At 36.6% G+C, this 72089-nt stretch overlaps 1 protein-coding gene across 1 annotated transcript; it reads left to right on the top strand.

Moving 5' to 3' along the window:
* Positions 1 to 27722: 27722 nt before the first annotated feature.
* On the top strand, positions 27723 to 41572 carry PPM1A (protein phosphatase, Mg2+/Mn2+ dependent 1A). Its single transcript, XM_024731476.1, has 6 exons — positions 27723 to 27775; positions 30506 to 31359; positions 33679 to 33796; positions 37961 to 38069; positions 39490 to 39547; positions 40499 to 41572. The coding sequence occupies exons 2-6, from the start codon at positions 30526 to 30528 to the stop codon at positions 40526 to 40528; spliced, it is 1149 nt and encodes a 382-aa protein (XP_024587244.1). The 5' UTR covers positions 27723 to 27775; positions 30506 to 30525; the 3' UTR covers positions 40529 to 41572.
* The last annotated feature ends 30517 nt before the right edge of the window (positions 41573 to 72089 follow it).

Genomic DNA, 72089 nt, shown 5'->3' with positions numbered 1-72089 from the left:
GACAGGGTATGATACAGCCCTTATAAACTCTCACTACAGAAGAATGGACACGCGGTGTCATTAACCAACTAAGGGCTGATTACTTTTAACCTGCAAGTTATAGCAATACCACATGAAACTATAATGAGCTAGGCATGGAAGTTAAGACATTTTTGATTAGATATCACTAAATATTTTTCACATCAGTGAAGTAATTATATTATGGGAGAGGTATATTAAGACTGGTAAAGTTTGGCTAGCTACCTCAGTATATATTTGAGAAATAAAATGGTTGAATGATTGAGTCATCAAAAATTCTTTTTATGTGGTGTGTGTGTGTATTTTAACATATAATATAAAAGTGGTTTATATTTTAGTTTGAAGAGCAAAAGTGATGCCCATAATTACAATGTAAACTGTTGAAGGGAACACTGCACTAGGAGACAGTAATTGTTTGGTCATGACTGTGCTCCAAAATAATCAGCAAAGCCAAAGGGGTAGATTATATTATCAAATGTACTGTCCAGTTGTTATATTTTTTTATTCTCAATATTGTCTATTTAATATGCTTTGACTAAATGCCTGTTATGTGCCAGGCACTTAGATGTTTCAGCATTCTGAAGCTGATTTTCTTTCTGGGTTGTCTCTTATTTAAAAGAACTTAAAGTTGTTGATTGTTGTTTAGGAAAGATATTCCTGTAGGTAGCTTTTATTGATTTTTCTGTTGGGATTGAGAAGTCTAGAAAAACTCTTGGGAGGAAGGCAGATGGAGATTCCACAAGAGACAAAGGGTGGTTGAGACTACAGGTTTGAACAAGCACATGACCCTTGGTAATTTTATGTGGAGGGCATTTTAAGAACACATTGTTAAGGTTTTTTTGTCAGTTCAAGCTGAGTCTTGCTAATCTTGACTTGTTAAGAAACCTTCATTTGAAAATTTGTTCTCTAATACCCAATTTTCTTCAAAGAAATTAATAGTACATCGTATTGTCACATGGTAAATATTGCTAAGCAGTTAGTAAAAACCTACAGTCTTTGAATTTGTTCCCATAACACCTAGACTATTTATTATAATAGCTAATAGCATGTGTAGCTGATTCTGGTTTAGCTGTAAATGCTTATTTATTTAAAAATTTAAGACTAAAGACTGACATATGTCCATAGGGAGCTTGTTATCCCTGAAATGCTCATGCATGAGAGCTGGATTAATTTCTTAAGATGTGAGGTTGTGATCATGTAGAAACAACTAATTATAAGATGATAATTTCGATGATCCCCTGAATGACTGACTCTTGTCTGGGCATCTGACTCTGAGTGGTACTCCTGACTACTTTACATCCTTAATCAAATCAGAGGAAGGAGGCAGCCCTGTAAGAAAATCAGCGCAAGTGGTGTCCTGTAAGTTAAACAAGATAAAACAAGGTATGGCCCTGTGAAATATTATGGACCTTGGGGGACGGGAAAGGTGTTGTGAGGCAACTAGGTAAAACTCTGTGCCTTCCTGTACCCTGGGTAGTAACTTTATGCCAGAATATGTTCTGTCTTCCATCTCATATTACGTTGGTGACAAATTTTTAAAATTGAGTTGCTTCATTTATTATTTCACTATTACCCAGGAAATTCTCTGAATTTCCACCTGGGATTATTAACTACTCTTATATGAAAGTAGCTTGGGTTCAATGATATCAAGATCAAAAGCTTGATTACCTCTATTTTTTCTTCTTTTGTTTTTTCCAGTGTCTAATGTGCTCCATATTACACAAGTAACAATTTTATATTTTATTGAGTCTCCAGAATATATTTCTTGATGATTTTGACCTTTATATGTCCTAGATATCTGTGTACTACCTAGATAAGCTCTTTACCTAGCTTTTCTTTTGCTGAGGCAGGTAGGAGGAGCTAGAGAAAGTAATTAAGAGAGGGGAGCTTATGTATACCTTTATCTAAAATGTAATAGACTTTAGAATTTTTCTGAGAAACTGAGGGAAAGGTACTGGATGTTAATGTGTGTTAATAGATTGTTGGTACTGTGTTTATAAAATTAGAGATGTTTTAAACATTCCTTGAGTAAATGTGATAAAGAAGGGAGTTTGAGTTTTTAATATAATTCTTAACATGTTTATCTGGATCCCATTGACTTAGTTTATGTAGTATTCGTGTTTAGGATCTGGATTGAAAGTCACTAGATTTTTTTGTGGTTGATATGATTTGAATTAAAATCCTATGAAACTAAACTTCTTCTAGATACAAAAGAAAGTGAATAATAAAAGCCATAATTTATTGAAAATAAAGCATCAGCCTTTAATTTTCACCACAACCTTCTAAAGCATATGATGTTATCTCTGTGTTACAGATGAAGAAATGTTGGCTTAGAGAGTCTAAGTAATGTGCCAGAATCAGAGCTGTAAATACAGAATTATTTTCAGAATACTCTTGAGTAGACTTTTCCCAATTAGATTGTTGTTCCTAGGAATCAAAATTTGAAAAGCTGAATGTTACACTTCTGATACAGATTCCTAGAATTAAAAGGGACCTTACAAATTTATGTTGTTAAGTCTTCCAGTGCAAGATTCCCTTCTAAAACATTCAGTAAAGATTTAAGAAGTTAAAATCATTTTCTCATTCCCAAAGTTTCAGAAGTCAACAGAGATAAACAGTTTTATATGTTTGACTATCATTGTTCAGATCAAGAAATGGAATCAATATTAATTCTCAAATGGTTGATGTCTGTATTGAAGGACTTAGGGAAATGTTTCTGAGTGTGTACAGTCAGTGGAACCACATTGTAGGCTCCAGAGAACATGATAAAACTTCCTAGTGGGGTGATCTTGGGCAAGCTACTTGATTTTTCTAAGCCTCAGTTTTCTTTATCTGTCAAATGGAAAAGCCTTTCTCATTAGGTAATCTTGAATATTAAATGAGATAATCATGTAAAGCACTTGACGTATTTTCTACTGTAAAGAAATACCAAATAAATGGTAGCTGCTATTATTGAGTATATGAAATCTTGAAATACTTAGGGGAATAGAAACTTAGTGAGTATGAGAGGGTTGTCTTTTAGTATAGTTTTAGCAGTGAGCCTGGAAGACAAACTATAAGTCTTTGGATTGAGTAGAGACTTCAGAAAGGTGCTAAAGGTTGTGGGCATATAGAACTTGTATATGAGTAGACTAAAAGTTAAGAGGTAATGGAAAAGAAAATTGAGTATGAGTAGATTTATTTGACTGTACGAAGCTGGAGAGAAGTCATTAGGTTAATGATTAGGTGGGAGTTGATGGTTAAATAGAGGATAAAGAGTAAGTAATAAAGCAAAGGTGAATGTTCAGACAAGAATGATCAGTAAATGAGGAAGGACACAGGTTGGTGTTTTGAAGAGGGGTTGCGGTTCATGATTACAAATGATCAAGAAGATATTGCTACAGAAAAGATGCAAAAGAGAGTAAGAAAAATAACTTATTCTAATTAACTCAGTTCTTGTGAAACAAAAAAAGAAAATTTCTTGATTAGAAATGGTCAAGAAGATATTGCTGCAGAAAAGATACAAAAGAGAGTAAGAAAAATAAATTATTCTAATTAACTCAGTTCTTCTTGTGAAACAAATAAAGAAAATAGGGAGTCTTCATGAAAGGCATTAAGGCTTTGTATGTGGGTCCTGGGTTATATAAGGTTAAAAAATTGTACTGGAACATTTCAGGTCGTACTACCTCATACCCAAACCATGCTTTAACACTCCAACTGTTGTTTTCTACTAGCATCTTGTACTGCATCTCCCTCCTCCATCACATTATTTCTGCTCAATATGTTGAGTGACTCCCTTTTGCCTCTAGAATAAAGCTTAGAATTCTTGGTTTGGCTTTGACACTTTCCATGATTGGACCTCAGGACTGATCTATTTTCAACCAAACTGGTCCTCTTGCCATCTCTGGAGCACACCCTGAACTTTTCTCTCTCTCAGTGGGTCTTTGCTCGTGCTAATTGATGGTTCAGAATTCTTGTCCCTCCTTCTCCAGCTTTTGTTTTCTTTTTTTATCAAAGCTCATTTCTATTATTTTCTCCCCCACAAAACCTTTCCTGATCACCAGAGTGTTTCATTTCTGTTCTCTCTGTACTTCTACAGCATTATGATTGTATTATTTGTATGGCTTTAATCATATACTTTGCTGTTTATGTTTTAAGTATAATTGTGTGTTCAATTTAATTATAAAATTCAGAAGGGGAAATGCAATAACTACTGTACCCAAAGCCTGGCACAGTGCCTGTGGATAGTGGACATTCAGATATTTTGTAAGTATTAGGCAAAATCTACCTGAGAATGGGAGTGATTGCTATAGCAGGTGGCGGAAGAAGTTAAAAGCTTTCTGGTGGCAGGTATTTCTGACTCTCTTCTTATATATTATTTTGGCTGAACCTGAATTTTTTTTTTTTTTTTTTTGGCCGCACCACTTGACTTGCAGGGTGTTAGTTCCCTCACGAGGGATTGAACCCGGGCCATGGCAGTGAACGCACTGAGTCTTAACCACTGGACTGCCAGGGAACTCCCCTGAACCTAGATTTTAAGTGTGAAGATTATACAAATCAGAAGAGTGGCAGAGTTATTATGTTGGCTGATTTCGGACCTAAGTGTTTCATTTTAACTTCTTATGTTTTGGCTGTGAGGGTTAACAGGACATTCATGACCATCATGCATCTCTTTCCAGAGTTATATTTGCAAATATTATGAAGTAGGCATCCTTTTAACAGAAAGGAATTGCGGAATCACAGTAACTAGACAATGTATTGGTTAAAAAACGGAGGTAACTATCAACTTTCTTAAAAAATTTTTTTACAGAGCAGATTTTTATTATTTATCTTATACATATTACTGTATATATGTCAATCCCAATCTCCCAATTCATCCCACCCCCCACCCCCCTCACACTTTCCCCCCTTGGTGTCCATATGTTTGTTCTCTACATGTGTCTCTATTTCTGCCCTGCAAACCAGTTCATCTATATCATTTTTCTAGATTCCACATACATGCATTAATATACGATATTTGTTTTTCTCTTTCTGACTTATTTCACTCTGTATGACAGTCTCTAGGTCCATCCACGTCTCTACAAATGACCCTATTTCGTTCCTTTTTATGGCTGAGTAATATTCCATTGTATATATGTACCACATCTTCTTTATCCATTCGTTTGTTGATGGGCATTTAGGTTGCTTCCATGACCTGGCTATTGTAAATAGTGCTGCAGTGAACATTGGGGTGCATGCGTCTTTTTAAATTATGGTTTTCTCTGGGTATATGCCCAGTAGTGGTATTGCTGGGTCATATGGTAGTTCTATTTTTAGTTTTTTAAGGAACCTCCATACAGTTCTCCATAGTGGCTGTATCAGTTTACATTCCCACCAACAGTGCAAGAGGGTTCCCTTTTCTCCAAACCCTCTCCAGCATTTGTTTGTAGATTTTCTGATGCCCATTCTAACCGTTGTGAGGTGTACCTCATTGTAGTTTTTGTTTTTGTTTTTCAGTACATGGGCCTCTCAGTGTTGTGGCCTCTCCCGTTGTGGAGCACAGGCTCCAGACGCGCAGGCCTACCGGCCACGGCTCACGGGCCCAGCCGCTCGGCGGCTTGTGGGATCTTCCCGGACTGGGGCACGAACCCGCGTCCCCTGCATTGGCAGGCGGACTCTCAACCACTGCGCCACCAGGGAAGCCCCCTCATTGTAGTTTTGATTTGCATTTCTCTAATAATTAGTGATGTTGAGCAGCTTTTCATGTGCCTCTTGGCCATCTGTATGTCTTCTTTGGAGAAATGTCTATTTAGGTCTTCTGCCCATTTTTTTATTGGGTTGTTTGTTTTTTTAATATTGAGCAGCATGAACTGTTTATATATTTTGGAGATTAATCCTTTGTCCGTTGCTTCATATGCAAATATTTTCTCCCATTCTGAGGGCTGTAGTTTTGTCTTGTTTATAGTTTCCTTTGCTGTGCAAAAGATTTTAAGTTTCATTAGGTCCCATTTGTTTATTTCTGTTTTTATTTCCATTACTGTAGGAGGTGGGTCAAAAAAGATCTTGCTGTGATTCATGTCAAAGAGTGTTCTTCCTATGGTTTCCTCAAAGAGTTTTATAGTGTCTGGTCTTACATTTAGGTCTTTAATCCATTTTGAGTTTATTTTTGGGTATGGTGTTAGGGAGTGTTCTAATTTCATTCTTTTACATGTAGCTATCCAGTTTTCCCAGCACTCTTATTGAAGAGAATGTCTTTTCTCCATTGTATATCCTTGCCATCTTTCTCATAGATTAGTTGACCATAGGTGCATGGGTTTATTTCTGGGCTTTCTGTCCTGTTCCACTGATCTATATTTCTGGGGTTTTTTTGCCAGTACCATATTGTCTTGATTACTGTAGCTTTGTAGTATGGTCTGAAGTCAGGGAGTCTGATTCCTCCATCTCCTTTTTTTTCCCTCAAGATCGCTTTGGCTACTATCAACTTTTAATTTGAGTCAAACAAATGTCTGATATATGAATAGTCTGTTTTCATATAAATCTCTAAGCTAAACTTTAAACCATATCAAATTGTTATGCTATTTCTAGTATTTAGAAAATGCATAGTAAAATTTCCTTTATTGAATTTTTTGAATGGATAATTTTATATAGGCTGTCTGTGGCTGCTTAGATCCATTTATTGGAGTATGATACTAATGAGACCAGAATCATGAATTTGATTCTTTGTGTGGCTCTTAACTTTTTCTAGCCTTAACATTAGCTAGTAACAACGATAACTGACATTATTGACCACTTATATGCCAGGCATTATCATAGAAATTTTCAAGTACTAGCTCATTAAATCTTTATATCTATCTGTATGAGATAGATACTACTATTACTTGTATCTTAAAAGATCGGGAAATTAAGACAGAGGTTAATTTTCACAGCTAGTAACAGAAGCCAAACACATGTCCTTGGACTTTTCAAATAATTATATATGTGGGTCACTGCAGTTTCATTGCTACTGCTATAAGTAACTCTTTTGGCGATTGTAATGGGGTAGAAAATCTTTGTATATGAAGGGTATGGCTACAGTTCCATTGTACCCAGAGAGTGAATCTTGTGATTGAGCTGCAATCTGAGGTGGAAGTATACATAAAGTTGAAAAGTACAGTATCACATGTCATGTCAGCTCCCTTTAGAACTTTTCACCAAGAAGAACCATTACATTTTTTAATATAAAAAGCACGTAAGTTAAAGCTATAATACAACTAGTACTATAAACCATACACAATTTTGTCTTATTTTATTCATGTTCACTTCTATGACTCCCACTGACATAAATGATTTCATCAGTCCTTCATTCAAATGAAATTCTTAGTGAGTTTAGGAAGATAGTCTTAAATACAAGCTAATTGGTCTCACAATAGAGATTATACTGTAAATGGAACATTTCAATATTAAGATTTATTAAAAGTAAATTCCTTGAAAGCAGGGACCAGGTTTCATTTATTTTAAATAAGTGCTCAATATATGATTGTTTAATCTTTGTAGTCTCCCTGCTCATTTTCTGATAAACACATGACAAAGAAAATCGAATGTGAGCCAGAAATACAGCATACTATGAGAGAGCATAGGTCACAGATAATCTAGTTTAAATTTAGGCTGGTGCTTTGTATTCATCTGTGATATGACTGTCTCAGGAAGGGGTGTAGATAAACACGTTGTTTGGTTGGTTGGTTGTTTTGTTTTGAGTCCTGCTGTATGTGGCTTAATTATTTTATTTAAAAATATGCTATTCAGGAACTGTTGTACTGCTTCAGAGAATAAGAACATAATTCATTACCAACTTTGAATGTATTGACTTCTTAGCCCTGCTCCTTGTCTTTAGTATGAGTGGTAGAAAATTGTGTCATATTTCATATTATGTCTATAGGAGATATGCAGTTTGCTTACTTTGTTACCAAAATTTAGTAATGAAAATGTTAACGATAAGGATAAGCAAGGAGTGGCTATATATATATATTTTGTTTTACAAACAGAATTGCAAAACGTACCAGACTTTAGAAAAACATTTTTGCAATATTCCATCATACTTCAGAATATAAATAGGTAGTAAACAAAATTTTCACTTTTCATAAAGCAGTAGAATATCATCCTTGTTTGGATGTCAAGGGGCTGATCTTAGAATTGGCAGCTTTTGTGGTCAACCCACAGTTTAACCCTACGTTACTCCATATCTGTCTTCATTTTCTCTCTATAAATGCTTCCTGATACTACAAGCAAGTACTTTAACAACTAGTCAACCATCTAGAGTGATCTTGTAGTGGTTTGCTACAGTCAGTAGAATCAGGAGCTCCTTAAGTGCAAATGGGATTGTTCATTTTATACAGTAAAACTCCCAGACTAAATTTAAGATATTTTTGTCTAAAATACATTGAAAGTAGATTCCTAGCTCCCAGTAATTACTCCTTTGCATTTAAATTACCTTATACTTTGCTTCTTACATATAAAAGACTTTTTAAAAAATGTACCCATTCATGAATGTTAAATGAATGAGCAGATGAATAAGTAAATAGCCCAGGGAAAGAGAATGTATAGGCTGTAACTTCTAGTCAAAACTACATCTTTTCTCTTTTCTCCCCTTCAACATATCTCATGTGGCATTTTTCAGTAATGAATGTGTATCTAATGATGTTGAGAAACTTTTAAAAGTCATTAATGAACAGTAATCTGAAAATCAAGTTTTTGACTGGTAACCTGCAGCTTTGCAGGGTCTGATATTTTAATATTAGAAATCAATTGTGTTCTGTAGAGATTTTAAAAAATTAGAACTATGTATTCTATAGAATAACAAAGTGGAAATGGTAGGATACAATTCAACTTCTATGGGAATACCTTTTCCTGGATAGAAAACAATTCCTAACTCTGTTGACAAGGGAGAAGTCATGATGATGTCCCATATATTAATCAAGTGTCACTATGTACTAGGTACTTATGAACAGAAGAGACATGATTCCTTCCCCCATGGATCTTAAAATCTAAAGATTCACAGGGCCTTCTGTGCTATGATAAGAGAAACACAGCATTCTGTGAGCTCATGACTAATGGTAGATCTACTTCCCGAGACAGAGAAGTGGTAGGGAGTTGAGAAATTTATTTTAGGCCACGTCATTTGAGGTATGGCTAATCAAGTATAGGAGGTGGTTGGATATATATATAGAGAGAAAGAATTTTCACTTTCAGAAAAACCCTTTTTTCTTTTACTTTCCAGCACCCTTTTCCATATACACAAAGCATCTCATATCGCAGTTTATGGACTCAGTGAATTATTCTGTTTTGAAGAATGTTAGATTTTATGGACAGAAGTCTATCTTTTAAAGGCATATACTTTTTGGTCCTTTTTTCCAGCAGAGACATTATTCATACGTGTAAAATATTGAGAATCTTCACATATTTTGTGTTTGAATGAACCTTTTACCATCTTAAGTATTTAATAAGTTTTATTTTTCCCTTATTTCAACTTAAGTACACAGGGTTATCAGCAAACACTTATAAATGTTCTCTGTGAGGGGTTTTGTTTTTTTTCAAGCAAAATTAAAAATGATGGATTGGCTGAGGAAATCAGTTATTGTTTTCTGGGCCAGTCAGAGTCTGAATCCTCAAATATGCAAGAATTAAAAAATAGGGGCTTCCCTGGTGACGCAGTGGTTGAGAGTCCTCCTGCCGATGCAGGGGACACGGGTTCGTGCTCTGGTCTGGGAAGATCCCACATGCCACGGAGCGGCTTGGCTTGTGAGCCATGGCCGCTGAGCCTGCGCGTCCGGAGCTCCGCAGTGGGAGAGGCCACAGCAGTGAGAGGCCCGCGTACCGCAAAAAAAAAAAAAAACAGCAAACTGGGAATTGAATCCACTTCTCAATATGTAGACTTCTCAATGTGTATAAGTTATCCAAAACTGAGAAATTTGAAATAGTTAACAGATGAAGCAAATTGAGATTGTGAATACCAGAACAGTCTTAGGAAACTTTAAAAACTAAATCTATGCCATCTAAATCTTTTAATGTTTTGCTTATACTATAATGTTTAGTAAAAATAGGTCAGTATCTAATTTCATAGTCACTAGAACCCTCCAACTAAATTAAGGTTAGGTATTTTTCAGGCAATTGTGTACTTCTAAATTTTACTTTTAAAAATTGTGCGGTACATACCTTTGTGGCAATTTAAGAAGACTACCTTATGGAGTGTGTGATTCAGATCACAGCACATGTCTAGAAGATGGTGATACATTAAAAAATCATGAAACATTAAGGAAACATCAAAAGTGGCAAGCTCTGTCTCACACACACTGTGTGAAATTGAAACTGCTGCTAATATCTGTGTAAACTGACTATAGTTTGTGTACTAAATGACTTGTGTCATGGGCTTTATGGAAATACTATTTAGTATAAAAGAGCTTTATCTGACTTATTTTCGTTGGTTTGATTGGTTGACTTTGTGTTTTGAAATTTCATTTTTAACGTTTTAATTTAGGGTATTATTTAACTCAGTAACAGTATTTTGCATTAGAATTCATGTGAGTGAAATTTGGTTTGTTGAAGAAGGTTAAGTAAATATTTAATTGAAAGAGTGAAGTAAATATTTAGTTGAAGCTGTAAGATGAAGAGATACTGAGCAGCTGAGAAATTTTCAGGTAACTTTTTTTAATCTGTGAAAAAATTTTAATATAGTATTTTTCATGTTACTACAAATAATATATAGTCATCTTTTTAAACCTTTTTATGCAAAATAAAATATAGATACAGAAAGCCATATAAAACCATAGTAATCTTTTAAAATGGCTTTATTAAGATATAACAATAGCATGAAATTCACCCATATGAAGTTTACCACTCAGTAGTTTTCAGTGTATTAACAGAATTGTGCAACCATTACCACAATTTAATTTTAGAACATTTTCATCACGCCCAAAAGAAACCTTGTTCTCATTAAGAGTCACTCCGCATTCTCTTCTCCCCTATCCTTTGTCAACCACTTATCTACTTTCTGTCTCTAGGTTTGCCTTTTGGATATTTCATATAAATGGGATCCAAATAACTTTTTGATCAGTGATTTCTAGCCTGATAAACATCATGTATATCTCATGAGATAGCCAGCTATGAATAATTTAGCCTCTTTTTATAGCTTAAATAATGGCTGTTTCCTCCTCTGTGACCAGGAAAAATTATTTAGTAATTGGAAATACTATCCAAATTTAAACCAAGAATCAGGTTCTTCACTAGTAGTATAACTTCAAGGAATATGTAGTCCTCACCTCCAGTAGTGCTTTTCACTGTGGGTTGCTCAGTAGCCCCTCAGCTTTGTTGATGTAGTAGCCATTTCTCTCCTACCTAACAAACTCAGACTTGCATGAATTCACTGAAATATTTTCCTTGCCTGAACTCTGCCTTCTTACTCTCCCCTAAACACAAGAATGAGGACGAATTAAAAGCAAGAAGGGGAAAACAGAAGAGATTGATTGCTCAGACTAGGGAGGGACAAAGAGCAAGAATAGAAATGGTATAAAAATTTTGAGGAGACTTAATTTGTGGGCAGAAGAATAATAAAACTTGGAGGTTGCTTAGAAGAGAGTAAGACCTAGAGGGAAGAAGCAGAAGGCAAAAATGTTATAATATATTGGAAGATAAGAAGATAAGTGAAATATAGAAAATTTTCACTTCTGAATTTTAGTCATATGTCTGTGAAGCACAAATGATGAATCCATTTTCTGATGAGGTGTATTGCCCTTATTTTCTTTTCACAAATTTGTAGGAATTTTGAAGCTGAGCCATAGTCATATGTTTCTTTTGGGTTATTTGAAGATCCTCAGGTTTGAACCTGTGCAGACTCAGAAACTCCTATCCCCTTGGGACTATTCTTTAGAGAAATCCCAGAGAAAATAAAAATGGCACTGTGCCCCTGGGCTTTCTGAACTGAAGGGGCAGAATCCTATTCTGGGTGCTACCATATTGGGCTGCTTCAGAGTTCTAGAATTAGCCAGAGAATGGCACTAATTGAGAAATTGCTGCTGCCAAAGAAAATCTTGATTTGTTAGAGGTGCCTTCTGGTTGGATTAGAATTGTTAGTGAGATTTTAGGGATACTCCGTAAAATTGTCCCCAGAGATCTTGAATCCCACATATAGCTTTTAAAGTCAGTAAAGTCCTATAATAAGCAAACTGGAAATTTGTGGGGAGGGGAGTGCACACTAATGGGAACTGTTAGTACCTATATTTGACCACTTGGATGATATGTTTAAAATCCGATATTCAGCTCCTTATCAGAAATATGCCTACAATGTTTTATATATACATTTTTAAGGAAAAGCTGATGAAGATAGGTTACATTTTCTTTAGAACAACTGAGATTTATTATTTAACAGGTAAAATGTGTTATCTAATTTAAGTGAATGTTTTAAGTATTGGAAACCAAGTTTACGAAATATGTGTATAATTTGCTTTAATAACAAGCATTCCTTTATTTACAAAAGAACTCCTCTATATATAATCTATGACTGTTTATTAGATTATTTATATTGTGGAAAGAGAAGCTTAAGAGTACTTGTTGATTTGACTGACTAATCTATAAGATTGAGCTTTATTACAAGAATATTTAACCAGAGAAACCTGTGAAAATATTTTTGGTCTTGAGGAGGATTGGAGGAATGTTCTAGAGGAATGTTCTTGGCCCTGTGAACTGCAAACTAATGGACCATATAAGAAACTTCTATCTCTAACTAAAGAAAGATGTGAAAATTTAAAGATTGCTATGATTTAAGTATATTTAGAAAATATGAGGTACCAGAGGAGCATTTGTCAAATGAAATTAAGCCTTACTGTATAGGGTAAGGTACCATTATTTTGCTGGTGTCTTCTGATTCTCAGTGGAATAGATGTTGGTAATAGGGTCTAGAGAGCTCTACAACTTATATGTTCCAGGGAGTTGACATGAACAGAGATTAGTTAGTATTTCCTGGGCTTCCAGGAGCATTGCAATGTCCAGGTCTTAAATTTCTTAGCGCCTACATCTGTGGACTGTTTATGCTGCTTACTGTTGTTGGAGAATTTAGTTTTCTTTTTCACCTTCCTCTTTCTCTCATACTTTGGTTGTAGGTTTTTTGAAGTGAATGTAATTTTTAAAATTTCCTCAACTCAATGAGCTAATTTACTGCATTTATTTATAATCTGCTGTTTAAATCATCCTTTGAGTTTTTAATATCAACGATTTTTTACTTTGATTTCTTTTTTTAATTTTATTGAAGTATAGTTGATTAACAATGTTGTGTTAATTTCTGCTATACAGCAAAGTGACTCAGTTGTACATATATATTCTTTTTCATACTCTTTTCCATTATGGTTTATCAAAGGATATTGAATATAGTTCCCTGTGCTATACAGTAGGACCTTGTTGTTTATCCGTCCTATATATAATATTTTGCATCTGCTAATCCCAATCTCCCAATCCTTCCCAACCCCCACCCCACCTCCCCCTTGGCAACCACAAGTCTGTTCTCTGTGGCTGTGAGTCTGTTTCGTAGACATGTTCACGTCATATTTTAGATTCCACGTATAAGTGATACCATATGGTATTTGTCTTTCTCTTTCTGACTTTTCGCTTAGTATGATAAACTCTGGGTCCATCCATCTTTTGTAAACACATCCATGTTTGTAATAATGCAAATGGCATTATTTTCTTTTTAATGGCTGAGTAATATTCCATTGTATACAGTATACCACATCTTCTTTATCTGTTCATCTGTTGATGGACATTTAGGTTGTTTCCCTGTCTTGGCTATTGTACATAGTGCTGCTATGAACATAGGGGTGCATGTATCATTTCGAATTATAGTTTTGTCTGGGTATATGCCCGGGAGTAGAATTGCTGGATCATATGGCAACTTTATTTTTAGTTTTTTGAGGAACTTCCATACTGTTTTCCATAGTGGCTGCACCAATTTACATTTCCACCCAATTAAAAAAACAATTTTTAAAAATTTCCAAATGTGACATTTAATTCTTTCCCAGTTTGCCTGGTAATTTTTAAATAATTTCTTATTTCTCATTTTTCTGTTTTTTTTAACCTTATTAAACACTTCATACATAGTTATTTTATATCTTATATTCATTAATTCTAATATCTGAAGTCCTAATGAGATAGGAAGGAAGGGGGCAGGGCACAATCATTAAGAACAGGGTACCGCAAAAACTGGTTAGAACCTAGTTGGCCCAAGATGGTGGAAGATTCAACTTCCAGTAGACCTTGAGCTTCATTATACACTCATTGTAATACATTAGCATGCTAAATGACACACCCACGGGTGCCATGACAGTTCCCAGGCTGACCATAAAAGGCCAAAAAGTGGGTGGTGCCCCAATTCCTAGAAATATCTGCCCCTTGTCCAAGATAGTTAGGATATTACTTCCACCTGTTAGCCTATGAAATTACCCAACCCATAAATACTAGCCACCCCCACACCTCTCACCTTTTGAGAGGGACCACATTCTCTCTGTGGAATTTGTATCTCCCAGCACAGCTCTCACTTTCCTAGAGGACCCCATGCCCTGGGGCTGCCTCTCTTTCACCCTCCAAGACAGCCCACACTCTGTCTATGGAGTGTGTATCTCTCTAAATAAATCTGCTTTCAGGCTCACTCTTGAATTCTTTCCTGTGCAAAGTCAAGGACCCTCACTTGGCGGCCCGTCCCAGGGACTCACTCAAGATCTGGGACATGACCATCTTCTCGCACCCCATTTTTCCTACACCATCAAGGGAGTATTTGTTATATGTTAACTCCTACTCATGGCAACTTGTTTCCTTGTATATTTGATTTTTTTATGAACTTATATTTGATTAAACACCAAACATTCCTCCATCATGTGTATAATTGCCTACAATTTTATTTCCCCTTTTTGTAGCATAAATTTCATTTCCTTGTTTATAGTTAATACCTAATTTAATCAGCCACTATATTTTACCAGTTTTTGAACTTATTGTTCCTTGTATCTCACTCTTGGATTCACCTTTCTTCTTGCTAAAGTATATCCTTTAGTAATTTTTTTAGCAACAGAGTATGGCTTGTAAATGTCCTTAGTTTTTGTCTGAAAGTATATTTTATTACACAGTACATTTTTTTTTTTGCAAATAAAAATTCTTGATTAATAGTTTTTTTCCCGCTTCCTATCAGCACCCTCAAGATATTATTTCATTGTATTATGAAACTTGGCAAACTTGGAACTCGGAGAAGTCTGGTCTCTACCTAATTGTTATGCCTTTGTATGTAATTTTTTCCTCTGGTAGTTTTTAAAAAGATTCCTTTTCTGTATCCTGTCACCAGTATTTACTGTGTGACCTTGGGCAAGTTCTCAACAGAGGTAATGAAATAGTATCTGTATTATAGGGGTTGTTGTGATGATTGCATTAATAGATGTAAAGCATTTAGAGCCCTGCATATTTCAAGTATGATATAAATGTTAGTATTTGTTTGTTTTACCATACTTGATGTTCTGAGCACATTCCCATGGTATGCCTAGGTATGTGTATGTTGTGTTATCTGTAGGCACTCTTTGAAATAGATTGTTGATCTGAAGTTCAGTTCTAGGAAATTCCTTAGCCTTTATGTCTTTGAATATTGCTTTTTTAGTAATCCTTAATCTCTGTGTCTTGTTCTAGGCAGTTCCTAGGTACATTTTCCAATTTACTAATTCACACTTTGACTTTGTTCAGCTACTTTATGTGGCCTCGGTTGCTTTTCTCAGTGAATACTTTTTCATGTTCAGGTTCTCTCACTCACTTATTGCCACCTATTCTGGTTTGACTTCTGCTATTCTTTTTTTTTTTTATTTTATAAATTTATTTATTTATTTTTGGCTGTGTTGGGTCTTTGTGTCTGTGCAAGGGCGTTCTCTAGTTGCGGCAGGCGGGGGCCACTCTTCATTGCGGTGCGCGGGCCTTTCACTGTTGTGGCCTCTCATTGCAGGGCACAGGCTCCAGACGCGCAGGCTCAGTAGTTGTGGCTCACAGGCCTAGTTGCTCCGTGGCATGTGGGATCTTTCTGGACCAGGGCTCGAACCCACGTCCCCTGCACTGGCAGGCAGACTCTCAACCACTGCGCCACCAGGGAAGCCCTGCTATTATCCTTTTACCCCCTTCTTGTCTGTTGTTCCTTTTAGCTTTGGAAGGATCCTAAACATACACATTTTAAGTTATTTTCTGATTGCTACTTTTTCTTCTAGATGGAATTCCTACAATTTTTGATGTTTGTTGGCTGTCCATCTTAGTTTAGTTGTCCCGGTGTGTTTTGGAGTTTGGTTTCATATTAGATAGAATTTTTTTGTTTTCTTTCTTTTCACCCTTCTTATCCAGTGTTTTTTTGCATGCACCTTTACCTTGGCTCTGGGGTGCCCAGTCTGAAACCATGTCTTATATTGGAGGCTTGGTTCCCCTGATTCTTGATAACATCAGGATCAGGCTTATCTCTCCAAGAAATACAGACTTAAAGAAGGTGTGTGCTTCTGTTGAAGGAGCTCGTAATTTCAATTAAACTAAATTCCCTGGCAATGGCTAGTAAGTAGCTTTTCCCTCCTCCTTTTACAAGCAAGAGAGCCCCTCCACCACAGGCATTCGTTTCAGTGAGGCTGGTTTCTATCCCAGCCTTGCATGGGGGCATTTTTAGTTCTGTTACTATCCCTACAGGATGTGGACTTCAGTGCATCTCTGTTACTTGAGCCCAGGCAAGTCACAGTTTCAGTTTCACCAAGTGCTTTGTATTTCAGGAGTTTATCTTTAGCAGGTGGCTTGGTCTTCTTAATTTTCTGTTTTATAGTAATGTATTTTAAAAATACATTTGGAACAGAGGAACACTTCAAAGTGTGAATATACAAAACCATTTTAATGGAAATCATCATTTAAAATTAATGTATTATATATCATACGTAGCCTTCAGAAAGGTACCAGTTTGCTCTCCTTATGTACGAGAAGTATATTTTTTTTACTCCTTTGCCAATAGTGGATGTTATAAATTTTTGATCTTTGATAAAGTAATGTGTGAAAAATAAGTTTATTTTTAATGGCTAGTGAGATTCGTCATTGCTCCATATATTATTGGCCACTTGCATTCTTTTTTGAATTTCATTGTCTGTTCGTGTTCTTTGTCCGTTTCTTCTCCTTTAAAGTGTTCATTTTGTTGTCTTATAAGACTTTTGTTATTTTGGGAATATTAACTTTATGTATATTTGCCTTTCAGGCTTATGAGCTTTGTTTTATAGTGCAGAAGTTTTATTTCTCTGGAGTTACTTTTTATTCCTTTGGAGTCTGTCAGTCTTTTCCTTTTTGCCATTGTGGCATACTTAGAAAGTCCTTTCCTACCATAAGATTATAGAAATATTTGCCTAGATGTACTTGTATGATTTTATTGTTAGTATTTCAAACTTAAATCTTTAATCACCTGGTGTTTTTTTAAGATCCACGATAGGGATTCAGCTTTCCTCCATGGGAGGGCAGGAGTGGAATAGGCCAGCCGTTCTAACACCAATTATTGAATTTTTGTTCCTGCAGCTCTTTCTGGAGTCTTGGTTCTATTCCACTGATCAGTTTATCCTGCAGTAGTATTCCCTCTTAAATACCATAATTTGAAATTGTTTTAATATTAGGTATGGCAAATTCTCATGGTTTTTAGAATGTTTTGACTGTTCTCATACATTTAATCTTTCATATGAATTTTGGAATCATTTCATCAAGGTCTGGGAACAAAAAGACCCAGTTGTGATTATATTGAATTTATTATTAATAAAGGGATGAAAAATGTCTTTACAATATTGAATCTTCCTATCTCAGAAAAAAGAATGTCTTGTATTCTGAGGCTCTTAAAGGTCATGAATATTTCTTGTTAATTATTCAGATATACCTTTGCTGACATTTTAATTTATTTTCTAAATGATTATTATTAATAGTTTTCTTATATGATTTTCTTTAGTCACATAGCCTTCTTGAACTTTTTCTTCTAACAGTGTTTTAGATTTTGAGTTTGCCATCACATAATCGTTATCTGCAAGTAATAATATGATCTCATAATTTTATGCTTTTTTTTTTTTAATGTGACTGCATTGATCAGTATTTCTAGACATTGCTAAATAATAGAGATAGGAGCAGGTATCTTTGTTCTTGTTTCTTTCTTGGGAATTGTTCTAATCACTATGCTTCCCTTCTGGCTTGAAATATGTATTATCATATCATAGCCTATGCAGAGACGATCATATGGTTTTTCTCCTTTTTTTTTTTTTTTCTTTGCGGTACGCGGGCCTCTCATCGTCGTGGCCTCTCCCTTCGCGGAGCACAGGCTCCGGACGCGCAAGCTCAGCGGCCATGGCTCACGGGCCCAGCCACTCCGTGGCACGTGGGATCGTCCCGGACCGGGCACGAACCCGTGTCCCCTGCATCGGCAGGCAGACTCCCAACCACTGCGCCAGCAGGGAAGCCCGATTTTTCTCCTTTTAACTTTTAAAGAGGTGACTTATATTAATGGATTGCCGAATGTATTTAAATTCCTAAAATGAACCCTACTTGGTAACTTGTAAGTAACTAGCATTACTTGTCTTTATTCCGTAATATATGCTTATATTTTACTTGGGGTTTTTTGCATCTGTATTAATGAATGTGTTTGGACTATAGGTTTATTTTTTTAGTGCTATCTTTGTCAAATTTTACGTCAGGATTGTGTATGTTCATAAAAAGTGTAAGTTTTTTTCTCTCTTCTTTAGGTAGTTTAGGTAATTTGGGAGTTACATGTTCTTTTAAGGCTTAAAACATCTTGGTTGTGAAATTGTCTTTCTTGCCTAATGCATTTTTATTTTTAATAACCTCATTTTGAAAACAATTCAGACTTACAGAAAATATAAAAAAAAGAATACAGTGAACTTCCATATTTACCAAATGACCAGTTGTTAACATTTTGCCATTTTTTTATAAACTCTTTTTTCCCTCTATGTGCACACATGCATATTCTCTTTGCTCACACAAATACATATAAGCCAGCGCACAATCACACATTCCACTTGGTTGTCATATTTTTTCGGTCTTTAACCTCGAATTGTTCTTCAGCCTTTTTGCTTTTTGTTTCTTGTGAGCCCTGGAGCTTTTTCTAAAGATAGTTCTTTGATAACTTTCTCATTTTGTTCCAGAGTTACTGGTCTTTATTCCGTCCCTTCTTGGGGGGAAAAAGAAAATTGGTAATTTGTTTTCCTAGAGCATTGTCAATTTCCTTCATATTTTCATATTTATTGACAAAGAATTATACAGTATGTTTTATAAAAAACAAAACGAAAAACACCTACCTGTGAGGTGAGTTTAACCTGTTTGGTTTCTAAGTTTGAATTGTAGTTTTTCTCAATTAGGCTAACTAGTGGTTTACCTATTTTAATCATTTTTCTCTCATATTTATCTTATCTTAAGGTAATTATCATATTTACCTTAATTTTTCATAACATATTCCTTCGGCTTTCCTTAGGTTTTGTGTGTATGTGTGTGGTTGTTGTTTTTACTTCTTGAATTGAATATTTAGCATACTGGCCTTCACTTTTTTACTAAGAAACTATGAGTTTCCATGAATAAGATTTGGTTACATCTCATAGAATTTGATATGAGATTTTTCTTATTATTATTGTTTCTAAATACTTTGTAATTGTAAAAATATACAAACTCAATGAAAAGTTGATTAGAAGCATGCCTTTTAAAGCAATTTCCAGATGTTTGAAGTTTTCTTTATTGTTACCAGTATCTACTGTTTGTTGTATTAAAGTCAGATAATATGGTGTCATTTGTTTCCTTTCTTCTTCTTTCTTTTATTTGGTCCCCAGTGTGAGATCAGTGGGAGTGCATTAGGAAAAGCTATAAAGCTTTTGTTTTTCAATATACAATCCAATAAATGTTTGAGTTTTAATTAGTGTTTCTAAGTGTGTTTGAACACAATACATAGTTTTGATTTCAGCATATAGTGTTTTTGATAGGTGTGCTATGAATTATCTGGCATAAAAATAGTTATTTAGCACATAAAATTTGTAAGTTAAATTATAATTTTAGACAACACCCATATCAATTTAAAAAAGATACCCATACGCATCCTCATTATTGCTTTATTCCTTATGCTTGCCTTTGTCTGATATTAAAATTGCAACCCTTGGTTTCTTTTTGGTTGTATTTGCTTAGTATATTTTGCCCACCCCAAAGCCCTATATACTAGGACATCTCCACTATTGAGTTTCTTGTTTTGATTAATCCCTTGATAGCATTAATCTGTCTTTAAACAGATTTTTCAGAAATGGTACATGTATGATATACCTCTTTAGTGCTGGCATATTTGATAATATCTTTCTATTATCTTCATAATAAATGCCAACATTGCTGGGTCTAGATTTCTTGGAATATACCCCTTTACCCTCAACATTTATAGGTATTAGTTCATTATTGCCTATCATCTGACATTGCAAAGAAGTTTGAGGCCAGCCTGGTTTGTTTTTGTTTTTATTTTTTGGCATGTTTTATTTGTCTAAATTCTCATATTTTTTTTCTTTTTCATTTTAAAAAATATTTTAATTTTATTGGAGTATAGTTGATTTATAATGTTGTGTTAGTTTCAGGTGTACAGCAGAGTGATTTAGTTATACATATACATATAGTCATTCTTTTTTAGATTCTTTTCTCATATAGGTTATCACAGAATATTGAGTAGAGTTCCCTATGCTACACAGTAGGTCCTTGTTGGTTATCTATATTTAGTAGTGTGTGTGTGTGTTCATCCCAAGCTTTCAATTTATCCCTCCCCTAAATTCTTATATTCTTGAAATTCATTATCTTCACCAAATTATGCTGTGGTATTGGTCAGTTTCTACTAAAATTATCTAGTACTTGATGAATGCCTTGAATCATCAAGTTCAAATTTTCTCTCAGTTTAGGATTAATTTCTTCTTTCTTTGAGGTTTAATTTCTCTTCCATTATTTGATTTTCATTTTACAGTGTACTAATAAACAGTTGAATCTACAGTGTGTGTGTCTTTAATCTACTCACTTTTACCTCTTTATTCTTACTATCTGCATACTGGATGATTTTTCTTATTTTGGTTTTTACTTCTTGTTTTCTATAAGTTCTTTACTTCTCATTATTGCTTTTCATGTTATTTAAAATAATACAATAATGTTTTATCTCTTAAATTTCATTCCTTAGCTCTGTTAATACTTTTTATATTCTAGTTTCTGATTTTTCATACACACTTATTTTCTTATAGTTCTGGAGGTCACAAGTCCAAAATCAGTTTCATTGAGCCTGCAGGAATGTGCTCAATCTGGAGGCTTTAGGGGGAAAATGCATTCCCTTCCTTTTCCAGCTTCTGGTGGCTGTCAGCATTCTTTGGATTGTAGCCACATCACTGTAATCTTCAAGGCCAGCATCTTCAGATCTCTTTCTGCTCTGTCTTCACATCACCTTCTCCTCTGTGTGAGTCAGCTTTTCTTCTGCCTCTATAATGACACTTGTGATTGCATTTAGAGACCCCAGTATAACCCCAGATATTCTCCACCAACCCCCCCAATCAGAAGTTTCTTAAGTTAATCACATCTACACAGACCTCTTTTTTTCCAAATGAGGTAATATTTACATGATTAAGGCCTGATGTCTTTGGGAGCCATTATTCAGTCTAATATAGGTACTGCTACTTTGGGATGAGGTGGCCACATGAGTGAAAGATCAGATTAGAGTAAATCCTCATGGATTGTATGCTGTTACAATCACAGGTATTATCCTCTTTACCAAATGATGCAAACTCAGATGCCATGGTGGAAAAGTGGATGAAATGGTCTAGATATGGTCAGTAAGGAGTAGTGGGGACTCTGGAGAATGCATGTTGCTTGGGAAGAGGAACTAACAATATATGTGAAGGTCAAATTCAGGCTACCAATTTGTAGTCTTAGTTGGTAGCTGCTTTTTTCTTTTTTCCTTCTTTAAAAGTTGACTTTTCTGTAGTAAAATAATCTTATTTATCTAATAATCATCATCTTGGTGTTGAGAATAAGTTTTTAAATGGGAATTCACTAGCATGATTTTAGACTAAAGTATTAATTTACTAATGCCATTTATGTAGGTATTCCTAAAATTTTAATCTTCTCACTTAATTTCTTATACATTTCTCAGAACAATTACCTTGTTAATTAATCAAGGTTGATTATTTATCAGTAAGGAAAGTTAGATATTAAGCTAAAGGACTTGTCCAAAGTCTCATATTGGATAGATCTGTAACTTTTAAGTCTTATGAAACATTTTTTGTTTGTTTTTTGATTTATATGTGCTTTGCTGTTGATGTGAGAATAATTCTAAAGACATGAGAGTGTCTCCCTAGTGTTAACTTGGATAATTGGGCCACTTCCCAAGTTCTTTTACTTTATATATTGGGATTTTGTTTTTCTAGATCAGTATTTTTAAGAAGGTTATCTTTCTGTAATGTTATTAAAAAGTTAAACTAATGACAAGTCTTAGAGATGAACTTAATAGTTTTAAAACATAATAGATGTTTGCTTGTTTGGAATTTTTTCTTGAATTTTCCATAAAGTATGAGTATATGCTTTGAGTCCTTATATATCTTTTTTTTTTTGAGTCCTTATATGTCTTAAAATGTCTTTCCCCCTATACACATGAATAATAGTTTGGATGATTATGTAATTAACCTTAACTCTTAGAACTCTGTTTATTCTCTACTTTAGTATTCAGTTTTATAGTTGGCAATGGCTGATACTAATTTGATACTCTTTCCTTTGAAGATTACCCAAGATTTTCCTAGAAGCTTATGTTATAGGTTTTTTTTTTCTTTTCCTTGAATTTCTTCAGTTGTGGGTGAATAGGGGTGGGTTTTTAGCAATTAATCCTACTAGATATTCAGTGAGCTTTGTAAGTTTGAAGACTTCTACTGAGGGAAAAATTTCTTTTTTGATTATAGCTTCTCTGTTTTGTCCATCAGAAAGTCTTATTTTTTTATGTTTATATTTATTCCCTGGGTGTACTCATTCTGTTACCAAATTTTTAATATTTGCATCTGCTTTTTCTTTGGAGCTAATTCATTCAGCAAGTGTTTATTGAAGGTCTGCTGTGCTAGGGGAGTCCAGAGTATTCAAAGGAGGCTCTCCAGAAGACCTGATACTTGAGTTAATAATCTGAAGAATGAGTATGAATTGGGTAGAGTAAGAGAGGAAGGAATAGCTTTTTATAGAGGAAGTGGCATTTGTTTATGTTATTTGGAGGAAGGGGACATGACAAGTACTAGGTACTGTAAGAAAGCCCTTACAGTTGGAGTAGAGAATGTTATTGGGGGGGCGCATTATGAAGTAAGGTAAGTCTGGAGAAGGTTGATGGGCGCCTGACTACTCAGGGCTTTCATGTGAGCCATATTAAGCAGTTCATTATGCCCCCAAAGAGAGGAAAGCCATTTGAATGACTTATATTATAGAAGTGATACAGTGAAATTTGTATTATATTATCTTTTTTCTTCTGGTTTTATTGAGATATAATTGACATACAGCACTATGTAAGTTTAAGGTATACAGCATAATGATTTGACCTACATACATCATGAAATGATTACCACAGTAAATTTAGTTGAACATGTGTCATCTCATGTAGGTACAAAAAAAATTTTTTTTCTTGTGATGAGAACTCTTAGGATTCACTATCTTAAAAACATAAATATAGCATACAGCAGTGTTAATTAGTCACATTGTACCTTACATCCCTAGTACTTATTTATCTTGTAACTGTTAAGGTTGTACCATTTAACTACCTTCATCCATTTAATTCCCTTTCACACCACCCCTGGTAACCACAAATCTGATCTCTTTTTCTGTGAGTTTGTTTTTTGGGTTTTTTGTTTTCTTTGAAGTATAATTGATCTGCAACACTATGTTAGTTGCTGGTGCACAACATAGTGACTTGATATTTCTGTAGATTACAAAATGATCACTGATATTTGTATTTTGAAAAGTTTACTAAGGTTGCAGTTTGTAGAATGAATTGGAGGGAGGCCAGCATGCATGTGAAGAGACAAAATAGGAGGCTGGTATAGAATAATGCATTGAAAGATGATGGTAGCTTGAAGACTATGGTGTTAGAGAAAAAACTGGGCAGATTTGAGAATACTTAAGTAGAATCCATGGAACTTGATGTTGGACTGATGGGAGATAAAGTAGAAAGAGGTATCAAAGATATGTCCTTGGTTTCTATTCACTTTGATGAATGATGGTGCCATTCACTGGCAAAAGCCATGAAAGAAAAAAAAAAGAAGAAAAACCGATATGAAAGAGTACCTTGGGAGCTAGCATAGAGTGAGAAGAGGGCCTAGGTCTAAGCCTTGAATGCTAATATTTAATGGCTTGAGAGATGAGGATGGGCCTGCAAATAAGACAAGGTTGGAAAAGCTAGGGTAGGAGGAAAGCTAGGAGTGTGTAGCATCTTGAAAAGCCAATGGGAAGAGTGTTTCAAGGAGTATTGTGTTGAGTGCTGCTCTGAGCAGTCAGTCAGACAAGGGCCAAAATGTCCATTGGGTTAAGCTTGGAGGAGCTTGTTTTGATGGAATGGCCAGACAACAGTTCGGAGCATCAACACTTTTTAAAAAAGACTTTGAACTGTAGGGGAAAGAAAGAGGCAGGAGGTAGCTAGAGGGTCGGAGCACAGGCTCCGTACGCACAGGCTCAGCGGCCATGGCTCACGGGCCCAGCTGCTCCGCGGCATGTGGGATCCTCCCGGACCGGGGCAGGAACCCGCATCCCCTGCATCGGCAGGCGGACTCTCAACCACTGCGCCACCAGGGAAGCCCTAAAGACTTATTTTTAATGGATGACATTTGAGTGTCTTTAAAAGTTGTACTCCAATAGAAAGGGGGAGGTTGAATATAAAGGAGTGAAAGAGGATAGTAATGTTATTATTCCTGGGAAGACATATAAATTGTGTAAGATTCCTTTGAAGCATGGGCTCCAAAGCTCTAACAGAGGGATTTAACTTAAGTGAGAGGACAGAGAGTACTCTGTTACAACAGAAAGGTATGAGGATAGGATGGGTACCAACATGGGTGGGTTTGTATGTTTGGAATCAAGATGAGGAAAGACCTGAGTTCTAAAAGAATTCCTCAAAGTGATCTCATTTATTGTTTTGTTTTGTTTATTGTTTTAACTGTGGTATCTATTTGGCTATTCATTGTCTCTTTTGAAAATTTTAGTTCAGTAATTGTTTTTCATTTCCATGAACCTACTTTCAGAGTGGTTTGTTTGCTTTTTTTGTTTTTGCTTTGGTTGACAGCTTGCAGTTGTTTCATTCATTCAGTGTCATCTCATAAATTGATGGGTGTTTTCTAGTTTGGAGCTAATGAATACTGAGCTCACCCACCCACCCCCAATCCCCACCTTTAATTTCTGAATCTTTAAAAATACATCCTCTTAGTTTTCTCTGCTCATTATTATATTTTATTTAGCTCGTGTATTTGAAATTGGCATTGCCAGAAATTGCAGTTAGTTCACTGTTGTTTTCTATTAGTCTTGGACAAAAAATAAAAGTTGGATTTCTTGCTTTTCTTCCTTTTCTCTTCTTCTTTACCTTTCCTTCCCTCCTCTTTTTTTGGTCATTCACCTTTGGTAGTTTAGAACACAAATAATGTAGAGTAGGCAGAGGAAGAAATGACACTAAAAGAAGTTTCTGCTTTCTTCGGTGACCATCTTCCATGCCTCTCTGCCTTGTGTGTTGTCTTTTTAAAAGTACATTTTTAGATTTCCATTACTTCATTTGCAGATATACAGGATGGCTTGTGTAGGAGAATTAGAGTGTTAGTCCGGAAACCTAGGTCCTTTTCTCAGGCTTAGTGCTGAACTAGCTTTTTGACCTTGGGCAAGTCATTCTGTTTCTCTGTACCTTCTCATTTGTAAAATAGGTTTAGACAGATCATTTCTACATTTTGGCTCCGATTATTTATACAAGTTATCAAAATAAAATTTGTACATATAAATGTGTGACTATTTTTGTAATGATTAGAAATTTCAGACTCCAAATGGGAGAAAAATTACCCAAGATTGATCTTTTTTTTCTCCTCAAATTGTGTTAAATTTTGTCCATGTGCTTATGTGTCATTACCATAGATAACTTTGAGATGGTTGCCTTGGATTACAAAATATAATTTATGAATTACCTTGTTTCATAGCTTGGGAAGTTAAAAGTAGTTTATGTAGCCTAGATTATCCTTTGCAGAGAGATGTGGCCACAAGGACTTTGTGCACCTTCTCTGAACCCCGTCTGTGCAATAAATTGCTTAGTATTCTATTGTTCAGTAAGTGTGCATTCCAGAGGTCAGCTGACCATTTGTCCTCATCTTTGACAGTCTATTCATACATAAGCGTTAGTGGGCAATATAGGCTATACCAAAGGTTTGGTAGTAGTAGAGAGTTCACTCCTCACTGCAAATGACTTCAATGTTGCCATGTTATACACTGCTACCAGTGCTGCTAACTGGTATTCCATTTTTTCCCTTTTCCCCCAAGAAGCTTCAAGTCTCTCTTGCCATATAGTTTTTTCCCTCTGGATTTCCCCCAACCTTTAGATTTCTTATTTCTTATGGAGGTCTAGTCCAGATTTTCCTCCCCAGTTTTTATAATCAAACCTATCTCAGTGCTCATCAAACAAAAGTTAGCAGCATCTACCCTCCTTCAAATGCTTGTTTAGCAGTGATCTTTTGTTATGTTGAGTATATCTTTTGATCCTTAACCCCTTACTTACATATCTGATCAAAGTAGTGTTTCTCAGAAAAAGTAGGGCTTGCTGTAAGAACAATTCTGATATCAATTACTAAGAGAATATAATTTTCTCAACATTGTTTACATAGTCTATTTTGTCCTCTGTTAGTGGAGCACCAGGGCATTCTGTATTATATACTGTGTGTCCATAGGTAAACAGAAAAGAACCCTGTAGTGTTTTAGTCTTCGATTTTTTACTAAAGGACTCTGCCAGAATTGTCAGTTTAATAACTCTTGTTTCATGGCTAATATGGTGCTTAGGGATCTTAACAGTGGAATGAATATATAGAGCTTTTTTTTAACTTGGGATAATTCTGAGTGGATTAAACCAAATGACCAGGTTCAAGACTCTTCATTATGATTGTGAGATCGGTTTTACTTAAATAAAAGGCAGTTGCTGAACTTTAATGAATACTTCCTGACTCAGCCTTAGGATTTTTCAATTTGGGAGTTTGTTGGGTTTTAAAAGACAAAAAGGGTCACCAAACTTTCTGATTATATCAAAGATGAGTTCAGTCTTATGACTGTCATAGTACTTTGTATTGAAATGTTCAGATCCTCTGATAATGCTAGTGTTGTGGTGAGACCCAGCATGTGCTCAGAGTAGATTTAACACTAGGTGAGAACTAGAATTTCTCTCAGAAACTAACTTAAACTTTCATGGGCAAACTGAATCGCCTTGGGATTTACTGTTTGTAGATACATGCCAATTTAATAACTTGACTAAATAAAATACTCTTTAGTAGTCCACTTATGGAAAATAACTATGTATTTTTTAAAAGTAAAAATTATTTACTTAATAGGTACTTATAGTATGTCATAGTACTTATAAGTATGACATATTTATAAGTACTATGTTATAGTATTTATAAGTAAATAGTTTCTGATAACTACTATTTTTATATAACTATCTGCTGTATTTTGTAGCTATAGTTGGCTGCTTCACCAGGCTTCTACAAATTATTCAGAATCCCAGGAGGTAAGATTTCTGAATCACCTATTTTCAGTATGTAAAAGTCCAGACACAAAATTATTTGCCCTTGACTATATTTTTGCATTTGCAGTAGAGCTGGACCTAAAATTTTATCAGATGATTGACTTGGTTTGTTAAATTTTTATATTTCTAATATATATTTTTCGAAAGTTGGGGTGTTTTTTTTTTAGAAAGCACATACCCTGTTTATCTTCAAAGAATTATTTGGTAGTTTCATATCTATATATCTATCTATCTATATCTAGATAGATAGATAGATAGATAGATATATCTCTGGAAAATAACTACTGGACTTTTCTATAAAAGGGAGAGGGAGAGTAAGATCCCTGTTAGGTAATATCAGAGTCTAGATGTGTTGTGTATGTGGGAATGTAGTCATAATTAAATAGTTTCCATTTGCTGAGTTCCTCATGTTTGCTCTGCTCTATGTGGCTACTTCGCAGCAACATTCAGAAGTACGTATTAATATATGCCCATTATACAGATGACGAATGCTAGATTGGTGGTATCAAGTGTCTTAAGTGTACAGTTGTCCCTCAGTATTTGCAGGGATTGGTTCCAGGAGCCCCCATGGATACCAGAATGTGTGGATGCTCAAGTCCCTTCTATAAAATAGCATATAGTACAGTGAATATGGTGAGCCCTCCATATCCAAACCCGAAGATGTGGAGGGCTGACTGTAACACCTCCCACCTCCCCTTTAGCCTAGCTAAAGTAGTTGAGGTACAGAGATGAGGCAACTTGCTGTTGACCTTCAGCAGATGACTTAACCTCACCATGGCTTAATCATCTTCTATCTACCTATCTATCTAGGCTTTCCATCTAATCTTTACAACAGATACACAGATGCCTAGATTCCAACCCTACTGTGGAAATTCTGGTTTTTTTAATCTTAACTTTTCAAAAGGTCCACAGATAATTCTTTTGTACAGCCATGACTGAGACCATTGCTGTAGTAGTAAATGGCGCTTTAGAGCCAGGCAGGCTTGAATTAGAGACCTGACTCCCCTCAACTTGTCTGATGAGTGACGTTGGCCAAGTTCTTTAGTCACACTAAAGTTCATCTATAAATTGAAGATAATATTATTACCTACTTTAGAGTGTTGTTGAGAATGACTTCAGGTAACAGTTGTAAAACACTTATCAGTGATTTAGAATTCATCTTAAACATTGTCTGCTATTAAGGTATCATTACTATTGTATCTTTTGTCCAATCAAAACACTCACCCTTGCCATATTGTGTATCAACTTGGTGTCAGAAAGGTAATTTGATGAATACCACCATAAGGAATGAATAATGGCTAGTTTTCATTATTTAACCTCCATTAGTGGAATTGTAATAGGACACAGACAAGTAGGCAGGAGATCATTTTATCATACCAATCAGCCAGACTTCTCTGCTGTGTATTAGTTTGGCCCTCGTAGGATAGAGAAGGAGGGAGAGGTTGCTGGGAAACTGTTTCCTTTCTGAGTTGTTTTTCTTTTTCCTTTCTCTCTCCCAGCTTCTTCTCAGAGCTTAGCATCATCAATCCCCTAATCTCCTAAGTGCATCCTGATTTACCTGGGTACTTTTCCCCACTCCTTCCCATCTCACCTTAACCTCCATTAAATCTCATTGTATCCTTCTTTCAGATTAAAAACTAAATTGTGGCTCATTTGATCACTTGGACCCCAAGGCTCTACATTCTAGGCCATTACTCTAGTAAAGGCCAACTGTCTTCCTGCCTTGTGTAAGCTCATTCCAGACCAAGGGTTTTAGCTTTTGATTATTGGGAAAGGATTAGATTAGCTAAGCTTTCAGGCTTGTCCACAGTGCTGTCCTAGACCTTTTGATCTCCTTTTTTGTTTATACCAAATGGTTATAGAGTACCATATGATGATACGTGTTATTACCACTAGATTAGGTTACAGTAGATGAATTTTATTATATCTACATATGACAGTCTTTGTTATATGTATGTATAATTGCTTTGCAACTTGAAAATTGAGGCTGAACCACTTACAGGTATCTAATAACTTATTGGCTTTTCAGAGACTGAAAAACCAATGGAAAAGGTAGAATTTGAGCTAGACGTTAAAGGATGGGTATACTTATTTCTATAAGTAAGGAGGAAAGACTTAAGGGAAGGAGCATGCAAATTTGAATCATTGTGAGTAGATCGTTTTCTACTTTTTCAGAGAGTTGATGTAGTAGGAATAAAACTAGATATTTGGAATCAAACTTTGGAAAATCCTGAATGTTCAACTAAGATGTTTGAATTAGTAGGCTTTTGGTATGTCCTGTGAATTCATTTATTTGTTTTTTCTTGATTAATATATACATACAACTTAGTTCTGAGATTCCCTAAGAGATTCACATATTCAATGCATACTTAACCACTTGACATGGTTCATGTAAGCTGATGGCCACTGCCAAGTCTCTTTTCTATTTCAAGTACTTGTTCCTTGGGGAGAGTGTCAGATCAGCTACTTTTATCATGATGCTTACTTCTCTCTGCCTGTTGTACATTCTGAGCTGTGCCTGAACAGCCTTTCCCCCAATTCTTCCTTGTTAATCATCAGGTTCCAAGTCAGCAGTGAGTGTCTGCTTATCACAAGAGTTGTGAATTCTTATTTAAAGCTTTCTTGGTATTTCCTTCTCTCTTAAAAAGGTTGTTGGATATGTAGTTTGTTTATAAGATAGCTATTAACTTTCCTGTTTCTCTTCCTTTGCAGACCTAGAGGATCAAGACATAATGGGAGCATTTTTAGACAAACCAAAGATGGAAAAACATAATGCCCAGGGGCAGGGTAATGGGTTGCGATATGGGCTAAGCAGCATGCAAGGCTGGCGAGTTGAAATGGAGGACGCACACACGGCTGTGATCGGTTTGCCAAGTGGACTTGAAACATGGTCATTCTTTGCTGTGTATGATGGGCATGCTGGTTCTCAGGTTGCCAAATACTGCTGTGAGCATTTGTTAGATCACATCACCAATAACCAGGATTTTAAAGGGTCTACAGGAGCACCTTCTGTGGAAAATGTAAAGAATGGAATCAGAACAGGTTTTCTGGAGATTGATGAACATATGAGAGTTATGTCAGAGAAGAAACATGGTGCTGATAGAAGTGGGTCAACAGCTGTGGGTGTCTTAATTTCTCCTCAACATACTTATTTCATTAACTGTGGAGACTCAAGAGGTTTACTTTGTAGGAACAGGAAAGTTTACTTCTTCACACAAGATCACAAACCAAGTAATCCTCTGGAAAAAGAACGAATTCAGAATGCAGGTGGTTCTGTAATGATTCAACGTGTGAATGGCTCTCTGGCTGTGTCAAGGGCCCTTGGGGACTTCGATTACAAATGTGTCCATGGAAAAGGTCCTACAGAGCAGCTTGTGTCACCAGAGCCCGAAGTCCATGATATTGAAAGATCTGAAGAAGATGATCAGTTCATTATTCTTGCATGTGATGGTATTTGGGATGTCATGGGAAATGAAGAGCTCTGTGATTTTGTAAGATCCAGACTTGAAGTCACTGATGACCTTGAGAAAGTTTGCAATGAAGTAGTCGACACCTGTTTGTATAAGGTAGCTAGACTTTTTTTTTTAGATGAAATGATTTTATGTCATCTTAATTACTACTCTAGTATATAATCATCTTAGAACCTATAGTACTCAGAAATAAGTTTTTGGTACAATTGCAGGATACTTTTCATCAATTATGAAAATAACATAGGAATACTTCTTAGAAATAAATTACGCGGTTACCAAAAATGCAAGGGTTATAATCTGAATGTTTGGTCTTTTAGTAACCATGACTACTTGAGCTTTTTACTATTGTGGAATTTTATCAAAGGTAAAAGACTGTATCATGTTTTAAAAAAGGGAATGGGGAGGGTTAAGCCTCAGTGTCTATATATGAAAAGCATTTTAGAATTTTAATATTTTATTTTTACCATGTGATATCTCAGTACATTTATGGAAATACTTTGACACTATGGTCTAATGAATCTGTAGCACCAACAGAGGATTTAGTGATCATTTGGTGTGATGTAATAGAAATAGCCTTGGACATGGAGTCAGAAGAACTTGGTATGAGACTGTGTATGACTTCAGGTAAGCTATTTAAATTGTCTGGAAAATCAGTTTCTTTAATTGTATAAAAAAGAGAGAGAAAGAGAGATATTATTACCCTGTCTCATGGGGTTGTCGGAATGATCAAATGGGATCATGTATATAGATGAGCAAGAGAAGGCTCTGCGGACTTAAGAGTCAGACCTAGAATCAAATCTTAACCTCTGTTACTTTTGTACTCTATAGTCTTGAACAAATTGTTCCACCTCTCTCAGCTATTGAATGGAGAAAATAGTATCTAACTCATAAGACTGTTGATGAACTCATGTATACATATGAAGAACCTAGTTTTAGCAAACAGTGTGTGCTTGATACATGCTGCTCCCTTTTCTAGAAAAGTTAAAAATGTTACACAATTTACTTCTTTAGTTGCAGCGCTAAGACTAGAATCCAAGTCCTTGACTTAGGTGCAGTGTTCTTTACACCACAGTTCTATTTTGTCAATAATGCTCATTAACTAATTCTTTGTGTTTGTTTGTTTAACAAATGGTGATTTTATAAAACTGTTCTGAGGCTGTATATTTGATGTCCTTTTAAAACTCAGAAATAGAAAGTCAACATAATATTCTCTCTGGTTTTATATGCACAACTGCCAGCTGTACTTAAAATCTTAATTAAAAATCAGGTTTATGTAACATCCAACACATATGTTAAAAAAATCAATAGAGCAACAACTTGGTAGTACACACTATTGTTGTTAATTTCTGAATTTGGGGGGAACCAAACAAGGATGCTTATGTTCTTTGTCCCTTTTAGTATAAAAAAGGGAAAAAGTAGCATTCATTTGTTAGGTTTATTCTGTAGCGCTTGAGAGTTAAATACTTGTTAACTAAATTAAAAGCTGTTTTCTTGAGAGACTTGTTCAGATTCAGATATTAGTAAATTATGACTCAGATTCTACTTTATCTCTTCTGCATTATGCTCTGTTTTAAAAATTGTTCAGTATCTTATCATTTGCCTCATTTTTATACAATTTTCCCCCAATATTTTAAATATTAAATTCTTTGTATTGTTTGCTTAAATTAATGGTATAACTTCAATTTTCCCATATAGGGGAATTAAATACTTAAAATTTTAGAACTCCAATTACTAATAGGAAGAGGAAGTCTGATTTTTGGGGAGGCCAAAATTGATTCAAGTATTTTAATTATAGCATTTTGATTATCTAGGTGCCTTTAAAAACAAATGTACTTCCTAAAAGTTGAACCTTTTTTTTAAATTATGAAAGTTAAAAGCTGGTTTATAAACTTTATATATGTAGTTTTATTTCTAATTCCATATTTCTACTTATTATGAAGCAAATTAATTAGTCCCATAATTTATTTTAAATGTAAATTTGTCAAAAAGTAAATTTCTCAAGTATATGTGTAACTACAGATCAAATCATGTTGTAAAGAATATCACTAGAATTTTCTATCTTGTTGAATGAATGTATGTATGTGTATTTGTGTTAGGTATCACTTCATGTTAAGTAGGCCACCAGTAAATGTTCAGAAATATTTGTTTTATAGAGCTTTAAACTACTACTGCAACAATCATTTTTTTAATCTGTAGTGTTTCTCTCCTGTCTTTTGGAGTATTGGTTATTCTGTATACCATATGTACAATATATGTATTGGGGGGTGCCACTCCACATGTGCATGTATATTTTTCTCTCCTTAAAAACAATATATGTTTTCACTAGAACAAGTATAATTGGCGTGACTGTAAAGGTTCTCAAAGCTTTGAAGAGCAAAAAGAAAACAATATTTTCTCAAACTTTTTTCTTCCCAGGGAAGTCGAGACAACATGAGTGTGATATTGATCTGTTTTCCAAATGCACCCAAAGTATCGCCAGAAGCAGTGAAGAAGGAGGCAGAGTTGGACAAGTACCTGGAAAGCAGAGTAGAAGGTGGATCATTTAACAAAAAATAAGTAGCTTTATTAAAGAAAAACCTCAACATAATCAAACTTTAACATTTTAGCTTTTAGATCTTTACATGCCTTTGACATTTAGTGTACAAAAGTGGGAAAGGGCATTTCTGTAGTAGCTGTTTAGATATTTGTTATTGTCCTATCACAGTTATATTAGAAATAGCAACTCGGATGGCCCAGTACATTCTGTTCAGGATACTTCTGTTTAAAAAGGCTAAAGTGTTGTGTGCTTTCAAATTCTTTATGAATTCATTGGCATGAATAATTTTATGCCAGGAAAGTCTAATTTGTGGTTTATTTAATTATAAACAGATTTTTTATGATGGTGATAATTTGAATACCATCTTTCTGTGTAAAGCTGTGTGTATGAATTTAAGGTCTCTGGGACTTGAAAAAAATAACTTGAAGATCATAGCCTGGTTATTAACAACTTTCATGTGCCACAGCTTTTAAAAATTTATTTTAAACTGTTCCAAAGCTTCTTGCCTAAGCCATAAACTGTTTCACCTAGACAACATAAACCTGAATAGAAGACATACCTGGCATATATCTCTACCTGGCAGAAATATAAATGCTGAATAAAATCAAGAAATAAGTTGGGAATTACAGAAGTGTATTTGTCATAATTCTGCAAATTACTTTGAGACAATTAGAAAGGTATTTGTAGCTCAAGTGTAATGCCTTTAAATATTTGAAAAACTTTTAAATGATCATTGATGCAGCTACTATTTGCCATAACTATTAAGTCTCCCCAGAGAACTCCAGTTTACTGCATATATGCGATAAGCATGTAGATTATGCAGTTTCTTTAAGGAGAAAAATTTGACATGCCAATAATAGTGTTAAAATGCATTTTTGGCTCCTAATGTCATTACATTGCACGTTAAAGACCTTTAATAGCATGCAAACATTGATACACTATTATATCCTGCTGTGCCTGCATTATTAAAATTAATACGCACTTTAATTTTGTTTTCTCCCTTTTTGCTGTTTGATACCAATTATAATTAGTCTGATATTAGAATTATGGTTGGTTTTGATTTTTCAGTACTGTCTGGAGCTGCTATTTTGTTTTTATTTCTCTCACCTACTTGATAGTGATATATCTAGTATGTGTATATAGTATTTAGTATTTCATTCACTGGACATACTATTCAATGAGTTTGTTTCCTCACTGTTTCCAAGGATCTTGGAAATTTTTTGTTTTAAGTGATTCATTTCAATATAAGTTATCAGTGAGATAAAATATTTAGAATGCTACCAAGTCATAGCACATTGGTTCAGACTGCTGGTTAGTGGAAAAATATGAAACCTGAAGAAGAATATGTATTGGGATATGTTGATATTTAATTTATTGGCACTTTAACCTGAGTGTACATGTTTTCTTATCAATTTAAAGAAATAATTCGTTTTATTTACTGTGAAATGGGGTCAAATTTTAGAAATGAATTGCTATTTTTTCTCTTTAGTGTGCACTCTTAAGTTTTTGATGCAATTCTAAATAATTGCTTTAGATAAGTAATTTTATGTTACAATATTAAGTTTTATATTGCTTATTATCAAGCAAGAATTGCCACCTGAACAGACTTTACATTAATCCTCAATATTTTTGGTATGTTGAAGTGTTGTTATACTTGTATTGTTCAACTGGAGATTATTATGTCATAAATTAAATACAGTATTATTTACTGAGGTAGATTTGATGAGACTGCATCTAGTTAAATAATACAGTAATTAAAAACCACTACTATATTTAAAAACATAGAAAGAATTAATAGAAAGAATGTAAAACATAGAAAGAATGTAACTATTTGCATTGTAAAAGTTGTTATATATCTTAAAAAGTGATAAATACTGCAATCAGCTTCCAAAACAGGCACTGAATACCTTTTTCTTTTTTTCTTTCTTTAAATACATGCCTTCACTAAATTGCTGTGACCTATTAAACCTCATTTTATTTGCTTTGAATACTTTTGGCTTCTCTGTCCACACCACAGAAAAGGACAAAGGCTTTTTAGCTCTCCTCCTATGATATTCTAAATATCATAGGGTTGTGAAAAGATTCAGCTCATGATTTAAACCATACCACTTAAGGTTGTGGTCCTTCTAAGCCAGTTTAAGAGGATACTTGTGTCATGTATGTATTTTTATTTGCTACTGACTGCCCAAGCTTTAAAGTTGCTAATTTGGAGATAACTGATAGAATCCCTCAGGCTTGGTGGAGGGGCGGGGGGGCAGAATATGTTTATACATGAGTATGTGGAACATAGATATTCTATACATATATATTCCTTAATAAAAGCATTCGGTCTTTTTATAATTCTAATTAAAATGTATAGTCCAAGAGCAATTAAAGGAATATTTCTTAAAATTTCTTTTTCTTTTTTAAAGCACAAAGAATCAAGGCTAGTGTAGTATTAATGGTCAGATAGTTTAAGTGTATTGTCCCATGTGGAATAGGAGATATAACTGTTTTTAAAGTCTTATATTATTTTTTTAAAGAATTTGTCTTCCTGTAATTTTATTCACAATTAAAATATCCTAATTTTTATATTTTAACAAAGGAGATGTATGAAACATCAAATATAGATGATTCAAGGTAATGTTTTTAGACCTGAAACCATCATTGATTGAATTTATCATCAGTGTTCATTTATATTGTATCTAGTTATCTATCCAATAATTGTATTGGCTTAGCAGAGACTGTATGTTAAGTGTATTACAGCTTTAGATTGTGAAATTGTGCAGTTTAGGTCAACATCAAATTCCTTTATTTTTGTACAGCAAATTTCCAGCATTAGAATCATGTAGAATAAATATACTAGATGTTAAAGATTATACAATAAAGGAACTTGGCAAACCAAATCTGAGATCCTTGCTTTTTGTTCAGATTAAAGACTGGTTTTTTAAAAAAGCAAAAAATAAAAGATGGTAAAATTTGGCCTTAATCCTCAAAGGACAGTTTGAGCCATTTAAAGAAGTATGGGTAGCAATGTCTGTCTTTTAATATGTGGCTTTAATGATGAATTAATATTTTGAAGCTTGATCAAAGGATGAAAGGTCTTTACATGCATTGTTATTTTCAAAGGTATTTACAAATTGAGAACTAGAATGATCTACAATGATGACAAAGAAAATTTCTTAGTGTAAATAATGGAAAACAAAAAATTGAACATATAACTTAAAAATATCCTTGGCATGATCTTACGTTTAGAATAAATATGCTGAAACTCCAGGTAAAGACTTCCTGTACTTAAAGTGAATAGTTTGAGAGCTCTTTAAGTTGTCTGTGCATAATGGTTGGTATGTTGTGGTATGAATAACAATATGCATCTGCATGGCAACACTGCCGATCATATCACTCTATCCATTTAATAACTGAATGTTTTGAAATTAACCATTTTAAATACAGTTGTATGGTTTATCAAATTTTTTCTTTTTAAAAATTTTGTCCTGAAATTTAGCCTTTTTCCATTCTGTAGGCTTTGTTCAAACAATCAACTAAGGAAATGGTATATATCTATTTATTGCTTAAAGATACTTTAGACAAAAGTTAAGCTGAGAGTGGTGTTCAAGTACATGACCTATTCTGCACATGCTACTTATCATTTTGCAAATATAAACATATGTAAATATGATTTGGGTTAGTATATAATCAGTAAATTCCCCATACTTAAAGGTGTTTTTTTCCTTCTTTCAAATCTTGAAATTATTTTTTTTTAAAAATCTGTGTACTGTATTTTCAGGGCAAAGTTCAGGAAACATGTTTCCAGTCTAAAGAGAGGAGTTAATCTCCTCAGATGTAATTAGTTGGCATCTTAAGAGGAATATCCTCATTTGTACACACATATCCCTGATTATGGTAATACATTGATTTTAATATGAAAATTTTTCACATTTTTATCTTGTTTATTTTCATTCTTTGAAGTTTCTGGAAAGTATTGTATCTCTTGTATCATTTTGTACATCCCTTTGTCATCAATTTTCAAAGGTCAATTTGATTTTTATTTTTTTATATAGTTTAGAAAATCTCAGATGTGGTAAATGCCATCTTTAAAAACCTAAGTTATCTTTGTTTCAGTTTTTTTAATTATTATTAAATTTGGATAACACTTACAAAAAAAGTACTTCTGATTCCCAGAAATCATAAAGAAGCAGGGGGAAGGCGTCCCTGACTTAGTCCATGTGATGCGTACATTAGCGAGTGAGAACATCCCCAGCCTCCCACCAGGGGGTGAATTGGCAAGCAAGTAAGTTATAGTCTGCGTACTCTTACCATCTGTCTCTGTACATGAAAATGTTAGGTGTCCGTTGATCAAATGTGTATTTACCTAATTTCTAAAGTGAATTCAAAATGTTTAAGCTGTGGTTTGGTGTTTTTCAGTATTAATGATATATGGTGCTTACTTAGAATAGGTATCAGAATATCATTGTAACTAATTACACTGAAGGCTGTCTTCAGTGGAGGCTTGGATTACACTGATTGCCTCATATAGCATAAATGAGGTAATACAGTGAAAGAAATTTTTAAACTAAATTACATAGTACTACAAAATTCTAAGTATCATTATTATTCCTACTAGTATAATTTGATTTTCTTAATCCCTGGATAACTGAACACCCCATGGATGAGCGTTTTTCTCTTCTTCCATCTGGGCCATTTTTCTGTATCTCTGATTTTCCTAGTGTTTTTGGTTGTTGATGCTGGTTGGTTGGGTTTTGGTGTAAGGCAAGATAGGTAAATGCATTTCTTGCTTTTTTTCTCTTTTCACTTTAGTTCCTAGAACTGTGGGCTAATATGTGTTAGATACTAAGTTTACATCTTTATAAACTACAGTAGAGACTTTAAGCAATTTTATAATTCAAGGCTTAAAACATTTTTACCTCAGATATCCATGTAATTGACCTACAAAGATATATTGACTAATTTCCTTGATCCTCCACTTGATCTGTAAGTGTAGCCATGTTCTTTAATCATTTCATGTAATTGTAAAACTTCCTGTTTGAAGGTTTTATTTTTTGGAAATTGTTTCTTCCGATATGATCTGTGAAATGACAATAAAATTGCTTCAAATCAGTTTTGTAAGTAGGGAGGCTTATAACTTATAAATACCACTACTGATTTTTTAATAAAATATTATACAAAAAGTAATTCCTAGACGCCAGGGAAATGTCATATTTGACATTTCAGTTTTAATAGCGCTTTTTTAAAGGGGCATTATGAAAAGCAGAAATTTAAGTGTAAAATATCTAAATTATTTTACCATAACAGATATTGAAGTTATTTCTACTTCACAACATTCAGCTCTTAACCAGAATATATTAATATTATATCTTAAGAACTGCATTGTCATTTCTGACTCATAACCACTAAATGCCAGTTCAAACAGAAGTAGCCCATATAGACTGATTTTTTTTCCAAGCCATGACTATTTTGTCTTCTATTAATTGCATTAGTAGAGTGTTACATTCTAGAATAAATTCACCACTACTTTAACAGTGGGGCCCAAATATCTTAAAGTATGGCTCACTTATTGACAGTAAGAAATAGAACTAAAATAATTTAAGTGTATGAGTATCTTTGACATTTTAACGAACACCTGGCTATGCGTTACTAAGCAGTTTTGTGCTCTGAAGAATTAACTTTCTGCATTTTTTTTCTTAATTTAGGCGGAATGTTATTGAAGCCGTTTACAATAGACTGAATCCATACAAAAATGATGACACTGTAAGTGGCATTGAGCTCCCTCTGCTTTCCCTTCCCCTCTACTCTAAATGCATATCCTTCCTACCTGTTTTTGCAGAGCTGTTCATTGCACCCATTCTCTTACACACACCCCTGACTGCTCTGAACTCTGCCAGCACCACAGTTCTAGTGCTTGAGGATATAATCATGGTGAGTGGCCATTTAACTCAAAAAAGAAGAAAGTCCCTTTTAATTACTCTGGTTTTTTTAAGCCTCTCCAAGCAATCAACTTCAGAAGTTTTCCGCCACTAAATGTTTTTTTGAAGTTGGGAATATCTCTGCTCAGAATCTTGAATTAATTCTGAGTTTTGTAAGCAGCTGTAACAGAGCTTCAGAATGCCCATCTCCATTAATGCCCATTCTTTGCCAAGAACCCTGCATATTTCATTTAAATACTAGAGAATTCTGTTTATATAAAGACATTTAGAATGCCCTATTCTCCAGTTAAGTTTCCTGTTACAATTCTGTTGTCGTATGGTGATTACAGAAAAGTGGTAACTTAAAATCATTTGGGCCTGGCTCTGAAATATTTTATATATTGCATTATGAAACTTCCTCAAATCTCTTATTACTTGAGGTTTTTATGCAATAAAAATTTGTAAAGGTAGTGTTCTAAAAATAAATTGGGTTTATTGAAGAGAAAAATAAAATTCTTTTTAGTAGTTGATTGGTTTAGAAATACATTTGGTCAACCTCATGGTAAAATCATATTTCAAATATTTTATTCCAAAACAAAACAAAGGGTTCACAATTCTTTGAACAGATTAAATATTGATATTTCATAAACACATGTACACATATTATATATTTTAGAAAACATTTATATTCTAAAGGTCAGCTTTACAAAACCTTATCTTTCTGCATTACCCAGGAAATAATGCATCTCTAAGTTTTAATTTAGTTCCTTGTTTTGCTTTGTTTCCTTTTATAAAGGACTCTACTTCAACTGATGATATGTGGTGAAACTGCTCATCTAGCCATGGAGTTTACCTTCACCTCCAAGGGAGAGTACAGCTCAACTTCCTTGAACCTTTTAAACATCCATCTTCAACTTTAAAGAAGGGCATGTATGACATGGGTGAGAGTGATTACACCAGAGAACTTCAGCAGTACCACAGCTAGCCCAGAACTGATTTTTTTTTTTTTGTAAATTTGAGACTTACGTAAACGTGATTTCAAACCATAATTCATGTTGTAAATCAGACTCCAGCAATTTTTGTTGTATGATTTTGTTTTTTGTAAAGTATAATTGTCCTTGTATAAAATGCTCATATTTAATTATGAACTGCTTTAAATCACTATCAAAGTTATAAGAAATGTTTGGCTTGTTGTGTGACGCAACAGATATATAGCCCTTTCAAGTCATGCTGTGTTTGGACTTGGGGTTGGGACAGGGAGAGCAGCAGCCATGTCAGCTAGACGCTCAAATGTGCACGTGATTATGGAGAATTATTCCAAAATCTTACAAAGCTGAATATCCAGGGAGTTAATTGAAAACTAGTTTAATGTTTTTGGCAGTGGGATTGGCATTGTCGATAAAGCTGGTCCCTTCATTTAACTGTTCTAGGTTCTCTCCTTGTTGCCATGAGTATTGCAGGTAATACAATATATTCATAAGAATATCAATCTTGGGGCTAAAATGCCTTGATTCTTTGCATCTCTTTTACAAGTCCTTACATTTAATTACTAATTGATAAGCAGCAGCTTCCTACAAATAGTAGGAGACTGCCACATTTTTGCTATCATGATTGGCTGGGCCTGCTGCTGTTCCTAGTAAGATATCCTGAATTCCATTTTATCAATAAAGCTTGATTTAACAAACAAGAAATTTAATCATGTATGTGTAATTCCTCCTTTACTCCGCCCTTATTTTAAAGCACCATACCATTGTAAATGAGAATTTTTCTCATGGGGAAAGATGTTAGTCTCTTTTAATTGGAAAATACTGTAATTCAAGGCATAAATGGAACTGTTTCCCTTCCATTAGAAAGACTATAAAAGATTTAAGTCTCTGTTGTTCTTTGATCTATTTTTAAATGGGTTTCTTTCAGGCTGCTTATTTTTTCATTTAGATGTGTTATCAGCCTGAATTTGCCTACTGTTCAGTTAAAATAATTGTCAAAGCTTGACAATCTAACAATCTATCGTAGGGGTGTATGTGTGTTTGTGAGTGTGTGTGTGTCTGTGATTTTTAATTAGCCCATGTCTTTAGAATCCAAATAGTTAAGATGTATTTAGTGATTTGAAATATAGCATGTTGATAATATTTAGCTGTCGGCCTTTAAAAATAAAAAGCTTAAAGAATTGTAGATATAAAAATAACCTAATTTAATTTAGGCTTAAATTCCTCTGATTAAGCATGTGAAAGTAAGTTTTAAAATCTGTCACATTGAAAAGACTCTACTGTTCTGTGCCCTTCTGTATTTTTGTCTCTTTAGGTTGAATATTGTATTTAATCACCATGTAATTTAATCATTCAGTAAGCAGATTCCCCACTAGAAAACTATTAAAATGTAAGATATAAATACAACACTGAATACAAAATCAAAACTGTGTATAAAAGGTAGTATAATTTTGTTATATTTGTTTTTTCCCTAACTTGGAAATATACGTATTTGTATATATATAGCCTTAAAACTAATGTAAAGTTAGGGGAGTATTGGGAAGAGTAATGTGAAATATCTCAGACTTAAGTAGTTATATGCCAGCAAAATCTTTTCATTATCCCTCTTATTTGGGAGGTGATTAAATGTAACTTAATTGTATTTAATTTATATCTTAATCCGGCATGAAGAAAAACAAGTGCTATTTATATTTAGAAATTCATAACAGTTGGAATTACAGAACCAATTCCGTACTTGACTTACAAATAAATGCTTAATGTCTAAATCTGTGGTAGAGTGCGAAGTATGATAATGTTCTAAGTTATGACTGTAAGCATCTAAATGCACGTTTAATGAACACCAGTGCTTCTAGTATAGATTACCAGTACTGAAAACTAAATTCCTATTATAATCCCTTAATTTTTTAAGTAGACTAAAGTTTTTAGTTCTGGAAATTTCAAAAACTTGAACTGGATTTTGAGATGTAAAATCTTAAATCGTAAGTAAAATATGTGATGGAAAGCTATATTTCAAACCATAGTAGCATATTTAGAGACTTTTTAATTTGAGGGTCTTTAAAAAAGAGGAGGTTAAGATACTCCTCTGTTAAAATGTTAAAATTATTAGTACTGAAATTAGGCCTGGAAGTGGGAGAAAACTGTATTAAGTGTGACCAAAGAAGACTAAATCTTTTCCACATGAGTCAACATTGCCATACTAGATAGAATTTTTAATTATAAAAGTACAGGAAGGAAGTATACATTATAATGGCAAACTATGTGTGTTCTTGATTTCTGGGGCTAATGGTGGTGGTGGGGAACCAGCCACACTTTAAAAGGCACTTTTGCACCTCTCTTGTGCACTTCATTTTTGTACCACTTAAATTCTTGACCTCCCACCCCATTTTGTGTGCTAATTAGCATCTCAGGGCAATGCCTCAATTTTTTGATATGTTGTATGTTATTTTCTTTGGAGGATAAAAGTTTTGTGTGATGATAACATACTATTCAAATGTACTTTCATTTAAATGTTTTAACAGGATAAACCCACTTTGCTGCTTTTAATAGGAAATTCATTTTGTATAGCAGATTCTTCTTGCCCTAACAATTTCACTGATCTCTTATTGTTTTAGCAAGGTAAGCTCTCTTAATTTCCACTTTCTTAGGGAATATACTTTTACAGATAACAGAAACAGTTCTCAGTATTAGCATTAACTTTAAAAAATCTAAGTGGTATTTTTCTTATTCAGCTTTAGAACTGTTTCAAACATTTTTAATTATGATGCATTAACTTGTTTCTAGAGTTCTATGCAATTAGTGTACTGCTCCAGCCACTTTTTTTTTTTTTTTTGCGGACCTCTCACTGCTGTGGCTTCTCCCATTGCGGAGCACAGGCTCCAGATGCATGGCACGTGGGATCCCCCCGGACCGGGGCACAAACCCGTGTCCCCTGCATCGGCAGGCGGACTCCCAATCACTGCGCCCCCAGGGAAGCCCCCAGCCACTTTTTTTTTTTTTACTACATAAAATTAAGAAATTTGGAGTAAAGAATAAATCAACTATGTAATTCAAATAATCTGAATTATAGCAGTACTTTTAGTGATCATTTGACCATATATTAATCCAGCTAGTAACTCACCTTTTCTACAAAATATATAAAGTGTTATTACAAAACACTGTTTTAGGGTAAGCACCTTGGAACTATAAAGAAATGAATAGGTCCTTGCTCTCAAGGAGTTTACATTTGAATAGAAGTTATAATCTAATGTATGTTAATATTATAACTGGATCACTCATCCAAAAAAGTTACTGCTCACCTGCTGTCTGCCCCATACTTTCCTGAACAAGGCGGGTCTCTGCCCTAAAGAACTCATTTGCAGTTCCTTTAGTCACTTGAAAACTCTTTTTTCTGTTTTATTCTTCTCAAAGTTAAAAATCGCATTCAAAAGAAAATTTTGCTTTGCATAAGAATAAAATTGGACTGATGAGGCTTAAGTCTGTTCGGTATGATTGATTGCCTTTCACGAATGGCTTATATTCTTCCAGCTGACAGCAGCAAATCAGAGAAATAAGGTAATGTATTGAATACTTCTTAGAATTCTCCAACCCTGGAAATACTGGTGGAATTTAACGCATTTAAAAACATATATCTAGGACTTCCCTGGCGGTCCAGTGGTTAAAACGCTGCACTTCCAATGCAGGGGACTCAGGATCAGTCCCTGGTTGGGTAACTAAGATCCCACATGCTGCGTGGTGTGGACAAAAAATAAAAAAAAGTAAGAACATGTATCTAGCTAAATTTATCTTATTTAACCAAAAGTGTGTATTTTCTTGAAAAAACAATGCCAATGTTAATATCCAATTTTAGCTAAGTGATTACTGTGTTTTAATTTTTTAAAATAATTTACTGACCATCTTTACTGGACAAATTCATATGGAAATTCAGTTTGCAGTTTCTGAAAGAACTGATGAAACTGGTTACAGGGGTTTATTTTGTTTTAATTTTGAATTTCATGGTGTATACTTTTAATTCATAAAGTTTGAATGAGAGGTTTAAACCTTTAATGTTTTGATTGCCATTTGTACAGTATTATGTTAGGATTTGGTATTAGAAAATATGTAAATATTTCAGTATATAAATGTTTCTCATTTGAGTTTTTTCTTCAAAGAAAACTTCTAGAGTTTCATATACTTTTGCTTACAAATACTGCTGATGAGATGACCGTTTTTTAATTAAGTGATCTAGTCTTCTGATTAAGTTTTTGTTTTAGGCGTTAGAAAGACTTCTTTATACTTTAAAATTTTAGAAGCTTAATTTTACTTAACTTCATTCTATAACATGCTATGAATTTGGGGTTGTATTTGTTTTAAATTTTATATACAATACTTCAGAATATGCTTGAAAGATTTAAGAATATATTTCTAAATGTTATGAGTATAATACTGTGTTGTTTTGTTGGTCAGAATAGTTAAATGTCAGTTAAGTGTCAGTTATTACTAATAGAATGCTACACAGAGATGATGAAAGGCATTTGGTTCCACTTTTGTTTCCTATGACACAGATTCTTTCCCTTTTTCCTGTTTTATATATTTAGTGGCCTCTGCTCTCGTGGTTTCCTAATTATATTACCAGTGTGCCAGTTAGAAACACTCAAATGTATTAAAATTGAAATCGTAGTTGACAACTTATACTTTTATAAGATGGGGGGGTGGGGTGAGGAAGGTTGTTTAACTTGATGTAACAACAGAGTGACATTTTTTCTCCCTTATCCTGCAGGAAATGTTGCTTCATTTCCTCTACTACCCTCTTGGTGGCTTCTCTTTTTTCAAACCAAAACAGGCCAATTCCATTTTCTTGAGCAAGAAAGCTTAGTGCATTACCTCACCAAGGCCAATTAATACTATGTAAACCTGGGCCAAAAATAGGAAAACGTGGGAAATGAAGGGTTGGGAAGATGCCAGTGAGGAGGACAGAGGAAGATTACTCTTAATTATTTAAAAAGCCATAGGAAGGTCTTCCTTGGACCTAGCTGTATATTATTAAGAACTGATGCATCACATAAACCAGCAAGAACCAGCCTTTGCTTCTGCAGATAATTTGATTTTCCCAGCAAAGCAGATAATGATAAAAAATTACTGCTTCTCCAACATAGAAACAACTGAGAAAAATAAATGCAATGTTTCGTCACCACAAAACCCAATCCTTCAGTTCTTTTCATTGTTTCAAAAACCCAGTTTTCTATAATAGCTTTCTCGTTGAATTAAATGTTTAGAAAAATTATTTAGAATTTTTCTTTCTTTTTACATTGTCCTCCTGATCCATTAAAGGACATTTAGTAACATTTGCATTTCTATGGTACTATTTGAAGTTAGATTTGTGTAAGAGATTGGGTAGCTGCAGAACACAGTACTATCTTAATTAGGTATAATGAATGGCACAAATTCATTGCAGCAATACTTCTTAACCTTTCAGGGTCACAGAGCCTTTGAGACTGAATAATCCTAGGAATTTGGCACCCAGGAAAATGCATATAATGTACATACCTCCCCAGAGTTAACAGTACTGCAGTGGTTCATGGGCCCGTGGTTAAGATCCTATACTACAGCATAACAGAGCATCAACATTTTTCCATCAAAGCCCATAAAAGATATTAATACATCAAGGACGTCAAAATAATTTGAGTCTATTTTAAGGAATCGGTTTTTTTTTTAAAGATAGAGTAGGTAGATGGGTGTCTAGGTAGAATCTGATATTAAAATGTCCTTTTTAAAATTCGTATCTTGTGGGGGAAAGAGAATGATTAGTATTTGCACTAGTTTTGGAGGATAACATCATTTCTAAATTTGCCACTTTTGAATCTCAAAAAACAAGAGGTAAAATGGAAATGTTCGTGGAACATTTCTGACCTGCATAGTATAGATTTAATATATTCACAAACAGCACATTTGACTTGTCAGATCTCACTCAGGTTTTAAGATTTTGAGCTTCCTCGTATCAGAGTTTATTAAATTATGAGAGGAATTAGGTGTTTACTGATACATAATGTTAAAGTAGGATCTAACATACATACAGTCACCAATGTACAGGACTGAGATTTCTCTTAAACATAACCACCGTGAAAAAATTGATTAGCTTGTTGCATTTGTTGCCAAAATTGGATGTTCGGTTACAGCATATTTAATTCCCATTTGTGGGAATTTTGAAATGTAAAGACTGTTGTCTTACCTGGTTAGCCCTGAACTAAGTCAACAGCATATCTGCAGGAAAATATCTTATTTATAGTAATATGCCTGAATACTGCTTGGTTTCACTCTTGAAATGATTTATTTCAATTAATTTGTATAAACGTTATGAGTGGAGAGATCATCTACATGTTAAAAGCACTATATATCCATTTTTCAAAATCCATACATGTAAAACTAATACAATTACAGAAGTATTTCCTAAACACAGTGTTTAACAAAATTCTCCACAGTAATTCACCTACTGTTTGCAGTTTATGTGATCCAAACTCTTAAAGAAATTCCATAAATGTATATGTTGTATTATGTATCATTTCCTTGTCCAAAGAAAGTATGTGAATTCAGTTCTAACTTTAAGAATGTACTTTTTGTTTTCAAGTCCACTGAAGAAATTGCATTCAATCTGTGAGTGGTTGCAGATTGTATGAAATGAAAAGTAGAAATAATTCTAGCTCGCAAAACTGGTGCCACTAAATAAACAGGCAATTGCATAATGTGTGTGTATCTATGATTATTTGATACTGCAGGCAGCGTTTTTGTTCTGCATAGAAACCTGGAAATTTTGAATTTATTTATTAGGAGACCTTAAGAAAATTTTTGTTCAACTGAACTTGGTTAATTTGCTTAAAAAGATAGATCTGATAGTCAACAGTTTGAGCTAGACTTGTCCCTCCCTGATTTTAGGAAGATGATTGAAAGCCAGTAAGTTCAGATTGATGATTATTTTCATGAAACATCCCAGAAACCAAAAAGCCATAAGTTGTCCCCTTGGCAAGAACATACCGTTTGTCATCTTATAGATGTATATTTCTTACTCCCTTAAAGAGTTGAGACTGTATGGGGAGTGGCCTGGAAAAGGACTTCTCCACCTAGCTAGTATCCCTGGTGTAGTGCCTGCTTCGTATTAGACACGTGTTTAGGATGCTTACTTCCTCTGCTCATTCTGAAAATTGGTTGTATGACCTCTGTCCTGTGTTCATTTGTGTCTGAAAGTGTGACTTATTTTATAGGCTTGCGTAGTTAGAGGGATTTTAGAGTACATTGAATTGATGATGTAAGTGAAGTTCTATGAACTGCAAGAGCTTATTTTGTTCATTGTAAAATGTGTAATGAAAACACAGTAATGAGGCATCATAGCGAAAGGTAGCAAGTCTTACAACTAAGTAAGGTTGAAGTAAAAAAGGATTCATTTGGCTTATGCATAACTAGTATCTGTTCACTGGTCAAATTGTGTCCTGAAGTTTTGGTTTTGATTTTTTTGTAGTTATTCTTTTGAATGTTGAAGCTAGGTTTTTTGTGGGGTTTGTTTTTGTTGAGTAAAAATTGTTTCAGTTTTTTCCCTTAATTGATCACATGCTGAGAAGCTGATATTGGGGTACCCTTTTTTTTTGTTGTTATCACTTAGTAGCTCAGACTTGAAATTCCCATCAAATCACAGAAATTTTGATTCTAGTTGAAAAGTCTATTCTTAGATGAACTACCCCAAAAAACTTGGCTTGCATGCCCTCTGTAGGACTTGGTTAACTTGGCACAAAACCACTGGTAAAAGATTTGTGTTCTGCTGCTGCCTGATATTCATATTTATTCTCATACCTAATATAAGGTGATTCAGAGTACCTAAAAAGCTTTTGATAAAATTGTGTTTCATGTTAATAGTTGTACTGTTACCTGAATAGTGCATTAGCTAAACACACTATATGTGTGTCATTCTCTGCTATAGTTTGGGTACCAGCTTGGGTCTTCCAGATAAATCATTTTCTCTATGGCTTTCCTTATAGCTACACAAATGTTCTTCTAGACACTTGACCTAGTGAAATTGACAATATTTGATCATTTTTGATCTACCAAAATGGCAGTTTTTATCTGGTTCCATTTAATAGTTTCTGAAGTTACTAAATGATCAGATGGCAAGTCAGTACAGTTGACCCTTGAACAGTGCGGAGGTTAGTAGTGCCGACCCTCTGTACAGTTGAAAATCCAAGTATAACCTTACAGTCAGCCTTCTGAATCCTTGTTTTGGCATCAGCAGACTCAACCAACCACGGATTGGGTAGTACTGTAGTACATATGTAGTGGAAAAACTCTGCCTATAAGTGGACTGCGCAGTTAAACCTGTGTTGTTCGGAGGTCACCTGCACTTCTCAGTATTTATATTTCAATTAAATCGTGTCTCCTTAGGATTGATCCTTAGAACTGGATGACAAGTTTAAAGAAAAGCTATAGCTTTGAAAACAATTGCCAATATGAAGTTCGGTAAATGGACAATACCAAATTTATAATTCCTACCTTGAAATTAAATGAAAGCTCGTAAGACAACTTTTTTATTTTAAATTACTAACTTATTCTTTGTCTTTCCGACTTTTCACAGTGCCCCTATAGTTGCTCTAGGATAGATCAACTTGCTGCGTAGACATTTGGTATGAGAAATGTTATTCCAGCAGTGACCCAGAAAGGGAATAATATTGAATTTAAATGTTCAGGCAGAATTATAATTAATAAAGCATAAAAATAAGGTGGGAAAATGATGTTTATGGTTTTATTTTTAATTACATAATTGAGGTGAGTGAAGAGTTCCTTTCAGACATTTTATTAAGCCTGTTAAGATGTATGGATCCAACTCAGTCTGTGACTGTGAGACATCATTGAAGTTTATGAGAATCATACTCTCAAGTTCAGTCCTTGTTAAAGGTGGGTGAAAGCTCTAACTTCATTCTGAGTGATGATCAAACTCTGACTTAGGTTGTATCCATGCTGTGCCCTTCCTAAAGATCTTTTATATTTTGCTATTTGTGTTTGTTTTGGTAACAAGTATTTAAAAATCAAAGGGTTTGCTAGAAGAGTTTGTGACTAAGTCTAAGGTGTTAGTATGTACCTTATATTAGCATCCTGAAACCATTCCAGGATTGTCTTTTAAATTCTCAATATAACATTTTGAATGTATAGTTGATTCTATTTAATGAAGAAAACAAAGTTTAACTATATGTCATTATGAGAGCAGAGTTATTCTCAATTATTTTAGCCATTGATCTTTTAACTGCCTACTAACAAAACTGAAAGGTTTTTTAAACTAAAAGTCTCCAAAACATTCCTAACAAAAACTAAAATTTTCTAGTGACTGGATGAAGTAGAAGCACATGGGAAGTAACTTTTTAAACTTAGCATTAGGCAAATAAAAGTATTTATGTATCTGATGTAAATTCAATTTTTATAACTGTCTTCTTTGATGTTCTTTGACAGACTCTTTGCTGCAGTGATCCTTAATAGAGAGGGGTCTTATTAAGGGCAATAAAACTGCTTCTGTGCCTAGATCACAGAAAGGGAGCTTACTTGCTGTCCTTCCTTAGTATTTCCATTTCTGTCTGAAATCAGAATAATTGCCTTGTTTTTTCCTTTGGTTTTGTCTTAAATATCTAAGTTCCTAGCCTATGTTCTGCTTTAGGACTTCTGTAATTATTTTTTAGAGAACTCTTAAGGCGTTGAATTCTATATCCTTGGGTATCATAAAGGTTTATCGTGTGCTCTGTCCTGATTTTTAAAACATATAGACTGGACTGTTTAATGACAGTATGGTTATAAGTGTATTATATATGCATATACAAATATCCTTGTTCAAGGTCAGCTCCACAGTGCCTGTCACTACCGTTACTTGTTCAACCTGACCTTCAGAGAGGTTTGCCTGCTTCACCACCAGATGGACTTGGCATCTGACAGGACCACAGTGTCAGTAAAAGCTTCATCTCAGGAGGATCAGGGCTTCAAGAAGGAAACTTCCTAGAGTGCAAGTCTCCGTAATTTGAGATAAGAATGCAGTAGCAATTTTTGAAGATCACATAGTTGGTGCTATAAATCTGTTGGAACTGTCTTGATATTTTAGTTTCTTGGACTGAAAGTCAAACACTTCTGTTCAAAACTCATTTGTTCAGGTATAAAAATTTGAATACTTAACGTAAAAAGAATTGTACTTTTTAATCTTAGAATCTGATTTTTCTTAGACATTAACCTGAAGTCATTTAAGGAAGTTGGCATTTTTCTTTTGGGCACGGGAGGAAGAAGGGAATGTGGAGGAGGGGAAGAAAAGGAGATAGATACTAAGGGCAAGAAGAGGAGGTTGTTTTAAAGTAAAAAAGTATCTTTTTTCGGGCTTCCCTGGTGGCGCAGTGGTTGAGTCCGCCTGCCGATGCAGGGGACACGGGTTCGTGCCCCAGTCCGGAAATATCCCACATGCCGCGGAGCGGCTGGGCCCGTTAGCCATGGCCGCTGAGCCTGCGCGTCCGGAGCCTGTGCTCCGCAACGGGAGAGGCCACAACAGTGAGAGGCCCGCGTACCGCAAAAAAAAAAAAATATATATATATATATATCTTTTTTTAAGTTAAGAAAATTCTGTTTTTCTGAAATTCAAAATGGAATTAATTTAGTCCCTAGAAATCATCTTTGTTTTATAGTAGTCAATAATGCATTACTGTTTGATGGATTAGTCAAGTCTCTTTTTGTTCTCCCTCCATTAAGTCCCTCCAAAGGCCGTGTATTAGGGGAAGGGGATGATCCAACTTCAGTTGTCAACTGTCACTTGTAGGTTCCATTAGGAAAGCAATTAAAATGAGGTTTAAGATAAGGATTGCAGATTTTCCTTCTGTTATCAGTTCCCTGGCTTTTCTGAAGCAGTGGTTCTCAATCTGCTAGCAAGATAGAATGACTTGGGAAGCTCGAAAAAATCCTTCAGCAGTGAAGGTTAGGTTGAAAGGTTCACACTTAAAGTTAACCACCCCCACCCCCACCCCCGCAACATCTCCAGCGAATGCCTCCCTGGTTCCACCCCAGGTCCTCTGTTCAGATCCCTGCAGTGGCTCCCATTTCACTCAGCAAAAGTTAAAGTCCTTATATGATCACCCTACAAAGCCCCCTAAATGACCTTGTCCCTCTCACACATCTCTCACATATCTGTGTGTGACCTCTCACACATCTCTCTCTGCTTCCACACTGGTCTCCCGGCTGGTCCAGTGCATGCCTGTCTCATTCAAACCCTAGGGTCTTACAGACACTTGCTTTTACCTGTTCCCTCTACCTGGATTGTTTAATTGACTAAAACAAGTCACGTCTAACTCCAAGGGGACCTAAAAGGAACAAACCAGAATATCCGTGAGCAACTCTACTTACTAACATGGGGGCACAATATGCATTTGATGGATGAATAAGCCTGTTCATGTGTGTGTGCCTGCAGAAAATGAGATTGGTGTTACGTACGCTCTAGGAGATGTGGTCTCTTTTGAACTGTGCACTTTGAGATGAGTGCTGGTAGCAGAATGGCTGGGACCACATGGCATATACTAGTGTCATATTGTAAGTGCTCATAATTTTTAAGGAAGAGGTCAGTGCTACTGCATCTTTCGGTATGAAGTTGGAACACATGGTGTAGAGGATGAGGTTAGATTTCCATAGGCGGAGCTAAGTAGGAAGAGTTTTCCAAGCAGAGGAAACAGGTGAGCAAAGGAAAAGAAGTATCAGGTAGGGAGGGCAGCTGAGGCCTGTGAGAATGTTGGTCTTATCGGGAACTTCCCACACTCACACCCCCTAAGGGGTACGGGGTACAAGAGAGCTTTACATAAGGTAGATCCCTAAGAAAGCCAGCTGCTTATGTCCTTTGCTTCTTGAAAAGAGCTTTCACTAAGTTTATGTTATGAAAATAACATTGCTTATCTCAAATCAGCTTTACTCAGTGGCATTTCAATAACACATGGAATTGTCCTTCCCTCATATACCACCCAGTGCAGTGCTGCCCCAAACCCCAGTCTTTAAATAATTTTGGCTGACTGTCCAGTCAGAAAAATCTATTTTGTTATGCCCTCCACCCAAATGGAGTATTCTGGAGTCTGGAAGAGAGATGGGTTGTGGACAGCCTTGGCAGTAGTTCTGGCAGACCTGTGGATCCGTGGAGAAGGCATTCTTTATAACCTTAGCTGGCCTGGCTACTGCCCGCCCAGCATGCACTAGGAGCCGTGGTCTAATCTGAACTGTGCACTTTGAGGCGAGCACGTGGGAGCAGGGAGGCGGGGACCACGTGAAGTGCTGTTGGAGACCCTGTTTGCTCTAGTTCTGCTGCTGCTGCCCTTTGCCACCACCACCCGCCAAGCCAAACAGAGTAACACTGACATCGAGAAGGTGGACTTGGCGCTAAAAGCAGTCAAGCATCTGGTAGCTTACCATTCTCCAAGTTTTTACAATGGACAACGTATATTTTATCATTCAAAAAACATTACAAAACAGTCTCCAGTTTATCAGCAACTTATTTCTGATGTGACTACCTTAAGCTGTATAATTATGTGCATATTTTTGAGCTGCTTCTAAAGCTCTTACCCAAGTCAATTCATGGTGACTATGATCATTTGTATGTGAACACTGCTTTGTTCTCTCAGGCTTCCCTTCCCCCACGGTGCTCTGCTTGCAGTCGCTTCCAGTTGCGGCTAAGACGTGAGGTAAATAGTGATATATTTTTCTTCTTAGTCTGATTCTTTGGAGTAGAAATTCTCTGAATATAAGTAGTAAGCAAGAAAAACAAAAGCAAAACCTAACAGCATGGGCTCTGCTCACTTACTGGATACTTCATCTTCCTGCTGCTCCAGCTGTCCTGCCCAGTGTTGCTGGGGAGAGTTATTCCCCAATATTAAATAAACCCCTGCTGACACTAACCCTCCTGTCAAAGCCCTCTCCACTGGCATCCACACCTGTGACTTGGGAGGCAGTTAACATGGAAACCATCTGTCTCTACTGCATGTTCCTGTTTACCAGCAGATACTTAGGGAATCGTTATCTAGAGATGAGACTGAGACCCATCTATCCAAGGTGCTTCTGGGAGCACCGAAGTGTATTTTATGTTTGCCACAGACTTGTATTTTGAGTTAGACTACCCTAAGCCTTCAGATTTGGTGACAGTCTTTCCAGTCACTTTCTCGTGATGCAGGGAAAAGACAAATCAAATAGAAGTTCTAATGTATATGGATTATTGTATAAATTAAAGAATATTAATAATTAAAATATAGTAGATGTATCTCCTACCATGATTTAAAATAACCTGTAAAAAAAAAATCCTAAGCTGAAAAAACCCAGTATTTTTTCAAACATCTTTGGTCGATATTAGCCACGTGGATTGACTTATCAGAGAAGAAAGACTGCACCATCCTGATTATCTTTCAACACATTTTTTATTGTAAAATACACAGCAACAGTTAGCATTTTAACCATATTTAGTGGCATTAAGTACATCCACAATGTTGTTTAGCTGTCACCACTATTTATTTCCAGAGCATTTTCATCATGGCAAACAGAAACTGTACCCATTAAGCAATAACTCTCCATTCTCCCCTTCTCCTGGCCCTTGGCATCCTATTCTATTGGGTTGGCCAAAAAGTGCCTTCGGTTTTTTAAGTAAAAATAAAAGACACATTTTTCATTTTCACCAAGAACTTTATTCGCCCTTTTGTTCCACTACCTTCTGCCGTTTTTCAGACAACTTCATAATTACATCTTCCCAAAACCTTTTATCTTTCTGAGCAAAGAACTCTTCCAGGTGCCTTTTACAGTCTTCCAGGGAATTGAAATGTTTTCCATTAAGAGAATTTTGTAAAGACCTAAATAAATGGAAATCCAAAGGTGCAATGTCTGGTGAATACGGTGGATGAATCAGAACTTCCCAGCCAAGCTGTAACAGTTTTTGCCTGGTCATCAAAAAAAACATTCAGTCTTGGCGTTTTCTGACGGAAGATAATGAGTTTTCTGTTGACTAATTCTGGACGCTTTTCGTCGAGTGCTGCTTTCAGTTGGTATAATTGGGAGCTGTACTTGTTGGAATTAATTGTTTGGTTTTCCGGAAGGAGCTCATAATAGAGGACTCCCTTCCAATCCCACCATACACACAACATCACGTTCTTTGGATGAAGACCAGTCTTCGGTGTGGTTGTTAGTGGTTCATTTCTCTTGCCCCACGATCTGTTCTCTTCCACATTATTGTACAGTATCCACTTTTCATCGCCCGTCACAATTTGTTTTAAAAACGGAACATTTTCAGTATGTATAAGTAGAGATATGGTCAAGGTTTTTTTCGCTTAACTTACGTGGAGCCCAAACATCAAAGTGATGAACATAACCAAGCTGGTGCAAATGATTTTCAGCGCTTGATTTGGATATTTTGAGTATGTCGGCTATCTCCCGCGTGGTATAACGTTGATTGTTCTCAATTAATGTCTCAATTTGATCGCTATCAACTTCGACTGGTCTACCAGACCGTGGAGCATCGTCCAGCGAGAAATCACCACGAAACTTCACAAACCACATTTGACACGTTCGATCAGTCACAGCACCTTCTCCATACACTGCACAAATCTTTTTTTTTGCATTTCAGTTGCGTTTTTACCTTTCTTGAAATAATAAAGCATAATATGCTGAAAATATTGCTTTTTTTCTTCCATCTTCTATATTAAAATGGCTACACAAAAATTCACCAATTTTGATGTCTTTTTTAAAATTCATGCTGATATGACAGCTGTCACATACAAGCTAACAAAATTGTTTGGAATGAAGTTAAAGACAACTAAATGCTACTAGAGCCATCTTACATAAAAAAAACCAAACGAACCTTTTAGCCAACCCAATACTTTTCCATCTCTAGGAATTTGCCTATTCTAGATATTTCATATAAGTGAAATGATACACTATTTGTCCTTTTGTGTCTGGCTTATTTCACTTAGCATAATGTTTTCAAGTTTCGTCCATATTATAGTATTTATAGGAATTTTCTTCCTTTTTATGGCTGAATATAATTCCAGTGATGTATATACCACAGTTTGTTTATCCACTGATGGACACTTGGTTTTTTTCCCATCTTTTGGCTCTTGTGAATAGTGCTATGAACATGGGCATACAACTTTGAGTACCTGTTTTCAGTTCCTTTGGGTATATATCTAGGAGTGGAATTGCCATATCTTTTCGTAATTATTTATTCAACTTACTGAGGAGCTATTAGACTGTTTTTCCACAGCAGCTGCACCATTTTGCATTCCCACCAGCAATGCATGAGGGTTCCAGTTTCTCCACATCCTCACCAACACTTTCTGTTTGAATAATAGCTGTTCTAAGGGGTGTGCAGTGGTATCTCATTGTGATTTTGATTTGCATTTCCCTGATGACTAAAGATTTTGAGCATCTTTTCACATGCTTATTCGTTATTTATGTATCTTCTTTGGATAATTTTTTAAATTTATTAATTTTTGGCTGCATTGGGTCTTCATTGCTGCTTGCGGGCTTTCTCTAGTTGCAGCGGGGGGGGGGCTACTCTTCATCGCAGTGCGCAGGCTTCTCATTGCAGTGGCTTCTCTTGTTGTGGAGCATGGGCTCTAGGCACGCAGGCTTCAGTAGTTGTGGCACGTGGGCTCAGTAGTTGTGGCTTACAGACTCTAGAGCACAGGCTCAGTAGTTGTGGCTCACGGGCTTAGTTGCTCCGTGGCATGTGGGATCTTCCCAGACTAGGGCTCAAACCTGTGTCCCCTGCATAGGCAGGTGGATTCTTAACCATTGTGCCACCAGGGAAGTCCCTGGAAAATTTTATATTTAAGTTCTTTGCCCAATTTTTAATTGGGTTGTTTGGTTGTCTTGTGGGTTGTTGTTTTTTTTGATGAGTTGTAGTTCTTTATAAATTTTGAATATTAATTTCTTGTCAGATAGATGATTTGCAAATATTTTCTCCCATTCTGTGGGTTGACTTACTCTGTTGATGGTCCTTTGATGCACAAAATTTTTAATTTTGGTGAAGTCCAGTTTTTTCTTTTATTGCCTGTGCTTTTGGTGTAATACCTAAGAAATCACTGCCTAATTCAAGGTCATGAAGATTTTCACCTATATTTTATTCTACGGGTTACATAGTTCTTAAATTTAGGTGTTTGGTCCACTTTTTGACTTAATTTTCATGTATGGTGTAAGGTAAGTGTCCAACTTCATTCTTTTGCATGTGGATATAGTTTTCCCAGCATCTTTGTTGAAAAGATTACCAATTTTATTTACAATGATAGATCGAGCTGTTCCTTTTCTTTTCCTGCCTCACCTGACAATGGGCACAGACAGCTTGCAAACTGCTTCTTCTCCTATCACCTGGCTAGTGAGGATCAACCCTGATTTGTACAGTTTAATAAAGGTACTTACACTTCCCATTTAAAATTCGCCATTAGCCAAGACAAATAGGTTCTGCAGTTCTTGTTACCATTGTTTTCCCCATGAAACTGGTGGATGGCTGTGAGAATTACTGAGACAATGTATACGAAAACCTAGCACAGTGCCTACCACACAGTGGATGGATCCCTTAGGGCTCTTCCTTTCTAAGCAACAGATCCTGGCTCTAGATAACTTAAGCAAAAAGTGAAAAATATAGAAAGGCCATTACAAACTCACAGACTTATAGAAGTCTAGAAAACCAGGCTTGGAAATGGGTAGGAACCAAGGTAATTAGAGGAAGGATCTATCCTCATAGCTTCATATGGGACAGACATCAAAATTTAGTGATGCACCAAGACTATACATAATGCTGTAGAAGAGATTTCCCAAAGGAAATCAGAGCACAGTTAGGAAGAGGGAGTGAATGCTGGGCAACAATTTACGGCAACTGTCTGCTATAAATAATTTGTTGGTTTCCCAGTATCCACATCCACGTGCTTTTCATTCATATACTTCCCAAAATGCTCCTGCGTCACATAATGCAATTATCAAAAATGCATTATCTCTCCTCAGAGGGAGACAACAGAAAGTGCTGTCAATGTTCCAAGGCCAGGATATCGCTGTGATGTCTACTCTTTAGTCCTGTCACAGTCCCATCTTGCCATTCAGTAACTTACATATTAAATGGTGAATTTAACCAACAAGTAGGGGTAGGAATAAGATAAATTATCTGAAACATTTAGATAAGTACACACCACTATTTGTTATATCAGCAACACTATTTCCTCTTAATGGTCTGTGTGAATCATTCCCACTGTTGTATTTTGTTCAGAATACTCTTGTGGCCCTCTCTAAAGGGTACTTCCTGTGGGACCCTCCATTGGGAAGATTATACACCCCCATCCCCATCCCACTGCCATTAGGCTGGCCGTGTGGTTTTCTTTCATCAGTTGAGTATGAGCTTAAGGGACTTCCATGAAGCAGATTTTATCATGTGGTTCTGCCCTTTTCCCTCTGTCATGAGCTTGGCACTGCCCCATATAGGGGCTATTCTATCATCCTTGGTCCCAGAGTGAAGAGGACATGGGCAGAAGCAAAACTATTGATCCATGATTGACATATAATACAAATGAAAAGTAAACCTTTGTTGTTATAAGCCACTGAGAGTTGGGAGTCACTAGTCAGAGCATAATTTAGTCTTTACTAGCTAATACATCAGTCAATAACATCCCTCTCCCCCAACCCTTAAAAAGTCTATTTGCCCACTAGAATGAGGAGCTCCAAATAGGTGGCAGCATCAGTTTCCAGCTTAGTGGGACTATGGTTTTGTACCTTGGTGTAAGCATTCCTCCTTTGAAAACAAAAGTCCTAAACCAGCAGTCATGAGACCTGAAGGCAAAATTTTTGTGGGCGATCTACTTCTCTTACTTTGGTTATAGACCAGTGCTGTCATAACAGAACTTTCTGTACTGCTATCCAATACGGTAACCATTAACTACATGTGGGGCGACTGAGGAGCTGAATTTTTTATTTTGATTCATTTTGGTTAAAGAGCCACATGTGCTAGTGGCTACTATATTAAACGGCACAGTTCTAGACCCTCATACCTAGCTTTGGAAGAAAGAACACCATATTGTCACTGGCTCAGAACATAAAAAGAATCCTACGTGGTAGCACCCCATATTAAGGTGCTACCTCCCAGCTGGTCATGGGACTGATCTTCAATAGGCTAATCTACTGTTCTATAAGACTAGATGCTTTCTGGGTGGTAGATATGTGTTAAAACTAGTTAGTCCCAAGGGTACTAGCCTATCTTCTTATGCTGTAAAGTGAAAGCAGGTATTTATCAGAGAGCACAGTCTTGCTCCAAAACCCTGTGGAGCTCAGATACCCCAAACCCACTAGCCCTACTGAGTCCTGAGGGCAGGAGGCAAACCTAAAAGCATTTCCTCTAAGATCAGGAAAAAGACAAGGATGCCCACGTTTGCCACTTTTATTCAGCACAGTATTAGAACTCCTAGCCACAGCAGTTAGACAAGAACAAGAAATAAAAGGAATCCAAAATGGAAAGGAAGCAATAAAATTGTCACCATTTGCAGATGACATGATACTATATATAGAAGCTCCTAAAGATGCCACCAAAAACAAAAAAAAACCCCAAAAACTACCAGAGCTCATCACTGAATTTGGTAAAATTGCAGGATACAAAATTAATGTACAGCAATCTGCACTCTATCAAAATGTGAAGGGTAGGAGGGGGATCAAGATGGTGGAGTAGGAGGACATGGAGCTTACCTCCCCACACAAACACATCAAAAACGTCTATATGTGGAACAACTCTCATGGAAAATTAACTGGAAACAGGCAGAAGAACTCCTATATAACCAAAGATGCAAGCGAGATCTACACATAACTGGGTAAGACAGAAAAAAATGGCATCATGTCGGGACCTGTGCCCCTGAGGGGGATCTGTAAAAGAGAGAAGATCCACACTGGTGGACCCTCACCCTGGGGAGTGAGGAGGTCTAGCCACAACCCGGGCATCCCAGTCCTGGGGTCCTGCACAGAGGTGACAAGCCCCCCTTGCCTCCTAGGAAATCCAGTGAGACAGATAGGAGGGCTGGAGAAGACTAGACTCCTGAGGAGTGCACCCATGCTAGCTTTCTAACAATTAGGGCAGAGAGAGCGTTGCGCTGGTGCTGCCACCTTGCCACACATCCCAGTCTGAAGGGGCAAACACCCTGGCCCTGCTCGCTCCACACCACAGCCTGGCACATGATCTCAGCAAAGATTCAGTCTAGCTATGCAGAGACAGACCAAGGTGCCTGGAGTGTAAACCTAGCAGAGCCTCAAAGACCACTGTCAGCCCATGTACAGGGTGGTGCCACAGAATGTGCAGAGGCTAAGTGCTAAATCTTGGGCGGATAATCTGGGGGAGGTCTTGATCTAGTTACGCAGAGACAGCCTGGAGCGCCTGGGGTGTGATCTAGGTGGAGCCATGGAGCCCATTGTCAGCAGGTGCACAGGGTGGTGAGTGGGGCTGCAGCACACGTACCAAACAGCGCCACAAGAATGCAGTGGCTAAGTGCTGAATCTTGGGCAGACGGGATCCGGGCATGAGTATCAGCAGTTCATTTCCCAGCAAGAATGCGCAGCTTGGCCCACTCCACACTGCAGCTTAGCACTGGATCTGGGCAGAGAGGTCCTGGGAGGAGTCTTGCCACAGAAGCAGCCCAGATCTCAGGCGGCAGCACAGCTACCTCAATTCCTGCAGCCACAACACCCCGACCCCATACCCAGCCCCAGCCTACTCCATACCACAGCCTTGCACTAGATCTGTGATGAACACAACAGAGAAAGGGACGTGACTTTGGCCTGCTGAGTGAAACCTTGCATGCCTGCACAGGTGGCACATAGGTCCTCTGTGAGGCCCACACAGGCCTCACTTGCTTTAGCAATCACCACCTTTATGGCAGGGCACTCAAGGGCAACAGAACCTGATCAAACCCAAACCTCAGGGCTTCTACTCCAACAGCTGGGCAGCAGACCCTACTCCAACAGGGTGGTGAAAGCCAGGGAGAAGAGAGCAAGTGCTACCTCACATCTAGCACTGGCTCTAGATACAACACCAATCACACCCTGTATCAAGGGGATAATAGGCAGCACACTGTGAGAAAAGACCTGGCCAGCATCTATACTGAAACCAGCCCTTACACAAAAAAATATTGAACACACACAGTTGACATAGAGTCGCTCCCCATAAAAACACTCCTTCAAGACCACAGTAGGTAACTGTTTCTCCTAAATTCACAGAGATAAAAACGAAAAGGCAGAGGAACTACTCCCAATTAAACAAGAGCAAGAGACATCTCCTGAAAGAATAATGAAACAGACCTCACCAGTCTATTACACCCCAAGCTCAAAAAGGAGCTAACAAAAATGTTAACTGAATTAAGAAAGATTATTGATAGAAATGCAGATCACTGTAACAAGAAAGTTGAAACTATAAAGATGAACCAATCAAAAACAGGCAATTCAATTGCTGAGATTAAAACCAATCTAGAAGAAATGAATAGCAGACTAAATGACACAGAAGAAGGAATGAGTGATGTAGAAGATAGAATAATGGAAATCACCCAATCAGAACGGCAGACAGAAAGACAAAAAAATGAAAGCAACATACGAGATCTATGGGATAATAAAAAGCATGCCAACCTATGCATAATAGGGGTTCCAGAAGGAGAAGATAAAAAGAAGGGCATTGAAAATGTATTTGAAGAAATTATGGCTGAAAATTTCCCAAACCTAAAGAAGGAAATTGGTATTGTGTACAGGAAGCACAGAGGGCCGCAAACAAGAGAAACCCAAACAGACCCACACCAAGACCTAATTAAAATGGCAAAAGTGAAAGATAAAGAGAGGATTCTAAAGGCAGCAAGAGAAAAACAAAGAATCAGTTACAAGAGAACCCCATTAAGGCTATCAGCTGATTTTTCTGCAGAAACTTTGTAGGCCAGAAGGGAGTGGCATGATATATTCAAAGTCCTGAAAGGGAAAAACCTGAAACCTAGTATACTCTGCCCAGCAAGATTATCATTAATAATGGAAGGAGAGATAAAGAATTTCTCAGGGAAACAAAACTAAAAGAATTCAGCAATACTAAACTTACCCTAAAAGAAATGTTGAAGAGTCTTCTCTAGGTAGAAAAGAAGCAAGAATCTACAGGAAAGGGAAAATCACAGAAGAAAAGCAAATATAGAAAAGGATTGAAGATCACTTAAATCAGCCAATACATAGATTAAAAAAAATCAACAAAGTGTAAAAGTGATTATAACTACAATTAACAGTAAAAGGATAAGCATGAAGATGTAAAATAGGACATCAAAATCCCATGTGGAGGGGGAAAGTATAAAAACGTAGATCTAGGGCTTCCCTGGTGGCACAGTGATTGAGCCATGGCCACTGAGCCTGCACGTCCAGAGCCTGTGCTCCGCAAAGGGAGAGGCCACAACAGTGAGAGGCCCGTGTACCGCAAAAAAAAAAAAAAAAAAAAAAAGTAGATCTTTTAGAATATGTTTGAACTTCAATGACTATCAGTTTGAAGCAAGTAGACATAGCTATGGGTCAACATACTTGAACTCCATGGTAACCACAAATGAAAAACATACAATGGATTCACAGAAACCAAAAAGAAACAAACTCAAGCATACTACAAAAGAAAATCATCAAACCACAAAAGGAAAAACAAAAGAATTAGAAATGAAGAAAGAGGGGGGAACTTCAAGATGGCGGAGGAGTAAGATGTGGAGATCAGCTTCCTCCCCACAAATACATCAAAAATACATCTACATGTGGAACAATCCCTACAGAACACCTACTGAATGCTGACAGAAGACCTCAGACTTCCCAAAAGGCAAGAAACACCCCACATACCTGGGTAGGGCAGAAGGAAAAACAGAGACAAAAGAATAGGGACAGGACCTGCACTTCTGGGAGGGAGTTGTGAAGGAGGAAAAGTTTTCACGTACTAGGAAGCCCCTTCACTGGTGGAGACAGGAAGTGGGTGGGGGGGAAGCTTCAGAGCCATGGAGGAGAGCACAGCAACAGGGGTGCGGAGGGCTAAAAAAAAAAAAAAAAAAAAGTAGATCTTTTAGAATATGTTTGAACTTCAATGACTATCAGTTTGAAGCAAGTAGACATAGCTATGGGTCAACATACTTGAACTCCATGGTAACCACAAATGAAAAACATACAATGGATTCACAGAAACCAAAAAGAAACAAACTCAAGCATACTACAAAAGAAAATCATCAAACCACAAAAGGAAAAACAAAAGAATTAGAAATGAAGAAAGAGGGGGGAACTTCAAGATGGCGGAGGAGTAAGATGTGGAGATCAGCTTCCTCCCCACAAATACATCAAAAATACATCTACATGTGGAACAATCCCTACAGAACACCTACTGAATGCTGACAGAAGACCTCAGACTTCCCAAAAGGCAAGAAACACCCCACATACCTGGGTAGGGCAGAAGGAAAAACAGAGACAAAAGAATAGGGACAGGACCTGCACTTCTGGGAGGGAGTTGTGAAGGAGGAAAAGTTTTCACGTACTAGGAAGCCCCTTCACTGGTGGAGACAGGAAGTGGGTGGGGGGGAAGCTTCAGAGCCATGGAGGAGAGCACAGCAACAGGGGTGCGGAGGGCAAAATGCAGAGATTCCCGCACAGAGGATCAGTGCCGACCAGCACTCACCAGCCTGAGAGGCTTGTCTGCTCACCCGCCAGGGAGGGTGGGGGCTGGGAGCTCAGGCTCAGGCTTCGGAGATCAGATCCCAGAGAGAGGACTGGGGTTGGCTGCGTGAACACAGACTGAAGGGGGCTAGTGCACCACAGATAGCTGGGAGGGAGTCCAGGAAAAAGTCTGGACCTGCCTAAGAGGCAAGAGACCATTGTTTTGGGGTGCGTGAGGAGAGGGGATTCAGAGCACCGCCTAAATGAGCTCCAGAGATGGGCACAAGCCACAGCTATCAGTGCAGACCTCAGAGATGGGCATGAAATGCTAAGGCTGCTGCTGCAGCCACCAAGAATCCTGTGTGCAAGCACAGGTCACTATCCACACTCCCCTCCTGGGAGCCTTGCAGCCCACCACTGCCAGGTTCCCGTGATCCAGGGACAACTTCCCTGGGAGAACACATGGTGCGCCTCAGGCTGGTGCAACCTCACGCAGGCCTCTGCCACCACAGGCTCGCCCCTCATTCCATACCACTCCCTCCCCCCAGCCTGAGTGAGCCAGAGCCCCTTAATCATCCTCTCCTTTAACCCGCTCCTGTCTGGGCAAAGAACAGAGGGCAACCTACATGCTGAGGCAGGGCTAAATCCAAAGCTGAACCCCAGGAGCTGTGTGAATGAAGAGAAAGGGAAATCTCTCCCAGCAGCCTCAGGGGCAGCAGATTAAGTCTCTATAATCAAGTTGATGTACCCTGCATCTGTGGAATACCTGAATAATCAATGAATCATCCCAAAATTGAGGCAGTAGACTTTGGGTGCAACTGTAGACTTGGGGTTTGCTTTCTGCATCTAATTTGTTTCTGGTTTTATGTTTATCTTAGTTTAGTATTTAGAGTTTATTATCATTGGTAGATTTGTTTATATATATTTTCTTTCCATTTTCTCTTTTTGTGAGTGTGTATGTGCATGCTTCTTTGTGTGATTTTGTCTGTATAGGTTTGCTTTTACCATTTGTCCTAGGGCTCTGTCTGTCCTTTTTTTTTTTTTTTAGTATAGATTTTAGCACTTGTTATCATTGGTAGATTTGTGTATTGGTTTGGTTGGTCTCTTCTTTTTTTATAATTACTTTTTTATTTTAATAACTTTATTTTGTTCTATTTTAATTTTCTCTTTCATTTTTTTCTTCCGAGCCATGTGGCTGACAGGGTCTTGGTGCTCCAGCCAGGTGTCAGACCCGAGCCTCTGAGGTGGGAAAGCCGAATTCAAGACATTGGTCCACCAGAGACCTCCTGGCCACATTTAATCTCAATCGAAGAGAGTTCTCCCAGAGATCTCCTTCTCAATGCTAAGACCCAGCTCCACTCAAGGACCACCAAATTCCAGTGCGGGACACCCCATGCCAAACAACTAGCAAGACAGGAACACAACCCCACCCATTAGCAGAGAGCCTGCCTAAAATCATACTAAGTTCACAGACACCCCAAAACACATCAGACGCAGTCCTGCCCATCAGAAAGACAAGACCTGGCCTCATCCACTAGAACACAGGCACCAGTCCTCTCCACCAGGAAGCCTACACAGCCCACTGAACCAACCTTACCCACTGGGGGCAGACACCAAAAACAATAGGAACTACGACCCCACAGCCTGTGAAAGGGAGACCCCAAACACAGTAAGTTAAGCTAAACAAGAAGACAAAGAAATACGCAGCACATGAAGGAGCAAAGTAAAAAACCACCAGACTGAACAAATGAAGAGGAAATAGGCAGTATACCTGAAAAACTATTCAGAATAATGATAGTAAAGATGATCTTGAGTCTTGGAAATAGAATGGAGAAAATACAAAAAAGTTTTAACAAGGACCTAGAAAAACTAAAGAGCAAATAAACAACAATGAACAATACAATAAATGAAATTTAAAATTCTCTAGAAGGAATCAATAGCAGAATAACTGAGGCAGAAGAACGGATAAGTGACCTGGAAGATAAAATAGTGGAAATAACTACCACAGAGCAGAATAAAGAAAAAAGAATGAAAAGAATTGAGGACACTCTCAGAGACCTCTGGGACAACATTAAACGCACCAACATTCACATTATAAGGGTCCCAGGACGAGGGGAAGATGGAGGAAGAGTAAGAGGCGGAAATTTACAGGGGTGTGGAGGGCAAAGCGGAGAGATTCCCACACAGAGGATCGGTGCCGACCAGCACTCACCAGCCCGAGAGGCTTGTCTGCTCCCCGGCCGGGGCGAGCGGGTCTGGGAGCTGCGTCTCGGGCTTCGGTCGGAGCTCAGGGAGAGGACTGGGGTTGGCTGCGTGAACACAGCCTGAAGGGGTTAGTGCACCACGGCTAGCTGGGAGGGAGTCCGGGAAAATGTCTGGACCTGCCGAAGAGGCAAGAGACTTTTTCTTCCCTCTTTGTTTCCTGGTGCGCGAGGAGAGGGGATTAAGAGCGCTGCTCAAAGGAGCTCCAGAGACAGGCGCGAGCCGCGGACAAAAGCACGGACCCCAGAGACTGGCAGGAGACACTAAGGCTGCTGCTGCCACCACCAAGAAGCCTGTGTGCGACCACAGGTCACTATCCGCACCTCCCTTCCGTGGAGCCTGTGCAGCCCGCCACTGCCAGGGTCCCGGGATCCAGGGACAACTTAGCCCGGAGAACGCACGGTGCGCCTCAGGCTGGTGCAACGTCACGCTGGCCTCTGCCGCCGCAGGCTCGCCTCACGCCCCGTCCCCCTCCCTCCCCACAGCTTGAGTGAGCCAGAGCCCCCGAATCAGGGGCTCCTTTAACCCCATCCTGTCTGAGCGGAAAAACCGAAGCCCTCCGGCGACCTACATGCAGAGGCGGGGCCGAATCCAAAGCTGAGACTCTGGGAGCTGTGAGAACAAAGAAGAGAAAGGGAAGTCTCTCCCAGCAGCCTCAGAAGCAGCGGATTAAAACTCCACAATCAACTTGATGTACCCTGCATCTGTGGAATACATGAATAGACAATGAATCATCCCAAATTGAGGAGGTAGACTTTGAGAGCAAGATTTATGATTTTTTCCCCCTTTCCTCTTTTTGTGACTGTGTATGTGTATGCTTCGGTATGAGATTTCGTCTGTATAGCTTTGCTTCCACCATTTGTCCTAGGGTCCTACCCGTCCGTTTTTTTTGGTTTTGTTTTTAATTTTTTTCCTTAATATGTATTTGTTATTTTAATAACTTTATTATATTTTATTTTATTTCACTTTGTCTTCTTTCTTTCTTTTTTCCATCCTTCCCTCCCTCCTTCTTTCCTTCCTCCCTCGCTCCCGCCTTTCCTTTTCTATCTTTCTTGATTTCTTCCTTCCATCCTCCTTCCTTCCTTTCTACTTCTACTACTTCTATCTTTCTACTTTTTCTCCCTTTTATTCTGAGCCGTGTGGATGAAAGGCTCTTGGTGGTGCAGCCAGGAGTCAGTGCTGTGCCTCTGAGGTGGGAGAGCCAACTTCAGGACACTGGTCAACAAGAGACCTCCCCTCCCAGCTCCACATAATATCAAATGGCGAAAATCTCCCAGAGATCTCCATATCAACCCAGCTTCACTCAACAACCAGCAAGCTACAGTGCTGGACAACCTAGGTGAAACACTTCAGACAAAATAGACTTTAAAATAAAGACTATTAGAAGAGACAAAGAAGGACACTACATAATGATCAAGGGATCGATCCAAGAAGATATAACAATTGTAAATATTTATGCACCCAACATAGAAGCAGCTCAATACATAAGGCAAATACTAACAGCCATAAAAGGGGAAATCGACAGTAATGCATTCAGAGTAGGAGACTTTAATACCCCACTATCACCCATGGACAGATCATCTAAAATGAAAATAAATAAGGAAACACAAGCTTTAAATGATACATTAAACAAGATGGACTTAGTTGATATTTATACGACATTCCATCCAAAAACCAAAGAATATACATTTTTCTCAAGTGCTCATGGAATATGCTCAAGGATAGATCATATCTTGGGTCTCAAATCAAGCCTTCGTAAATTTAAGAAAATTGAAATTGTATCAAGTATCTTTTCCAACCACAACACTATGAGACTAGATATCAATTACAGGAAAAGATCTGTAAAAAATACAAAAACATGGAGGCTACACATTACACAATTTAATAACGAAGTGCTCACTGAAGACATCAAAGAGGAAATTAAAAAATATCTAGAAACAAATGACAATGGAGACACGATGATGCAAAACCTATGGGATGCAGCAAAAGCAGTTCTAAGAGGGAAATTTATAGCAATACAAGCCCACCTTAAGAAAAAGGAAACATCTCGAATAAACAACCTAAACTTGCACCTAAACCAATTAGAGAAAGAAGAACAATAAAATCCCGAAGTTAGTAGAAGGAAAGAAATCATAAAAATCAGATCACAAATAAATGAAAAAGAAATTAAGGAGACAACAGCAAAGATCAATAAAATTAAAGCTGGTTCTTTGAGAAGATAAACAAAATAGATAAACCAGACTCATCATGAAAAAAAGGGAGAAGACTCAAAGCAATAGAATTAGAAATGAAAAAGGAGAAGTAACAAGTGACACTGCAGAAATACAAAAGATCATGAGAGATTACTACAAGCAACTCTATGCCAATAAAATGGACAACCTGGAAGAAATGGACAAATTCTTAGAAATACACCACTTGCCAAGACTGAAGCAGGAAGAAATAGAAAATATGAACAGACCAATCACAAGCACTGAAATTGAAACTGTGATTAAAAATCTTCCAACAAACAAAAGCCCAGGACCAGATGGCTTCACAGGCGAATTCTATCAAACATTTAGAGAAGAACTAACACCTATCCTTCTCAAACTCTTCCAAAATACAGCAGAGGGAGGAACACTCCCAAACTCATTCTACGAGGCCACCATCACCTTGATACGAAAACCAGACATGGATGTCACAAAGAAAGAAAACTACAGGCCAATATCACTGATGAACATAGATACAAAAATCCTTAACAAAATACTAGGAAACAGAATCCAACAGCACATTAAAAGGATCATACACCATGATCAAGTGGGGTTTATTCCAGGAATGCAAGGATTCTTCAATATATGCAAATCAATCAATGTGATAAATCATATTACCAAATTGAGGAGAAAAACCATATGATCATCTCAATAAATACAAAGAAAGCTTTCAACAAAATTCAGCACCAATTCATGATAAAAACTCTGCAGAAAGTAGGCATAGAGGGAACTTTCCTCAACATAATACAGGCCATATATGAAAAACCCACTGCCAACATCGTCCTCAATGCTGAAAAACTGAAAGCATTTCCACTAAGATCAGGAACAAGACAAGGTTGCCCACTCTCACCACTCTTATTCAACATAGTTTTGGAAGTTTTAGCCACAGCAATCAGAGAAGAAAAGGAAATAAAAGGAATCCAAATCGGAAAAGAAGAAGTAAAGCTGTCACTGTTTGCAGATGACATGATACTATACATAGAGAATCCTAAAGATGCTACCAGAAAACTACTAGAGCTAATCAATGAATTTGGTAAAGTAGCAGGATATAAAATTAATGCACAGAAATTTCTGGCATTCCTATACACTAAGGATAAAAAATCTGAAAGTAAAATCAAGAAACACTCCCATTTACCATTGCAACAGAAAGAATAAAATATCTAGGAATAAACCTAAGTAAGGAGACAAAAGACCTGTATGCAGAATATTATAAGACACCGATGAAAGAAATTAAAGAGGATACAATAAAAATCTGAAAGTAAAATCAAGAAACACTCCCATTTACCATTGCAACAGAAAGAATAAAATATCTAGGAATAAACCTAAGTAAGGAGACAAAAGACCTGTATGCAGAATATTATAAGACACCGATGAAAGAAATTAAAGAGGATACAAATAGATGGAGAGATATACCATGTTCTTGGATTGGAAGAATCAACATTGTGAAAATGACTCTATTACCCAAAGCTATCTACAGATTCAATTCAATCCCTATCAAACTACCACTGGCATTTTTCACAGAACTAGAACAAAAAATTTCACAATTTGTATGGAAACACAAAAGACCCCAAATAGCCAAAGCAATCTTGAGAAAGAAAAACAGAGCTGGAGGAATCAGGCTCCTCTTCAATAAGTGGTGCTGGGAAAACTGGACAGCTACATGTAGAAGTATGAGATTAGATCCCTCCCTAACACCATACACAAAAATAAGCTCAAAATGGATTAAAGACCTAAATGTAAGGCCAGAAACTATCAAACACTTAGAGGAAAACACAGGCAGAACACTGTATGACATAAATCACAGAAAGATCTCCTTTGACCCACCTCCTAGAGAAATGGAAATAAAAACAAAAATAAAGAAATGAGACCTAATGAAACTTCAAAGATTTTGCAGAGCAAACGAGACCATAAACAAGACCAAAAGACAATCCTCAGAATGGGCGCATATATTTGCAAATGAAGCAACTGACTAATTGATTAATCTCCAAAATTTACAAGCAGCACATGCAGCTCAATAACAAAAAAACAAACAACCCAATCCAAAAATAGGCGGAAGACCTAAATAGACATTTTTCCAAAGAAGATATACAGACTGTCAACAAACACATGAATGAGTGCTCAACATCATTAATCATTAGAGAAATGCAAATCAAAACTACAATGAGATATCATCTCACACCGGTCAGAATGGCCATCATCAAAAAATCTAGAAACAATAAATGCTGGAGAGGGTGTGGAGAAATCTGCACTGCTGGTGGGAATGTGAATTGGTACAGCCACTATGGAGAACAGTATGGAGGTTCCTTAAAAAACTACAAATAGAACTACCATATGACCCAGCAATCCCACTAGTGGGTATATACCCTGAGAAAACCATAATTCTAAAAGAGTCATGTACCAAAATGTTCATTGCAGCTCTATTTACAATAGCCCGGGGATGGAAGCAACCTAAGTGTCCATCATCGAATGAATGGATAAAGAAGATGTGGCACATATATACAATGGAATATTACACAGCCATAAAAAGAAACGGAATTGAGCTATTTGTAATGAGGTGGATAGACCTAGAGTCTGTCATACAGAGTGAAGTAAGTCAGAAAGTGAAAGACATATACCGTATGCTAACACATATATATGGAATTTAAGAAAAAAAATGTCATGAAGAACCTAGGGGTAAGAGAGGAATAAAGACACAGACCTACTAGAGAATGGACGTGAGGATATGGGGAGGGGGAAGGGCAACCTGTGCCAAAGCGAGAGCAAGGCATGGACATATATACACTGCCAAAGGTAAGGTAGATAGCTAGTGGGAAGCAGCCGCATAGCACAGGGAGATCAGCTCAGTGCTGTGTGATGGCCTGGAGGGGTGGGATGGGGAGGGTGAGAGGGAGGGGGATGCAAGAGAGAAGAGATATGGGAGCATAGGTATATGTATAACTGATTCACTTTGTTATGCAGCAGAAAGTAACACACCATTGTAAAGCAATTATACCCCAATAAGGATGTTAAAAAAAAATTATACTTCAACAAAGATGTGAAAAAAAAAAATTATAAGGGTCCCAGAAGAAGAAGAGAAAAAGAAAGGGTCTGAGACAATATTTGAAGAGATTATAGCTGAAAACTTCCCTAATATGGAAAAGGAAATAGTGAAGTCCAGGAAGCACATAGAGTCCCACAGAGGATAAATCCAAGGAGAAACATGCCAAGACAGATATTAATCAAACTATCAAAAATTAAATACAAAGAAAAAAATATTAAAAGCAGCAACAGAAAAGCAACAAATAACATACAAGGGAATCCCCATAAGGTTAACAGTTGATCTTTCAGCAGAAACTCTGCAAGCCAGAAGGGTGTGGAAGGACATATTTAAGGTGATGAAAGGGGAAAACCTGCAACCAATATTACACTACCCAGCAAGGATCTCATTCAGATTTGATGGAGAAATTAGAACGTTTACAGACAAGCAAAAGCTAAGAGAATTCAGCACACAAAAGCAGCTCTAAAACAAAAGCTAATGAAACTTCTCTAGGCAGGAAACACAAAGGAAGGAAAAGATCTACAATAACAAACCCAAAACAATTAAGAAAATGGGAGTAGGAAGACACATATCAATAATAACCTTAAATGTAAATGGATTAAATGTTCCAACTAAAAGACATAGACTGGCTGAATGGATACAAGACCCATATATATGCTGTCTACAAGAGACCCATTTCGGACTTATGGATAGATATGACTGAAAGTGAGGGGATGGAAAAAGATATTCAATGCAAACAGAAATCAAAACAAAGCTGGAGTAGCAATGCTCATATCAGAAAAAATAGATTTTAAAATAAAGACTATTCAGAATGGACATCATCAAAAAATCTAGAAACAATAAATGCCGGAGAGGGTGTGGAGAAAAGGGAATACTCTTGCACTGCTGGTGGGAATGTGAATTGGTACAGCCACTATGGAGAACAGTATGGAGGTTCCTTAAAAATCTACAAATAGAACTACCATATGACCCAGCAATCCCACTACTGAGCATATACCCTGAGAAAACCATAATTCAAAAAGAGTCATGTACCAAAATGTTCATTGCAGCTGTATTTACAATAGCATGGAGATGGAAACAATCTAAGTGCCCATCATTGGATGAATGGATAAAGATGATGTGGCACATATATACAATGGAATATTACTCAGCCATAAAAAGATATGAAATTGAGCTATTTGTAATAAGGTGGATAGACCTAGAATCTGT

The sequence above is a fragment of the Neophocaena asiaeorientalis genome, unplaced genomic scaffold, assembly GCF_003031525.2.
Source record: "Neophocaena asiaeorientalis asiaeorientalis breed wild unplaced genomic scaffold, Neophocaena_asiaeorientalis_V1.1 scaffold603, whole genome shotgun sequence".
Lineage (NCBI taxonomy): Eukaryota > Metazoa > Chordata > Mammalia > Artiodactyla > Phocoenidae > Neophocaena > Neophocaena asiaeorientalis.
This window is presented reverse-complemented; position numbering and strand designations above follow the sequence as displayed.

Bases quoted from the DNA above. Each gene is read 5' to 3' on its own strand.
- PPM1A (XM_024731476.1), top strand. From the start codon at position 30,526: ATGGGAGCATTTTTAGACAAACCAAAGATGGAAAAACATAATGCCCAG. The intron at 31,360-33,678 runs GTAGCTAGACTT...TTTTCTTCCCAG, and splicing joins TCGACACCTGTTTGTATAAG to GGAAGTCGAGACAACATGAG. The intron at 33,797-37,960 runs GTGGATCATTTA...TCTGATTCCCAG, and splicing joins CCTGGAAAGCAGAGTAGAAG to AAATCATAAAGAAGCAGGGG.